We start from the raw sequence: 72,089 nt of genomic DNA, 5'->3' as shown, positions 1-72,089 counted from the left end.
CCTTGTATGTAAAACTGTTTCTAGTAGTCTAATTTGCATGTTTTAATGGCAAATTCTAACAAAATCTGGTAAGTTATGTTCTGATAAGGTTTGACAATTTCCAGCATAGCTGCGGGTGTTGCCAGCTCCACGTGTCCCCAGGTCTTACCTAGCTGGAAAGCAGGTAAGTTAAACAATTTTCAAAAGCCAAAGAAGCAGCGTATGTCCTTAAAGCATTTAGCAAACCTAATATTTGAACATAATTTAGACCACATGTTTACATTTCGAAGACATTTGTACTTTACCAGTAATCTTTAAAACTGTCTTAATTTCCCAAAGATTACTCACGTCACATGAACTAAATAAAAGTCATTATGTTTTTCACTTTTCTGATAAAATATTTGATTTTTTTTATTATTAAACAAATTAACTTAAAACTTTACAGAGGTAATAAACAGTAACTTTTACTTTATATTTAACCAGTTTGCACAGAAAGAGGCCAGAGACTGACTGGTAAGAAATTCTACCCTTTTGCCAGCATGCCAGGTTTCTGGGTTCTCTCTCTCCAAGTGGCCCTAGTGACCCTGCTTGACTGTATGCAAACAAACACATTGCCATGAATTAAGAATATTTACAAAGGGTTTACACATTTTGGAGAAATTAGGCAGAGAGAGAAATATGACTCAAATTCTATTTATAAGAGTATACTCAACAGGCTTAAAGTATCAAGAAACCTAAAACCCAAAAAGTTAGTTTAAGGTTAAAAGGCTGGTATGGGCCAGGTGCAGTGCCTCACGCCTGTAATCCCAGCACTTTGGGAGGCCAAGGTGGGTGGATCACTTGAGGTCAGGAGTTTGAGGCCAGCCTGACCAACATGGTGAAACCCCATCTCTACTAAAAATACAAAAAAATTATCTGGGTTTGATGGTGGGCACCTGTAATCCCAGCTTCTCAGGAGGCTGAGGCAGGAGAATTGCTTGAACCTGGAGATGGAGTTTGCAGTGAGCCAAGATCACATCACTGCGCTCCAGCCTGGGTGACAGAGTGAGATTCTGTCTCAAAAAAAAAAAAAAAAAAAAAAAAGGCTGGTGTGCTCTATCAATTTCTGCAGGCCTGACAAAGGTAGCCTAGGAATTCCAGATAAATGGAATGAATGATGACTTGCTAGAAAGGCATAGGAAACAAAATAAGTATTCACAGAACCAAATAAAAGTCTTCCACTAGGATCTAAAAAACATCATGGTTATATGTAAATGCATATACAAGCAAAGCCAGAGGAGAATAAAGAACAAATGAGTGAAAACTAGAAGTAAAAACAAACAGGAAACCAACCCTAAATTTTCCTACTTAATTTTACCTGGAGGCTACAGTGTTACCTAGGGCCCCGGAAAACCAACATAATGAATATTTTATTCCTGATATACAATTTAATATCTTTAAGTTCAACAATATTATTATATGTTCTGTGCAATCAAGAAGTCCACTTTAGGTACATGATCAGTAAGTACTCCAGTGCCAGCACTATCCATGCAAAACAGTAAACATAGCGTGAAGCAATGCAAGCATGTATGTGAAATTTGGCTCCACACTAAATCCTGCTTCATGCTTACCTTTATTCAAAAAAAAAAAAAAAAAAAGAATTGCCAAACTGTCAATGCATTTATTTACAAAGCTTCTTACTTTACTTTAATCAAGACTAAGAGCTTTATGAAAATGTTAATTAGCCAAGTGTCTCCAATTCTCTATCAGGTTTTAAAGAATATTTTATTATTTAAACTTTTCCACATTTTCCTCCCTTACTTAATGATTCCTTACTACATTGTTTCATAAATAACTTTTTGAAATACGTAATTTGAACTAACTTTTAGATAACTTCTGAATTAGACAAAAATTTTTTTTCCACTAATAACAATCCTTTCTGGCACATTTTGTATACAGAATTATGTGTTAAGTAGAATTTTATCCTCAGCAACCTAAAACTTTAGTGTAACCCTAAAAAGCAAGAAATCCTGAACTATCAGATATGGGCATTTATGGATAAGAACAACTCCACAATTTTAGAAACATATTTCCCCATATCATAACCCTTTTTAATTGGAAATGATCTAGATATTAAATGAGCATCAAAAATAACTTAAAGATTTTAATTTACACAAAAAGTTTACATAAAACATTTATCCCATTCACTGTACCCGATTTTTTACTTTTAACAAGGGAGACATGAGACGTCAATCAACATATGTAAAATGGACATTGGTTTGATCCCGAAAGGTGGGAAAACTCGAAGCGAGGAGGGGATTTGGGAGCTTTCAGATCACAGGTAGGTGGGAGACAAATGGTGGCATTCTTCTGAGTTTCTGATTAGCCTTTCCAAAGGAAGCAATCAGATATGCATTTATCTCAGTGAGACTTTCAATAGAATGGGAGGCAGGCTCACCCCAAGCAGCTCCCAGCTTGAATTAACACTGACATTTTAAAATATCTAGCAAAGACAAACATAAAATTTAGACAAAATGTATGCTGGCAATTCTGAAGATATTTCTATTTTTATTCCACCAATAATTGTAAAGCTAGCTTGTTTAGTAAAGTTATACTTTAAGTCACGTGAACTTGAAAATTGCTTAGAATTTTTTACTTATGAGCACTCTTTTACTTATAAGCCAATTTTGGTAGACACAACATATAACAATAAGGTACATACAAATAAACACATCTAGACATGCATACACACACATAAACAAAGATCCAATAGCTTGGAACCTTAACCATGAGATAGCAATACAGGCTTGCTGGTTTTACTTTGCCCCAGTAGATAATCCAATGAAGGTTGTGAACCAAAATTTCGGGTAAAGCAGTCGCCATGGCAGTTTGATTTTTAAAGGTCAAGCCTCCCCAGCCTCCAAAGAGCACTGGGACCAAACAATACCAAAGGAGAGCATCACACATTAACCAGGCTCCCTGCTAGAACAATGGTAAAAACCTGGATACATGCAACACTATTCCACTTTGCCATTAGACAGTAAACTATGGGGCAGAAAGGAAAAAATTGGACAAAACGCACACACAAAGCAAGCAAGGAAGGAAGGGATTTATTGAAAATGAAAGTACACTCCACAGCGTGGGAGCAGGCCCAAGTATAGGGGCTTAAGGGATCCATTACTGATTTTGCGGGAGTTTAAATACCCTCCAGAGGATTCTGTTGGTTACTTGGGGGTACACCCTATGTAAATGAGGAGGATAAAGTAAAGTTACAAAGTCATTTACTTAGCCTACACCCTGTAGAGAAGATATTTCCTGTCGTCGCTGAAGTGTGAATCAGCCTTATGTTCCCTGCCTCTAGACCCTATATTCCTGCCTCACCATGATTGTAAGTTTCCCGAGGCCTCCCAGCCATGCTTCCTGTATAGCCTGAAGAACTGTGAGTCATATAAAGAACTTGGGTAGTTCTTTTAAGGAAGGAGACCATCCCTCATATTGTCTTATGCCCAATTTCTGCCTCAAAGAAAAAGTAGGAGTTAAAGAAAAGACAGAAATGAAATCAGCAGTCAAACAGCCCAGTGCTGCATTCCAGGCCTTGTAGTTAAAGATCGACCCCTGACCTAACTGGTTATGTTATCTGTAGATTCCAGACATTGTATGGAAAAGCACTGTGAAAATTCCTGTCCTGTTCTGTTCCATTCTGATTACCGGTGCATGCAGCCTCCAGTCATGTACCCGCTGCTTGCTCAATCGATCACAACCCTCTCACGCAGACCCCGTTAGAATTGTAAGCCCTTAAAAGGGATAGAAATTGCTCACTCAGGGAGCTTGGTTTTTGGAGACGTGACTTTGCCAGTGCCCCCAGCTGAACAAAGCCCTTTCCTCCCACAACTCGGTGTCTGAGGGGTTCTTGTCTGCGGCTCGTACTGCTACACTTTATAGCAGTGTGAGAATGGACTAATATACTGTGTCTAGACAGAGTTCTTCTAAGTTTGATTCAAATTTGACTGAAACTTCTTTCCTGCTTTTTAACAAAATCAGAAACTGGAGGGAAAAAAATGTGATTCTTTGCATTCTCATGAAAGGCTGAGCCTCAACTTTTTTTTTTCTACTTTTACCAAACCCATCTCCTGACACACTACATTATCCATTTAAAAATACTCAGCATAGGCCTGGCGCGGTGGCTCACTCCTGTAATCCCAGCACTTTGGGAGGCCGAGGCGGGTGGATCACCTGAGGTTGGGAGTTCAAGACCAGCCTGACCAACATGGAGAAACCCCGTCTGTACTAAAAATACAAAATTAGCCAGGCATGGTGGCGCATGCCTGTAATCCCAGCTACTCAGGAGGCTGAAGCAGGAGAATTGCTTGAACCCAGGAGGCGGAGGTTGTGGTGAGCCGAGATCATGCCATTGCACTCCAGACTGGGCAAAAAGAGCGAAACTCTGTCTCAATAACAACAAAAAAAATACTCAGCATAAACATGTTTCCATTTGAAAGATACTTAACTGGTAGATAATTAAGTTAATGAGATGAGTCAAGCAAAAGAAGCACTTTTGCATAAAATAAATAAAATAAGCAATAATTGCCCAACTCCTCAACTGTGTTAATAACAACAAACTCCGATAAAGGAAATAAGCTGTTCTTGGAGCCAGCTCTGCCTAGGTTTAAGTAAGTACGCTTTAGCTGATACCTTCTCCAAAGTGCTGTGCTTATTTAAACATATTATTTATAAAAGACAAATGCTGGAATACACTTTAATTGAGGGTCCATTTGAGGTTGGCCAAGACATTTTTCATTCTTGCCTTTCCTTCAATATAAAGCTACTTTCCTTCCCCTGCACTTTGCCTTCTCTCTATTGGGCCACCTTGCCACATGGAGCCCCTACTGCCATCTCACAGTGGTTATTCAGATAAAGAAAACCTGGCCCATCACTCAAACTGTACAGGTGAGGAAGACATTTAGAATCAATCTCATGTAGATGATTCAAAGCTTAAGAATAAAACCCAGGAGGTAACTGCCTGTTCTTCTCTCTTCCCTTTGTTTTTCATGGAGGAGATTCCATATCCTTCCATGCTTTATATCTATCCTAACTTTCTCCTCTTGTTATGCATGAATATACCTTCTTGTTGTACCCTTCGTGGATACACCTAACTATTCATTTTTTGATAATTTATTGTAGTATACTGCAGCAGGCTATGTACTAGCCATCCAACAAAATTACATGTCAATTACTCTTACCATATAACCTAGCAATATGTTCTAGTAAGGTAATGAATAAATAAACTGTGGTACATCCAGACAATGGAATATTATTCAGCACTAAAAAGAAATGAGTTATCAACTCATGAAAAGACATGGAGGAAACTGAAATGCATGTCACTAAGTGAAATAAGCCAATCTGGAAAGGCTATGGTATGATTCCAACAAAACTATGAAGACAGAAAAAAGATCAGTGGTTGCCAGATGCTAGGGGAAGGGATAGAGGAACAAGCAGAGCACAGAGGCTTTTTAGGGCAGTGAAAATCATATTATAGTGATAGATACATGATATTATATATTTGTGCAAACCCAAGAATGAACCCTAACCTGGACTGTGAAGTTTGGGTTATGATGATGTGTCAATGTATGTTCATTGATGGTAACAAATGTACCAGTCTGGTGTGGGATATTGATAATGAACAGGCTATGCATATTTAAGGATGGGGGTATATGGGAAATCTCTGCACCTTTGTAAAGCAAAAATAAAATTCTAAGCCCTGCAACAAATTGAATGGATCTCTCCTCTCAGTCAAGGATAATCAAAAGTAAACCTGAAACTCTATTTCAGGCCACAATGGGTATAGATGGTTGGACATGCCTCATTATATCTTCCTTTCGTTGGAATTCAGGCACAGCTGACCAGGATTAACATTGCAACAGCAACATTAAGACTGACAAAACAGGCTATTTGTAACAATAAAATACCAGTATGACAGACAGCAGGCCCTGAAAGAAATCAAAGTATTTTACCACAAAATATATTTCTTTGAGATATTTTGAAATGGTCTTGCAAAGCTGTCTGTTGTGGAAAAAATCTACATTCTCTAGAGAATCCCGTTCTCTCTCCAGGTCTTTTTCCTGTCCAGGAGAGAATTAACTAAAAGTCTAGTACCTTATTGGCCGGGCGCGGTGGCTCAAGCCTGTAATCCCAGCACTTTGGGAGGCCGAGACGGGCGGATCACGAGGTCAGGAAATCGAGACCATCCTGGCTAACCCGGTGAAACCCCGTCTCTACTAAAAAATACAGAAAATTAGCCGGGGGAGGTGGCGGGCGCCTGTAGTCCCAGCTACTCGGGGAGGCTGAGGCAGGGGAATGGCGTGAACCCGGGAGGCGGAGCTTGCAGTGAGCAGAGATCGCGCCACCGCACTCCAGCCTGGGCGACAGAGCGAGACTCCCTCTCAAAAAAAAAAAAGAAAAAAAAAAAAAAGAAATATTTACAATTTATTCTCTCTGAAGCCTGCTACCTGGAGGGTTCATCTGCATAACAAAAACCTCGGCCTCCATAACCCCTTATTTAACCCAGACACTCTTCTAATGATTCCAAGTCTTAGATAAACTCAATCAATTGTTAATCAGAAAATGTTTGAATCCACCTATTACCTGAAAGTCCCAACTTTGATATGTCTCACCTTTCCAGACAGGCTACATTTTCAAGGAAAACACAAGCATCTACTGTCCATTCTAAGTATACTCTTTGGATCATGATCTGCTTCAATTTCCTGGTACCTCATTTCTACACCTATCACTTGCCAATTTTGTTATTTTCTTTTTTCAGCACATTGGATGAAATAATATCAGAAGCTTTCCCATCTGTGATCTGTCTATAGCCTTACCATTAGAAGCCTCACCAGAGCCAGGCAGCTGCAGAAGCCTCTTTTAAAAATGGTTTAGAATGATGACTGGACTTGGCAGCAACTTGCTTTGGAAGCACCAAACAAAAAGTGCTAGCTGGTGTTTGATTTGATTAACTGCAATCTAGACATCCATTTTGTGGACCATATTCCCATAAGCAAGCAGCTGCACTCCAGGCCTCTGTTTGGGGTTGCTGAGCTGAGCCAAGACATTCACTCTTTGACAACAAAGGCATGTTGGAAGAAGCAGCCAGGAGCAGTACTGGAGCTTGGGAATGAAGGAATGTTCTGCCTAATGAGTGCCAGATGAAATAAAATCTTTGATATATTATTGTTTAGTGTTCCCAAAGGGCTGAACCATTACCCAAGTCACCGTCCTCTGTTGCCTAAGTTACTACACTAACCAGTTTTCCTGCCTTTTGTGTGTGTGTGTGTGTCCATTTTTGATAGGGTGCTTTTTAAAAAAAAAAAAAAAAAAAAAAAAAAAAAGAAGAAGAGGCCTGCTAATGCCATCTAGTTGCTTAAAGTTTTCCAATGGCTTCCCATCATGCCTAGAATAAAATCCAAATTTCTTATCCTGGTTTTCAAGGACTTGTCTGATCTGGTCCCTGCCAATCTGCCTAAATTCATTCCTTACAACTCTTCTTTATCCATCATGTACCAGGTACACTGCTCTTTTTGACTCTCACACATGCCAAGTTCATTCCTGGCTTAGAACCTTTATGCTTGCTGTCCTCTCTACCTGAAAGCCCTGAAGGATTTTATCAATTAAACTTTCTTGATGTAACTGAAAATTAACTGGTTCAAAAGAATTAGAGCAAGCCTATGTTTACTTAAGCTACCTTTCTTACAGATACAAGCATAACCAAGGAGCTTCTTGTCCCATTCTTGGGATGTATTAATAATGTACTAATGGTTGTTATATTATTTATATTAAAATTATGCCACTCATTTCTCTAAGAAGTAATAGTAGCTATACCCCATAGGGCTAATTTGTAGCTAACGATATTCATATGATAAATTCAATCTACCTCTCTACATCTTATAATAGTGATTATTTAAGGCCAAATCAACTTGATCCTGGGTTTTAGGGTAAACACTAAGCTTCTTTAAGAAAGAACCCCAACTACACAATGGAAATGAGACAAATGTTTATTTCACTTATATGTAACAGTGCAGGGAAGCATAGTGGGCCAAGTCTACTCTCCAAGGACATTCAGCAACTCAGATTCCCTCCACAATGCTGTTCTACTAACCCCTGGGACTCAGTCCTCCTCTGAATAGTCAAATTAACTTGAAGCCATTCCTAAGGTCTAGTTCACAGAAGACAAGAGAAAGTAACTTCCTTTGAAGCAAGTGAGGTAGAAGTTGCACTCATTGCTTCTGATCATTTTCCATGGTGATACTAAGCTCTATGGTCACATTTTGTGCCAGGGGAACTGGAAATACGGTCTCTAGCTGGATATCCTTGTATTATTAAGAATGGAAAGGCAGATTTGGGGGGCCTACTAGCAGTCTGCCACACTCATGTAATGAATGCTATACTTGATGAGTAAATAATTAATTGGCACGTGAGATAACAGTCCTTTCTCCCATCCAATACTGATCTGATTGAGAAACAAAAGAATAACAGGCAGAAACTAGCATAACATTTTTATTAATAATAGAGACCAGGTTGGAGAATATAGCTTTATGTCTGTTAGCCACAGGAATTTGATAATGCCAAATCTCAGAATACAGAAGATTTAACCAAGTTCAGGGCAGCATTGGACCCAAACAAGTCTTCTTATATGGAATAAAGAGCTTGTCCTTGGAGGAGCAATAGAACATTTGCTCTCTGCAGGAAATAATGTTCCTAAAAGGAACGATGGCTGAAACTCAGCCAAGGATACTCTTATTCTAATCAAATTTACTACATATATCATTGGTTCCACCTCTCTTGAGATGGTTTGGGTGAAGGAGCAGAGACAGTGCAACATGTTCTTAGGCATACTCCTAAGGGTAAGAATGAAGAAATCAAATATGTGACTGAAATCAAGCCAAACTGGTTATCAGTGCATTTCTAAAATCCGCAGTTCTTCACCTTTCAGTTTCTTTTGGTCTCAAGCTAATCCCTTCACCAACCCTTCCTGCTGTATCTCTGTTCCTTCTAATGTATCTCTACTCTCGGTAATTTCTGCTGCGTACATTTTGCCCTCTCTTTAAGATTTTTTTCTCCACTAATTTATTTTCACTGGGAATATTTTACACAACACTGTCTTCAGAGTTCTGGTAGAATTACCTTTCAGTTCAGTCTTAAACTTCTTCAGAGGAGGGAGAGGATGTCTGCCCAAACTGTGGTTAGTGTTTTTGAGTGGGTAATCCTAATGTATACTTAATGAAACAAATTAGGCAATAGGACCTCTCTTTATTGCATCCTCCTCATGACACTACTTGGAGTAGCCTTTGCATAGAATCCTTGCTCAGTGGAAATACTAATTTAAATGGTGGAGTGATTCCTTTGAAGTATCCAGAGCTTTTCCTGATTTTATATCAAAAGCTGTCACTATGATCACCCATATAAACAAAGGTGTCAAAATGGTATTTAGTGCTATAGTTCCCTCCAGCAACACTGTTGCAACTCTCACAGAACCAAATATATTCACAGAACCCCAAACTCAGAAAAAGTTGGGAGCCACTTCAAAGGTGTTACCATTTTACTATATTCTGAAGCAAGGAATTAAATGTCAAATTCATTCCTTCCCACTCTGCTGAATTTGCTCTAATATATCAATTATGAAATTAGATGGTCCCATATTAGCTGTGGGAAAAAGTTGCACACTGACTCGAAATAATATATGATTAAAAGAGTATTCACTTATTATATAGGGAACTATAAAATAATATTGAATATTATTGCTATGAAATGCTTATTTTAAGTGCAACTAATGCCAGTTTTAAAAATATAGCTGTACAATGCCACTTTAACATCCGACACATGAAATCCTGAGAAAGAGTTTTTGGACTCTTTTCTTAGCATGTTTTGCCACAAAAAATAGCATTTCCAGTATTATAATACATATGAAACTATATTAGCATCCTCTGATTATTTGTCTGTCTTCTCTAATTGGTTGTATATCCCTCAAAGGCAAATAGTCATCTCTGGACCTCCAGAGTAGTATAGTCTGAGCTCCATGAATAAATAATGAATGAAAGCTCCTGGAGCTTCCGGGGTCAAGGTTAAGAATACTATACTTAATCATATAATTAGTATTACCACTTCAAAAGTCTCAGGAAATTGTGTCACATGCTGAATGTTACAGTCTGAGTGGTTAACATGGTGTAACAAGAGTACTTTACTCACATCTCAGATTTCACTTTCTGTTCCTCTGCTTCTGTGTGAAATGTACTATTTATTTTTGTTTATATTTTCCCTTTTCCCCTCTTCTACTTGTCATTCCTCCTCCGCATAGCTGTTCCTATTATGGAAATAAATCATGTTTAAATGTTTATGAATTGAGCAAAGTTGAACTTTCTGGGATTAAATAGAAATATTGTATTTAAATTACCATTTTTTTTTCTCAGAATCAACATCTTTCTGGATTCCTTTTAATACTGAGTGCCTTAAAATTTGACAATGTTAATTAAAAGGCATCTACCATAAAAATGATACATAAATTTGTGGGTTTTTTTTTTTAAAAAAGCACACACATTGTAAGTAAGAATTTATCACTATCTTCTGCTGTCTCAAGTTTCCACTTTAAAGGAATATAAAAATTTCTGTAAGACTAGCAAGCAACAACTACTTTTATAATTGACTTTTCCAGTCCTATTTATCTCTTTTGATTAAACATAAGGTATCATCTGTTGAAAATTCAGTAATTCAAAAAATGAAGAATCAGTTTTGATATCTGTATTTAGATTAAATACTGAAAAGATCTTTTTTGTAAGGTACCTTACATAAGTGGAACTGTGGGGATTGTCTAGAATAGAAATACCATTGTGCACCAAGAGTTATTTGTGACCATGTGTAAATACAAAAATAAATTTGGCCTATAGTTTAAACTTTTACTTATATGTAACTTTATTGAAAAGTTTTGATGCAGTAAAAACTATATTATACTGTCCAGATTTATATAGATGTATCATATATTGTATATAGAGATGTATGCACCATTTTATAATGTCAAAAAATTAGATGTATTTCAGAGTTGAGTTTCAGATATCTTGTAAAATTAATTTCTGATATAGTAATGTAACAATTTCTTTTTCCTTGTCTTTCTAATGAAATATAAGAGTTATTGAAGCATAGACATAACTGATCATGAATAGCTGCCGTAACTACAATAGTTAGCATACACATTAGACCTCTAATGGTCTTTGAATGAAAACCTGGAGGTGATCAAATGAGCAACTGACAAAAAGAGATTACTGATTTGTCTGTAAAAAGGGATTGCTGAGTATTTCATTCATTTATTCGGTGAATACCTATTGAATATCTAATATATGCTAGGCCAGGTGTTAGGCCCAAGGAATCCAGCAGTAAACAAAAAAGACACAGTCTACTGTACTCCTGTGGTTTACAACCTAGCTGAAACAAAAATTTTCATAATGAAATTACAAGTGAGCATACAAAAAGAGGATGGTTCATGGGGCTATGGACACACAAAACCTAGTCTGAGTGGCTAACAAATTAAAATTGTGTCTGTGTGTGTGCGTATGAGTTTAGTTTTCCTAACTTAATCAGTTATTTAAATTATAATACTTCCAGAGTTAATCTTGGTTAAAGACTGTATGCTTTAGGAGACATGAAGAAGCCCTCCCCTAAATATCTTCCCCAATAGTGTTCTGAATAAAGGTTATAGTCAAGTGTAGATTAAATGCCATTCAACAGGAAAAACAAAATCTATTCAGTGCCTAGTAAGTGCTGGAGAACAAGACAGACATATCTTGGCTCTCGGGGAGCTTCCAGTCTAGGAAAACGATGGCTGTTGAAGAATAATACAACATGATGAATATCTCAGTGGGAGAAGGCCAGAGAGCCAAGGGAAGATACAATTTAGAAGCTGACCCAGTCACCTGTTGACTGAAGGTTTCCAAGAGATTTGCAGACAAGTAAACAGCTCTACCTTTGGCACCTTTAGCATTCTGTGGGATTTGCTGTTCTTTGCCTCTTATAGAGTGTGCCTTTTCACATAGTTTTCATATTCAAATGCTCCCTTTCCCCCCAACACACACACTCTCTCACACATGCACACCAATGACTCACAACTGGGTAACACAGGTAAGATCAGTTCAACGTTATGAAGGAGAACTGATCTTTTACCCTTGGCACTTTTTTTCTTAAAGTTGACTTTCCCCCTTCTTACTGCTGAAGTTACAAGACTCTGAAAGCAACAATTAGGGCGTAGGCCTAGGGCAGAGGAGTCAAAGGAGCCTCTTTGCTTTCTTTTCATCTAGGCTTTAGGCCAGTGGCACAAAAGGAGGCTTTGCGGAATGCCATGACTCAGCCTCACTCACTAGGGCTCTGGTTTCATGCCAGAGACTCATTGTAAAGAATGCGTGTGTGCTCAGACTTTTTCATGGGTCCCCAAGGAATCAAAAGATGGCTGAGTTATTTTTTAGAGACTTGAGAGTCTCAACAAAGCTTCTTTTTAACAGAGATTTATCTAACAGAAAACAAGATTACAATATGTTGCTTTCTTTAGGAAAGATACTCAAAATTTGCAATATTTTGGTTGTTTTTAAAGTATAGAACTCTAGTTGACATTCACACCCTTTCCACCAGTTTAGGGAGTAGGGTCACTTGCCTTGGTAAGATCACATGATATTGATCCAGCTGATTTTTCTAGGGTCAGGTTTTCCCCTGGTGTCAAGAGGTTACCACAGGCCTCCCTTCTCTCTTGTTTCCAATCAGCTGACTGGCAGAACAGGGCTGGGAAGGAATCTGGGGATAGAGGGGTTGTCCTCTTTTCCTTCTCTCTAAGTTCGGAGCACAGCCTACACCACTTCTGCAGTACACAGGGAGCTAACAGGGTCCTCTTGTTTGTCTTTCTCTCCGTTTCCATTAGTGCCCACTGGAATCTAAGAAAAGAAAAAAAAAGTGAAGAGAGCATCCTAAGAGCCTGCCTTTGCTTGAGGCTGTTCAGGCCTAATGAGCCAGGAAAAAGAAGCCTTTCATGTACTCAGCCAAGCTTACTAGAGCTTTGTAGAGTGGCTTGAAGCTAAATTCCTAACTAATAAAGTTTTTATTTTTATTTATTTATTTATTTATTATGTTGTTGCTTGGTTATTTTCTCCTTTGAATCATTTGCTTTGTGAGAATACACCTCTCAGAGGTATTGGGGAGGAGACTTAGTTAAGACAAGTTTCGAGATACTCTTAGTACTCTGATAAAACATATTAAATAGTAACCCAATCTCCCTGAAATTTCTAAACAATGTACACATGAACTATTGATTTAAAAGTAAAAAATACTGTTTTTGTTTGCAGAATATATTTTACTGATATTGGTGTCAGTAAAGGACTTGACATTCACTGTAAACAGCATAATATACAGAGCAATTATATATTTATAAACCAGTCCATGGATTTCAACAAAATCTTGACAGTGAACCCAACACTGCCCACAATGAACAAAGGATACCCATACTACTACCTACACTGTTCATGAGCTGTTCCATTTGACTTGCTAAATTTAGAATTAGAGAACTATTAAATATTAAGAGAGAAGAGAATGGTTTGAACGCTGGTAACAAAATATATCTACCCTGAGTTACTTCGCAGCTATGTGGTTGAAATTTTGCAATGAATAGAACTACTAATTGCTGTAATATACCATGCTAGACTTTCCAAAAGCAAGTGCTAACATAAAAATTTCCTTTTGCACACATTCTTAAAAATAGATATTATCTGTTTTTAGCAAGAGTATTGTGTAAATTCTGGCTTTTATATACTGAGTCCCAAAGACCTATATGGTAGCTATATGGTTTGCTGCTCTTAGCCACCCTGTGAGATGACTAGGTCAGTCACAGCTGTTCCCTTTGTAGAGTTCCCATGCTCAGCTGGCTGCTCTTCTTATTCATCAGGGGTATCATATATATAGTCTGAAAAGGCATATTAAATGTTATAGTAATTTGAAAATGCAGCCAAAAATGTTGGTTTTATAATGTAGAACACAAAAACAAAGCTGGAACTAGGTGGATGTTAAGGCTAAGATTCTCAATGACGATGGGGTGGGGAAAAGGTGTTCTGTTTATTCATAAAAGGCGTGGGCTTTAGAAAACTGATAGATAATCTTTTTCCTAGATAATCTCATACACTGCCTTGGTTTTACCAACTACTAAAATACTGGTACCTTCTATATTTGCATCTCCAGGCTGGACTTCTCTTCCATCTCCTGACTGGTGTATTCATTTACTTACTTAAAAACTCCTTGGGAAAAAAAAAAGTCAGCTTGAGTCATACTGTCTCAAGGCACGAATGAATGATTTTGCAAGAAGAGGTTCTTCTACAGCATCTGCAGATAAATAGGTTAAATAAGGCAGATTATGGAGGCAGCAAACGCAAATGGCCTTCATCAAATCTGTTGTGCTCAAACTGCTTTAGTTTATTCTTTATAACATGTTTTTTTCTATTTCCGAAAAGTAATACAAAATTTTTAACTTCTAAATTATTTTTGCTCTTTAACAGCCCCTCAAAGTGAGAGAAGCAAACCATTAGGCTAAAACCAGATTTAAATAAGCACAAGTTACTAGTGGGTTGATCCATGACAGGCATTAGCCCTATCACAGATAAAATGTCTACATAGTCATTAGCAAAACATAATACGAGGTTATGTGTTGTTATGCTAATATGTAAATGCTTAAACAACAATTGCAAATCAAGTTTACAAAAGCAAATGTGATACCTACTAATTTACAACTGAAATAGTGATTATCCCCTTATTTTTAGAAATTGGTGTTTCAAAACATTAAATCAGCAGAAAACTTGGACATTGAAACAGGAACTGCTACTTAAAATAATTAAGACAAGGAATCATATAGACCTTTATATAAGGCTTTAGTGATTATTAAACACTCTTATACTAGCCAGAAATGTATGAATGCATGACTCCCACTGGCTTTAATAGACATTTTGTGTAAACTCAGCTGTAATATTTACAACTAGGAGGTATGTTTTTCAAGGGTTTTCTGAGTATATTTGCACAACGAAGCTTTTGTTTAGTATTTGTCTATTTTTGCCCTTATTTCTCATTGATTTAACTATGTATCATATAATAGCAAACATTTCACCAGGAGGAACATTTTTCTATTTGTCTTAAAATATGAGTAGTTCCATAAGTGAATGTTGTAAGTCTTAAAAACCTAGTGCAACTTTATTCTAAGTCCTATTTGACATTTTTCTTTGTGTTTAGAAGTTGAAACTGAACACCTGGAAAGCAGAATTACTGGTTTAATATGTCTCCACTTATGTATTTTATTTGAAAATGCCCATAAGAAACCTTACTGTAAATACACAAAAGAAGATTCACTTCGAGAAGCAAAATGGCTTTAACGCAACAAAAATCTTTTTCAGAGTGAAAAAGCAGCAACACCAACACAAAACTGATTTTATTCTTTCTACCACCTGAATCATGCTTAAAATAAAGTGCTTTCTGGATGCTTGACTAGAACAACAATGGATTTCATGTTAACTTTTCCAAAGATTTATCAAATAATATATTACCAAAAAGCAATACTGCTGAGATAAGCTACACATAGAATTTCACGACAAAAAGATAATTCATTAAAATTATATGCATCTGCAAATGTATACAAATACATTTCAAGCCTCTGTCTAATAAATTGATAACCACCATGTGGCATTCTAAAATCATAGTAGATACCTAAGTACTTAAACAAAAATATAATTTTATCACCTTTTCTTTTTAACTTAAGGTAAAATTGAGTATGTCAGTGATCCCATTTGATTTTTCTCTTCCATTGGACAATAGTTTCTAAATATCATTTTAAATATTTCTCATTTACAATGAATTTGGATTAAGTAAAATATGCACAACGCTGGCTCCTTGGTGCTTATGTGCGTCATGCATTGGTAAGATGCAAGAAGACTCTTCAACACTACCTTTGCCTTACACAGGTATCCCCACCTAGATAAGGATTCCTTAAAAGGGATTAATGGGATTCTCCAGATTCTCTAACTGATCCTGGGGAAGACAACTGTAAACCCAGCTGTCTTCCCTGGAGGACAGGCATTAGAGACCCCACAGCTATCTCCTTCCACCTATTTACATTTGTAGGATAATGTTGACACTTTAAATTGCAAATAAATGAACATAAATATCTATTAGATTTTATTATAGAAAGTTAGAAAGCAGATTTTGCCCTCCAAGATCACAGGCTTTTAGCATGCCTCAGCAACTTAGAAATAACAAGATAGTGCCTAAAGATCAATTCTGTGAACTTCAATTCAGGAAGAAAAATGGGAATACACTGGAATTGTGAAACACACCCCAGATCCCAGGGAGGAGAATGTGGGCAAACAGCTCCTGTGATAGCATCTGGCTACTAAAAGTGAGTGAAGCCCCAGTATGTGAAAGAGGCAGAAAGCCTTCCTCTGTGACTCACCTTTCCACTGGGGATCCAAGAAACCCAGGCCAATGGAGAGCACTTTGTTTATCCCAAGCTCTGAATTAACTTGGGGAAAGGCTTGGAGACACTGTGAGGGAAAGACACCAGGAAAAGCTGCAGGCATTTTCCCAGACCCGGGACCTAAAGCAGGATGCCATTTTTAATCCAGATGCGTACAAAGTCAGCCATTCTTTGTCAACCTGGTAGCCTGGCTGTGGAAGCATTTTAGTCTCTGCCAAGAGATTGGAGCACCTGCCCTGGAGTGGGGTAGGGAATTACATAGCCACAATTTAGGAAGTGCCTCAGCAGTAGGCACTGGAATTGTGCTCTCTCCTATCACAAAGGTGGGGCAGGAGAGAGCTGCTACAGCTAGAGTTTCTCCTGGGTGGCAAGACTTGCAGCTAGGGCCAGCTTGGTGACCTGGAATCAGTCTGCGTGTGTCCTTGCTGGGTGCCCCAGCCTGCTCCCCAGTGATCATGGTGCAGCAAGGTCTTCTATATTCCACTCCTAGGCAGAAATCCAGGCACTCAGAGCACCCACCTGCCTGGACCAGCAGCCTAAGCTGCCTGACCCTTCATGGACATGGACATGGTGTAGCATGGGACATAAACATGGTGTAGCAGGTCCCTCTCTGCTCCATACACAGGCAGGTCTCTCCAGGTATTCAGAGCGCCCCTCACCTGGATCAGCAGCCTAAGCTGCTCCACTATGCCTATATATAGATTGTGGTGCAGTCAGGCCCTCTCCACTCCATGCACAGCATATCTCCAGGCATTCAAAGCATCTGCTCACCTGGACTGACAACCTGAGCCACCCCACCCTTCCTGGGCAAAGATCTGGGTGCAGAGGGACCCTCTCTGCTTCACGTCCAGGCAGATCTTCAAGTATTTGGAACAACAGCTCACCTAGTTCAGCTACCTGAGCTGATCTACCTTTCCTGTGCAGAGATCTGGGTGCAGAGGGGCCCTGTCCACCCCATACCTAGGCAGATCTCCAGGAACCTAGAGTACCCACTATCCTCATTCCCATGCAGAGAACTTGGGGCTAAAGAGGTTTCTCAGCTCCACGCCTAGGCACACCTTTGGGCACTTGGTGGCCACCCACTGGATGCTCCCTTAGTAGTGGTACTTATGCCTGCCATTGGAGGATCTGCAGGTGGATCTTCCCTGTGGTTCATTTTATATATGACCTGTGGTTCATTTTATATGCCCTGCACCTTTCAGCAGTTGAGGCATTTCAGATCACTTTAAAAAAAAGTCATGAATGAATGAGCCAGTATATAAAACTAATGTAAATAGTGCTCTGTGCTTCTCTCAGCATTTCACAACAATACAAGAAATTATTCTTTTTATTTCTCCATGTCCAGTTTCTCCATCTTCACGATCAAATTTTATTAGGTAGCTGTTCTAGTTTCCTGGAGCTGCCATAAGACATCACCACAAACTATGTATGTGGCTTAAAAACAACAGAAACTTATTTTCTCACACTTTGGAGGCCAGAAGTCTAAAACCGAATTGTCAGCTGGGCTATGCTCTCTATAAAAGCTCTAGGGGAGAATCCTTCCTTGCCTTTTCCAGCTCCTGCAGACACCAGGTGTCCCTAGGCTTCAGATGCCTCACTTCCATCTCTGCCTCTGCCTTCATGTGGTTTTCTTCTCTTCTGTTTTTCTTTTCTGTCTCTTACGAAGACATGTGCCATTGGATTTAGGGCTCACCTGGTTAATCCCAGATGATATCATCTGGCGATCCTTACCTTCATCGTATCTGCAAAGACTATACTTCCAAATAAATTCACATTCACAGGTTCTGAGTAGGCATATCATTTGGGGTCCATTATCTAATCCACCACAGTTGCTAATTGTATAGATATCTTTCTATTGAATATTTTTTAAAATACCTTTTAAATGGGGCATACATATTTGTGTTAAATAATATGTTAAGCTGATACGAAAACAAACAGAAAAAAAGACACTAAACATATAGTGGCCTAAATAAGGTAGGAGTTTATTTCTCATCTCACAGTCTGGCCAGGCTAAGCGGTTAGAGTGGCTCTGCTCTGTTAGGTCACAAAGGGTCCCTGGTGCCTTGGGTCTCTGCCATGTTGGCATTTCAACTCAGAGGGGGAATGAAAGTGGGGAACAACAACTCATCTCATTTTAAACAAGTAAAGTTTGGCTGGGCACAGCAGCTCACGCCTATAACCCCAGCACTTTGGGAGGCCGAGTGGGAGGATCACTTGAGCCCGGGTGTTCAAGACCAGCCTAGGAAACATGGCAAAAACCCGCCTCTACAAAACATACAAAAAATAACTGGGTACAGTAGCATGCACCTGTAGTCCTAGCTATTTGGGAGGCTGAGGTGGGAGAATTGCTTGAGCCTGGAAGGATGAGGAGGCAATGAGCTGTGATTGTGCCACCGCACTCCAGTCTGGGCAACAGAGTGAAACTGTGTCTCAAAAAAAACCCCCAAAAAACAAATAAATGAAGTTAGAGTTGCACACATCACTCTTATGTTACCATTCCGCTGGAGAGAACTTATTCATGTGGCTACTTCTAGTTGCAAGTAAAAATAACAATTGTATTTCTAGCTGGGTGGCCATGCATCCAGCTTTAACTCTACCACTATGCAAACTGGAGGACAGATGGAAGAAGAACTAGTGTGTGACAATGTTAGAAAACCTTAACCCTCCTAACGGTACCTTTTAAAAAATTAAACAGGCTTTTAGTGGAGTCAACACAAGATACGCATGTAATTAATCATCATCTTCATTCACAGATGGAAAAATAAATATTAACTTTCTTGAATTTTTAAAATTCCTTATTGTGTTTGACATTTATTACCTTTGAGGGAAGAAACTATTTTTCTACAGTTTAGAAGTCATTGTTAGACACAGTTAGTGTTAGTCATTGTTATTTTCTTTTTTTAAAACGTATTTTGCAGAGATGGGGTCTCACTCTGCTGTCCAGGGTGGTCTCAAACTCCTGGTCTCAAGTGATCCTCCTGCCTTGGCTGCCCAAAGTTCTGGGATTACAGGTGTGAGTCACTGTACCTAGCCATTTTTTAAATTACTGTCTTTAAAACTCCCTTATAAAATATACATCTTACATAACTTATCCTTTGCTTTCCATGAGGAAGTATTTCTCGTGGCTTCTTGCTCTCTGTGGTGGTTGAATTAATTACCTGGTAACTGGGTCACAGTGATTGGCCTAGGTTAGTCTGTCTGCTCTACACTCAAATCTTCCAGCTACTGGGCTATTCCAAAGTTCCTACTGGCAGCAGAGAGTTATTATTTGGCTCTCATTCTACGGTCCATTCTCCATCAGCTCTATCAGGAATATTGTTAAAGTTTTGACCTTCATTTGACTGACCCATGTCTCTCTCAACAGTTCAAAACCTAAGTGGTGAGGAGGTATAATTTATTAATCCCCTCTTACCCCAATACTGTGGAAATGTATTATGCAAGTTTTTGTTTCCCATATGATTTGTGAGCACAAAATGGTGAATCAGAGAAATTCCTGAAAGGCTGCAGCCAAAGACTGTTAAATGTTGCCATAAAGAAAGGGTAAAATTTCTGTCCAAGGGAAGAATTTTTTTTTCAATTTATTATTATTATTTTTTTAGATGGAGTCTCACTCTGTCACCCAGGCTGGAGTACAGAGGCATGATCTTGGCACACTGCAAACTCCACCTCCTGGGTTCAATCTATTCTCCCTGCCTCAGCTTCCCGAGTAGCTGGATTCAGGGGCCCCCCACTACGCCTGGCTATTTTTTGTATTTTTACTAGAGACTGGGTTTCACCATGTTGGCCAGGCTGGTCTCGAACTCCTGACCTCGAGTGATCCACCCACCTCGGCCTCCCAAAGTGCTGGGATTACAGGCGTGACCCACTGCACCAGTCTTTTTTCAGTTTAAACCCCATATGAAAGTTATTCTTCCAGTCAAAAGGAGTAAAATGTAACACCTATCTTACTCCCACCCACTCCATACTTTCCTTCCATCCCCTATGCAGTCTTAACCAAGGGCATACCACAAAGGCTGTAGTCCAATCCAAGAGATGCAGAGGGTTCATGGGCTCTAAAAACAGAAAGGCTAATGAGTTATAAATATTTAGCAACGAGGATTAAGGAAAGCAACCGCTTTGGATATACTATTGGCAGAAATTATATTGATGCGAAAATTCAAAATCTGCAAAAAGATAAATAAGCATTTGTACTTAATAAAGATTTGATTATTTCAACAGCCCTGCAAGAGTCAAGAACATCATATAACTCAAGAAGAGTGTCATCAGAACCAAGGCACCCGAAGAATAAAAACATTCAAAGGAGGAGAGATCAGAACAGAGACTATTCCTTAAGTATTCTTGGCTAAGGGCTCCATAGTTGCTAGACAGAGAAACTGGAAGTTAATTTCAAAGCTTTCATGTAAGTGTTTAATATAATTGGTATCAACTTACTCAAATATATTTATCTTTCCATTTTATGGCTTCCACCAGTCTCAATTTATCAATTCTTTATAGTTGTTATGAAGTCTCTTATGTACTGGGGGTCAGGGGACAGGGATCCTACACTTACTGAAGTACACTGAGGCTAGAAACACCACAATTTTATTTTAACTTTTATTTTAGGTTCAAGGGTACACGTGCAGATTTGTCATATGGGTAAACTGTGTGTCATGGAACTTTGGTGTACAGATTATTTAGTCACCCAGATAATAAGCATAGTACCCAATAGGTATTTTTTCTGATCCTCTCCCTTCTGCAACCCTCTACCCTAAGTAGGTACTGGTGTCTGCTTTCCCTTCTTTGCGTCCATGTGTTCTTATTGTTTAGCTCTCGCTTATAAGTGAGAACATGAGGTATTTTGGTTTTCTCTTCCTGCGTTAGTTCCCTCAGGATAATGGCCTCCAGCTCCATCCATGTGGTTGCAAAGAACATTATCTCATTCTTTTTCATGGCTATATAGTATTTCATGGTGCACATATACCACATTTTATTTATCAAGTCTACCACTGATGGGTATTCACATTGAGTTCCTGTCTTTGCTATTTGTGAATAGTGCTGCAATGAATATATGCATGCATGTGTCTTTGTGGCAGAACAATTTATATTCCTTTGGATATATACCCAATAATGAGATTGCTAGGTTGAATGGTAATTCTGTTTTGAGTTATTTGAGGAATCACAACACTTATTTCTACAATGGCTGAACTAATTTACACTCCTCCCTCTATTTTCTCCACAACCTTGCCAGTATCTGTTACTTTTTGACTTTTTAGTAATGGCCATTCTAATTGATGTGAGATGGTATCCCATTGTGGTTTTGATTACCATTTCTCTAGTGATTAATAATAGTGAACATTTCTTCATATGCTTTTTGGCCACATGTATGTCTTTTTTTGAGAAGTGTTCACGGCCATTGCTTATTATTTAATGGTGTTGTTTACTTTTTGCTCGAAAATTTGTTTAAGTTCCATATAGATCCTGGATATTAGACATTTGTTAGATGCATAGTTTGCAAATATTTTCTCCTATTTTGTAGGTTGTCTGTCTACTCTGTTAAGTTTCTTTTGCTGAAACACCACAAGTGACTTACAGCCAAGGTTCTGATACTAAGAGTGGGTGCAATGAGTACTGCAACCACTGGAAGTGGGTTCAGCACCCCTAGAAGATTCCTTAGGAAGGTTTGCTCCTATCTGAGTGGACTTCATGTTACACATTTTTGAGGTATGACTGCTGAATGACCATGACTGGGCCATCTCTTTATCTAGCTGTAAAGACCTAACTCATGACACTGGCAAGAAAATGATCTAAAACTTTGTATGGTATCGGGAGAACCCGCTCCCAATGTTTAACATGGGTTCTTTTCTATTTCCCAAGTGTCTCGACTGGGTTGAGAAATAAAGGGAAAGAGCACGAGAGAGAAATTTAAAGCTGGGTGTCCGGGGGAGACATCACATGTCGGCAGGATCCATGATGTTCCCCGAGCCATAAAACTAGCAAGGTTTTATTAGTGATTTTCAAAAGGGGAGGGAGTGCACGAATAGGGTGTGGGTCACAGAGATCACATACTTCACAAGGTAATAAAATATCACAAAGCAAATGGAGGCAGGGCGAGAACACAGGACCACCGGATGAGGTGAAATTAAAATTGCTAATGAAGTTTCGGGCACGCATTGTCATTGATAACATCTTATCAGGAAACAGGGTTTGAGAGCAGATAACTTGTCTGACCAAAATTTATTAGGTGGGAATTTCTGTCCACCTGATAAGCCTGGGAGCACTATAGGAGACCGGAGCTTATTTCATCCCTTCGGCTTTGACTAGAAAAGACGGGATGCCTTAAAAAGGGGCCGTCTATAAGCCTACCTTCAGGGTGCATTCTCTTTCTCAGGGATGTTCCTTGCTGAGAAAAAGAATTCAGCGATATTTCTCCAATTTGCTTATGAAAGAGGAGGAATATAGCTCTGTTCTGTCTGGCTCACTGGCAGCCAGTTCAAAGTTACCTCTCTTGTTCCCTGAACATCGCTGTTATCCTGTTCTTTTTTAAGATGCCCAGATTTCACATTGTTCAAACACACATGCTCTACAAACAATTTCTGCAGTTGATACAATCACAGGGTCCTGAGGCGACATTCATCCTCCTCAGTTTACAAAGAAGATGATGGGATTAAGAGATTAAAGACAGGCATAGGAAATCACAAGGATATTCACTGGGGAAGTGATACGTGTCCATGAAATCTTCACAATTTATGTTCAGAGATTACAGTAAAGACAGGTGTAAGAAATTATAAAAGTATTAATTTGGGGAACTGATAAACGTCCATGAAATCTTCACAATTTATGTTCTTCTGCCACGGCTTTAGCCAGTCCCTCCGTTCGGGGTCCCTGACTTCCTGCAACAGTACGGTTTGTTGGTGGAATAAGATTCTTTGAATTCGTAAACACTATAGTATTTCATTTATATTATGGAACATAATTTTAACATCCTGGACTCCTTCCCTTTCTCTTATTCCCCATATGCCATCATTCCAAGTAATCTTGTTACGCTTTAGACATTCTCAAGTTTATTTCATCTTTCCATAAATGGGTTGCAGTCTATTTACTCTGTCTCTTGGACATGTGACATAATCTACCAAGTGTTTCCTTCCCTGAATGGTTCTTAAAGTATGGTCCCAAGACCAGCTGCACCAGTATCACTTGGGAATTTGTGAAAAATGCAAATTCTTGCTTTCCAAGGCCACACACCAGCAGAATTAAAAACTCTGGGAATGAGGCCCAGTAAACAGTTCTTTGAAAAGCTCTCCTGGGAATTTTGATGCATGCTCAAGTCTGCAAACCACTGTTAGAGGATGGCATATTTGTTGATATTATTTGCCTGGCTTCCCCCAGAGTACATAGAGGTGCATTCTATGCATGTGTCCTCAGAACAGCTTGCCACTTCCCAAGCACATTGCACCTTTTCACACTTCTGTGCTTTGGCACTTTCTGTGCCTGAAAGGCTATTCTACTCTCCCACTGTCTGCTCAAAACCCGGAGACAGCTTAAATCCTTTTGAAATGAGTAAGATATAAATAACTGTATACTTACCCTTCAACACGCAGCTCAAATATCATCATGGCTGCAAAACCTTCTCTGACTCCCAGGCAGATTTAGTTATTCCTTCTGACAGTGCTGTCACTGTAATTAATACTTTGTGGTGCAGTTGTTTAGGCCTTCTCACACTGAAAGATGGATTCTTGAGGGCACACCTCCAATGTATCCTTTAAAATGCTGGGATCACAGTAGATGCCCAACAAGACATTTTTGAGTAAAAGTTTATTTGCTGGCTTAGCAGGCAAGCCCCTCTCTTTCTGTGCTTTGTTTTTCACTCCTTTTTTTCAACTGAAGATGAAGTTTCCCCTCTTTTCCCCTTCAACTGAGAGCACAGGTTTGGGAGAGAAGGTTGTAAAAAGATTAGGTCAGTCACATTAAGCCTAGAGTTCCACAGAGTAGATCTTTCCTCCCTAACTCATATCTTATAAATGAAACAAATAATCTTGATGTAAATCCAGATTCAAGTTCAAATTCTTAAAATTTTCTCCAATCATAGATTTTATTTAAGTCTTGATTAATGAGAAGAGTTAAAAAACCATACATATTTAATAAATCTTGAAAGACATTATTCTGGGTATGTGTGGCTAAAAAGTAATGAATTTATTCTGTGAAAGTAATCAATATAAGTTTCTAATCATATTTTCTATACTAGTAAACAAAGGTTCATTGGTAGTAGAATATTCTGAATTTTGCTTTTTCTTACATTTTTAAACAAAAATTTAAAGTGGATAGTTTACACTAGTTTTTCTTCTTAATCTCCTATATGGTGTTAATTAGTGTAGTGGCTAGACTGAGAAGTACTTTGTGTGTATATCAACCTGTATGGTATGATAAGTATAATAACAGTAAGATTTGGCATTTTCATTCACTGTTATACATGAACAACAGTTTTCTTTTTGGAATTCTGAAATACTATTTCCCATGAAATTGAGACTAATGGAAACTGGAAATACCAAATATTCTGACTCGTCTGAACTGGAAGTCACATCTGCAAAGTTAACCTATAATTTTTCATTTTCTGGCTGGGAGTGGTAATTAGCTAAACAATTACTTAGCTAATATGAGTTGGGGCTTCCCCTTTCTCTACTAATCTTTATATGTTGCCTCCACCAAGACTCACTTCTTTGGGTCAAATATGTAGTGAGGAGCAGTGTGAGAGGGAGACTGGAGAGATTCCTCAGGGCAGTGCATACTTGGTGAAGCATGGGCAAGTGTGTGAACATGAGGCTAGCAGATCAAGACGGATGAGATTGCAGCATTTCCCACTACAACTGTAACCTTGCATGGGATAGTTGTCCAAGATTGCTTATTTTCACCATTAGCTCAGAGTATCAAGGACACCTTCAGTTTCAAGTGTCTAGTTAACACATCTGAGGAACAGAACTAGGAGCACTATTTAGAAATGGCCACCCCATCTGGGGTCATTGTGCTTTCCCTTGCCATCCTAAACCTTTCAGCATCACTCTGATGCATGCACCGCACAGGCTTTGTAATGGAGTTATTGGTCTTTTCTCCACAATTGGATTGTACTCCCTGAAGGCAGGAAATGCCTTTAATTCACCTTTATATTCTCAAAAGAGTCTAGCAAAGTATATACCCTCAATATACTCTTCCTGAAGAAATAAGCTGCGTACACCTCATTCAGGAAGAATTAGTTGCTAACAGTGAAGAGCAATTTCATACAGGGTTCAAATGTACTTATTTAAATTACAGATCTTAAACAAGTCAGAAAAAAAGGCACTTGTCTTCTGTAAAATGCACCAAAAAGGGTCTACAAACTATTTGCCTTGCCAGCTGAAGAGCCTGTTGAAGAACAGCATTGTTCTCCTGAAGCCACCATTTGATGCAATGCACTTACACTTTCACTTCCTTTTGCTGCAGGAGTTATTCACTGAGGGATGCCTGGCTTATGTGTTTATGTGCTTCAGAGTTTCATGAAGAATTCAAAGCTTCTGGTTAGCCACTGTGGCTCACACCTGGAAACTCAGCACTTTGGCAGGTCGAGGCAGGTGTATTGCTTGAGCCCAGGAGTTCTAAAGAAGCCTGGGCAACATGGCATAACACCATCTGTATAAAAAATACAAAAATTAGCCAGGCGGGGTGGCATACATCTATAGTCCCAGCCACTCAGGAGGCTGAGGTGGGAGGATCACTTAAGCCAGGAGGTGGAGGCTGCAGTGAGTCATGCACATGCCACTGCATTCCAGCCAGGGTGAGAGAGCAAGACCCTGTCTCAAAAATAAAAAACAAAATAAAATAAATGAGTCAAGCCTTCTGGAGCCCTATTACAAAATAAACCAAATTATAATTTTGAGCCCAGAACTCTAAAATCTCCCTTAATTAAAGATTTTAATGGGAGCCAGAGAAAAGCAAAAACACAGCAGGCTACCAAACCCAGAAGAAAAGGGGACTCCAATTGTATTTGATAAACCACTGGCATGAATAACAATAAATCACAGCAAACTAATTTTAACAGTTAGCTTCAACAACCACATATCAAAACACATTTAATGTTATGGGTGCACTTTAACTGAAGCTAATGTTGCACAGTACATGGAAATTCATAATTATAAAATAGCATATTTAGAGTTTGGAGAGTGATGTACCATTGAATTCATTTTTTATAGTATCTTCCCATTTTCCCTTTAAATGTGATTACTTAATGCTTGATTGGATTTTTCTCTTCTATCTCATTTTCAGTCCTCACAGATACTAACAAAGTACCACATCTAAGTCAGAAGTATAGTGGCAAGTCTATAACAGACAGCCTGGAAAAATTTGCTTATTGTATAATTGACACCTGAAGAGCTGAGGAGATAGATTGGTTCTTATTTTTGATCAGGAAAAATCACAGAAATGAAGCCCCAGGCTATTAAACGGGAGAGAAAAACTACCTGCCGCTCCCCAACTACATTAAAATAAATCCTGAAACGACAGAATCTGTTACAACTAGAAATAAGCAGTGGAAAATTTGCATTCATCTCTACATCTTTCCTTTGAATCTCAGAGGAAGCACTGTCTCTCCCCTGCATCTAATTCTTCCCCTAATATCTTAACCACATCCTCTTTCATCTCCTTTACAACCTGGCTTCATAACATTTCCTCCCTTCTCTTACTTAAATGCTCTCTTCTCTCCAGCCTTCTTTACTTCAATCTATAAACACACTGGAATCCTTCAGTTAGAATGTCCCCATCTTCCTCACCCTGTATTACCTTCTAGCTATCACCCTTTTCTTCCTTTGCATCCAAAATCATTAAAAGTGCTATCTAAACTCACTCTTTTGTAGTTACCTTCCATTCACTCTCAAACTGGTGCAATTTGCCTGTTCCTGAAAGTACTTTCCCTAAGGCCCTAGTGGCTACCTTTAAAAGAAATATCTAAGAGACACTCATTGGTCCTTCTCTCATCTTGGGTCTTTATCTTAGGTCAGCAGTGTCCAATCTTAGTAGTGCCCAATCTTTTTCTTTTAGAAATAAAATAAAATAGAGAATTAAAGGCTTCTGGAGCCCTATTACAAAATAAATCAAACTTTAATTTTGAGCCCAGGACTCTAAAATACCCTTTAATTAAAGATTTTAATGAGCATCAGAGAACAGCAGGCCACCAAACCCAGAAGAAAAAGGGACTCCAATCACACTTGACAAGCCATCTTAACATTCCATCTTTCCATCTTTATGTCTTAACATTCTCTCCTCCTCGGACTTCTAACAGTTTCTGCAGATCTCCTCATACTTCCTGAATTCACATTTGAAATCTGCTTCTACCACTTTCTCTGTGTGGCTATGGGTGAGTTGTATGAACTCAAGTGATGGTTGTACTGTGCTTGTCAGCCTCTGACCTGCCCCTGCTGTGTCAGTGAGAGTCTCTGCAGGCAACAAAAGCAACTGTAAATAGAGTCTAATCAAGGAAGTATTAAAAGGGATGACAAAGCATCAGAAAACCATAACTAGAGCTGGGAAAGAATTGGAAACTTGGTAAATAAGAACTTTGTTCACAAAATTGAACCACTGCCAAAACCATAGTGAAAATCAATTGGGAAGTGATAAATACCCTGACCACTTCTCACTTGTACTATCCTCCAATATTCTGCTGGTGCCTCTCACTGGTCAAGCCTAACTGGAAATCCAGAGCCCAGTGGAGTCTGAGTGACACCGTCTCTAGAGGCCAACCTCCTGAGACACACAGCAAGCCAGGGAAGGGTAGACACTGAACCTGGGTAGAGGCACCAGAGAACAACCAGCACTTGAGCACACTGCCCACTGCCCTTTCCTTCACTTAAAAAATATTTAGTGTGACAGGAACTATTCTAGGGAATCAGAGTACAGGGGTTCACAAGACAGGAACGATATGTACTTTCATGGTATTTCATTCTGCTTAAGGAAGACAGACAGAAAGGAATAAACAAGGCAATTTCAGGTGATGATAAGTGCTATGAAGAAAATAAGGGATACCAGTAACCCGATGTAGAGAGGGCAGTCCTTTAGATGAGGGTAATCAGGAAAGTCATCTCTGAGGAGATGACAGGAGAGCTTAAAATGAACAAGAAGGAGGAGACCAGGCTTTCTCAGAGTCAAGGGCAGCATGTTCAAACAAGAAAGATTGGCAAGGGCACAGCGCAAATGTCCAGAGGAGAAAACCAGCTTGACTCATCCAAGGGAGACACAGGAGGCCTGCGTGGCTGGAACATGTGAGAAGGAGGGTGGCAGGAGGTGAGGTAGGAATGTCAGGCAGAGGCTAGATCATAAAGGGCTTTGTAGGCCAGGCAGGCAGTTGGGTCTTTCCTGAATGCAATATAAGGGTTTTAGGCTGGTTGTGGTGGGCTGGTAGATGTGGATTAAGACACATCTGATGTCCAACTGTAAAATATAACCTTTCACAATTCTGTGAAAAATAAATTGTAGTGGGATGAGAGTAGAAATATCCCACTACAGCTTGCACTGCCCTCCCAGAGGTCCCATACCCAGGAAAGCTGAATGATGTTTCAGGTAGGAGTGACACTGTTTAGAGAAGGATGAGCACCTGACCCAAGAGCAGCTCATTTTCAGGTTGGCTAGCAGCCCATGAATCGACTTACAGCTAAGAACTCTGAACTGGCTTACATTCTTCTGAAATACAGACTAGAGGATAAGAAGTGGATTAATCAGCCAGTTGGTACTATGAGAATAGATTAAAGAGGTAGCAAAAAGCAGAGACATAATGAGAAAGAAATAAGAGAGTAGCTTATGCCTGGGCTCCTAATAGCTACTCATATACCCATATAAACACTTGCTCCTTTTTTTTTTTTTTTTTTTTTTTTTTCTTTTTTTGAGACAGAGTCTCGCTCTGTCACCCAGGCTGGAGTGCAGTGGCCGAATCTCAGCTCATTGCAAGCTCTGCCTCCCGGGTTTACCCCATTCTCCTGCCTCAGCCTCCCAAGTAGCTGGGACTACAGGCGCCCACCACCTCGCCCGGCTAGTTTTTTTTGTATTTTTTAGTAGAGACGGGGTTTCACCGTGTTAGCCAGGATGGTCTCGATCTCCTGACCACGTGATCCGCCTGTCTTGGCCTCCCAAAGTGCTGGGATTACAGGCTTGAGCCACCGTGCCCGGCTGCTCCTTCTTTTAATTAAAGTAGTCTCCTGAGTTTCTCTTTCTTACAAGCAAAAGAGTCTAACAAGCACATTGGTGTTCCCAAGTTTTCCTCCTTAAACCTCTTCTTCTTAGGCACATTAGCCAGGATGACAAAGATCGGTGCTGGTAACAAAACTCAAATCTCAGTGGCTTAAAACAACCAAGGTTTACATGTCCTTCATGATGTGACTGGGACTCTGTTCTGAATCATCTTCCCTCCAATACCAAGACTGATAGTGCATATGCTCTCTGGAACATTGATGATTGCCATGGCAAAGAGAAAAAGAGTTCTGGAACGTCTTGCATCAACAATTAAATGTTATGTTCACAATTAATTGGGAGAACATGTCATGTAGTTCAACCCCATCACAGGGAGGCCAGGGCATGCAATCCTGCTATATTCCTGAAAGAGAACAGGAAATATTTGCGTTTCTTCAAGATGGGCCCATTACTTATTTAATCTAAGGAGCAATGAGCCCTCTTTAAATGTTTGTTGAATACACAAATGATTGCCGTTTGTAGGGGGGAAATGAAGGCAGGAAAACCAGACAGGAAATATTTGACACACCTATCACCATGCACTGATTCATAACCATGGTCTTAATTGCTGCCTATACACCAAGGTCAAAATTTCTAGGAGAGATGCCCCATTTAATTCCATATCTATATTTTCAACCACCTACTGGAATAGCACATTTGGATGAGACTTGAGACACCTCAAGTCTCATGTATCAAGAGTGAACCCTATCTTTCCTACAGACTTGTAGTCGCTTTCTTGGTCAATGGCCCCATTATCTATTACTTCAAATAAGAAATCCAGGTGTGCCGGGCGCGGTGGCTCAAGCCTGTAATCCCAGCACTTTGGGAGGCCGAGACGGGCGGATCACGAGGTCAGGAGATCGAGACCATCCTGGCTAACACGGTGAAACCCCGTCTCTACCAAAAAATACAAAAAACTAGCCGGGCGAGGTGGCGGGCGTCTGTGTTCCCAGCTACTCGGGAGGCTGAGGCAGGAGAATGGCGTAAACCCGGAAGGCGGAGCTTGCAGTGAGCTGAGATCCGGCCACTGTACTCCAGTCTGGGCCACAGAGCCAGACTCCTTCTCAAAAAAAAAAAAAAAAAAAAAAAAAAAAGAAATCCAGGTGTTATCCTTGACCCCTCCCTCTCTTCTGAAAACAAATCAGTTGCCCAGCTCCTCTTTAAACTTATCCCCATTCAACCAACACCAGGACCATTATCCTACTTCATGGATCCTGACAGCTTCTTGCCTATGCAATTTTGCCTGGTTTTCCTGCCTTCACTTTCCCCCTACAAACGGCAATCATTTGTGTATTCAATAAACATTTAAAGAGGGCTCATTGCTCCTTAGATTTAATAAGTAAAGGGCCCAGCAGAAGAAACTCAAAGCCTAAAGAGAGAGACAGTGATGTAAACAAAAAATTACAATACAATGGGACAAACGTGATAATGGCCATATGGAAAGTAGCCTGGGAAAGGAAAGACCAAATTGAGGGTGATGGTGATGGTGATAGGAAGATAGTGTAGGACTGACATGGTTTGGATTTGTGTCCCTGCCCAAATCTCATGTCAAACTGTATGTAATCCCCATTGTTGGAGGAGAGGCCTGATGGGAGGTGATTGGATCATGGAGGTGGAGTTCCCATGAATGGTTTAGCACCACCCCTCCTTGATACTGTTTTACCAAAGTAAAACTTTAGGTAAATGCTGTGGGAGCAGTAAGAGCTGCTCCTCCGTGTGAGTCACAAGGCTTGGAGAAAGGAGTTGAAGGATGCAGCACTTGCCTGGCATCTAGTAGGGACTCTGACTCAGTCCAACCAGGGTGGATAGAAGGGAATGGCATGGAGGAGCAAGAAGGAGCCTGATCAGCAAGGACCTAAGGTGTCCTGAGCCATTATTTGGCAGGCAACTGGGTGGAAGGTCATCCACTGAGATATCAAACCCAGAAGGAAGAGTCGGTCTATGGGGGACCACATTTTAATGAGGGATACAATCACATGGTTAACATTTACTGAAGACTAATTTCAGGCATAGTGCTAATCACCTTACTTTACTATTTTGTTTAATCCTCACAACACTCTTACGAAGCAAATTGTACCATTATCTTCATTTTGCAATTTGAAAAGAAACAATGAGATTCAGGGACTGACGGTTTGACCAGTTACTAAACGTGATTTGCACCAGAGCCCAGGTTGATCATCTATCTACCAAGCTCTGCTGAGTTTAAGCTGCCTGCAGGAATTCCGTCTGGATGTGTCCACAGGCTGGACCACAAGCTGGGAAGTGTGGGCAGAGACATTGACTTAGGGGTCACTGCTTATGGGGGGCACGGCAGGATCAAAGCTGTGGGCCTGGATGAGATGGCTCAGGGAACTCTAAAAAGGAAGAAGGCAAGAGGACCTGGGGAACACTAACCTTAAACAGGCAAAAAGAGGAAAAGAAACCAGCGAATGAGTTTGAGAAGCTGCCCTCTGAGAAAGCGAACCCTTAAGAAATGTCCTTCAGTGAATCTTTCAAAAGCCCCTAGACCAATGCCTGGCACTCGATAAAGGACCTCTGGAGTCAAAAGGGGCGTTCTGTCAAGGGGGTGGGGGGACTTTATACCTAATTTTTCCAGCTCCTAAAGGACCAAGCGATATGAAACCCACAGGGTGACCTCGCTACCTGGGAGGTAAGTCTGAGACAGGGAGAATAGGGCCAAGGACAATAGCCAAACCCTCCTCAGAACAGGACAAGAACGATTTCCCCAATTCGACAGGGTAGCGGCGGATGTGAGCGCCACTCACAGCTGCCCGCTCCGATAAGAGGTTACTGCGGAAACGACCAGGAGGGAACAGGCGAGGATCCAAGCAGCTCACGGACTGGGGTCGCCTCTGTCCGAGAAGGGGAGCGCGCGCCCTGACACGCAGGCATGCGCGCGCCTGTGGGAAGTCGGGGAGCGCGCCCCTGCCAGTCGCCCCGCCCTCCCCAGAGATCCTGCCCTCCCAGCAGTTGCTCTTAGCAGCCCTGGGCCTCCGCTGGCCCACGCAGACGCCCCGCGACCCCTGCAGCCTGGCGGGCAGGCGTCACGGGGGCGGGGCCAGAACACAGCCCGCTCCGCCCCGAGCGCCCGCGGCCCCGCCCCTCTGGCCGACAAGGGGCGGGCACCGCCGGAGTGGGCTCCGTGGGCGCTGGGGCGGGAGTTTCCTCACTCCGCCCGGCCGTCGCTCCTCCGCTGACTCGGCGCCCTTGTCCGGGCTGTCTCCCACCCCCTGAGCGGACGCAGGGAGTCGAGGCCGGGCGAACCGGGCGCCATGAAGGGCAGCTGCCTAACAGGCGCCGCGGCGGAGGGGCTAGTCGGCTGAGGGCCCGCGCCGGGCTGTGGCATGCGGAGCCCGGGCGGGATCCTGCTCCAGGCGCTGCCCCGGCTGCTGCAGCACGCGGCCCTCCCGGGCCTTGCAGAGCTGCCTGCCCGCTGGGCCCTGCCGCGGGGTGCGGGCGGAGACGGCCTGGCGGACCGCCTTCCCCGAGGGGGCGGGGCGAGCGCGGCGGCGGCAGCGGCGGCGGCCTCGGGCGCCCTGCTCGGCGCCTATCTGGAGCGCCACGGTCCGCCAGCGGCTTCGGAGCTGCCGGAGCCGGGCGGGGCCTTGGCGGGCTGCCCCGGGAGCGGCGGCGGCGGCGTGGTGGTCGGCGTGGCCGAGGTGAGAAACTGGCGCTGCTGCTGCCTCAGCAGCACCTGTTGGTGCCGGAGCCTCGTGCTGGTCTGCGTGCTGGCCGCCCTGTGCTTCGCTTCCCTGGCCCTGGTCCGCCGCTACCTTCAGCACCTCCTGCTGTGGGTGGAGAGCCTTGACTCGCTGCTAGGGGTCCTGCTTTTCGTCGTGGGCTTCATCGTGGTCTCGTTCCCCTGCGGCTGGGGCTACATCGTGCTCAACGTGGCCGCTGGCTACCTGTACGGCTTCGTGCTGGGCATGGGTCTGATGGTGGTGGGCGTCCTCATCGGCACCTTCATCGCCCATGTGGTCTGCAAGCGGTTGCTCACTGCCTGGGTGGCCGCCAGGATCCAGAGCAGCGACAAGCTGAGCGCCGTTATTCGCGTCGTGGAGGGAGGAAGCGGCCTAAAAGTGGTGGCGCTGGCCAGACTGACCCCCATACCTTTTGGGCTTCAGAATGCAGTGTTTTCGGTAAGTAGGGTCCCGCTGGCCTATCCCTCTCCAAGTCTGTTTTTGAGCGGTCTTGTGGCGGCCCTAGGAGGGCGCTCTATCAGATAAACACCAGCAGAGAAGTGACATTGAGGGCAGGAGTTACAATTACTTTCCATCGCACCCTGGGAAATCTGTCATACACATAAAACATACCTAACGCGGAGTCTCGAAAGACAGTTTGTTAGATAAAAAACTAATGTTCCTTTTCGGGATGGGAACGTAATTAAAAATGAAAAGCCCTCTTAACAGTGGGCATGCAGGGACATGAATGGAAATGCCCATCTTTAATACTTGTCATCTTTTGTAGCAGCTTTGGCAACATTTAGGGAGGAAAGCTTCACGTTTTTAGCTTTCTCTCTTGCTTGCATAAATACATCCAGGGTTTTGATTCAAGTTTTTAGCAACATGGACCGAAGGAAGTGTTTCAGTAAACAGTGGAGGAGCTAGTTGCAGACTCCGATTTTTGGAGTTTCCTATATTTGTAATGGGCTTTTTCTTCTTCAAGTAATTGTGCTTTAATGCGATGTAAAGGAGAAAATGCTACTGTTTATCTTTCTTTGGAGGAACTTCATTTCGAAATCGCAGGGCGGTGAATAAAACAGAACAGATAACCTTTTGCTCAATTAGCATTTATTTTTCTTCAATATATCCACCATTATAGACTTTTCTGTGCTTGTATTCATATGTTTTGCTTGCCCAGGTTTTTATAGCTAGTGTGCATCTCCATGCAACTGATTTAGGATAGAAACACTGCTAGTGAAGAGATCATTTTACTGGAAGAAAGGAATCTGGTCTTTACAAACTTTGTGACTTTGGATCAAATTACTGACCCTGTCTGGCTTCACTTTTCTCTTTTATAAAGTGAAGGACTTAAAAAAGTAGATTACCGTGTTCCCCAAATTCAATTATTCTAAACTACCAAGCGTTTATGTAGATTCCCAGGAACTCAACCCTTCAGCTAGACTTAAAGAAAACTGTACTGAAGTAAAAAGATAACTGCACTCAAAACCATAGGAATTGATGTATTTTAAGTGATTCTGATGCATTGTTTCAAAAAGTAAATCATTGTTAGTCTCTGGAAACTTTCTCATTTTGTTTTGAATTAGGAATAATTCTAACCAATCTACCTCTTTGTGATGAAATTAAAATCTTTCCCTTTTTTCTTTTCTTTTAAATGCCTTTTGCAAACCTCTTGATTCCAAGCAACAGCAGCAATGACTATAATGGTATTTGGTAGAGGCAGTGGAAACAGATAAGCGGTTTTCTGTAGAGATGAAGTTTAGTGTTAGCAGTAGTTTGGTATAGTCTTAAATTTCTTTTTCATACCCTCCTATAGTATGAAATATAAACTTGAACTTTGATCCAGTCTTGGGTAATAATAAATAAACTATCCCAGAACTTTGAAAGAAGGTTAGGCTAAGGAACCTGAATAGATTGATTGTTAGTTTGTGTTTCAGTATAGCATGTATCCTTGGGCCTTTTCTTGTCCACCTACTGCATGCCAACTACTATCCTAGGCTCTTTCCACATATTTCTGATCCTTAAACCAGCCCTGCAGAAGTTGATTATGCACATATTATAGACTAGTGTCTACTAGTTAGGAGCACAGGGCTGGTGCTGTGGATTCCTGCTGTCTGCTTAGAGTCTAGTGACTTTGGGCAAGTTGTTTATTCTCTCTGTGCTTCAATTTCTTATTTGTAAAATAAGGAAAGTAATGATACCTACTTCCATAGGATTATTGAGAAGATTACATGAGATGAATACATGCAACAGAGCCTGGCTTAACAAACACGTGTTAGCTTTTGTCATTTCTGTTGTTAATGACCCAAGGTCCCCAAGGTACTAAACTAATGGTAGAGTCAGACTTTGAACCATGGTCTGATGGTAGGGTCTCAACCCACCACCTCTTCATTTCTTCAATATATATTTAATGCCGGGTATAGTCATGGGTAAATAGTAAAGGCTCATTATGTATTTACTGATTGACAATAAGGTAGGCTTTTCTTTTGATTATGTCTGTTACATATTAAGTATGTGACTAAGAAGTTGTATTTTGTACTTGGTAATAATTTAAGGTAATCATGTAGTTGAAACTGAGCTTGACAAGGGACAACTCTGAATTTAGCATTGTGTGATCCATAAAAAAGAAGGGGAAAAAAAAAGAAAAATGGCCTCTTGCAATAGGTATTATTGTCACCATTTCACTGAGAAAGAAACAGAAGCTCAACCATCCAGGAACTTCTTCAGTCACCCACCTACTAAGTGGCTGAGCTAGGGTTTGAACCCAGGATCAGCTGATATGGTGCATCTTACTGTAAAGTTTTTACTCATAGCCATAGCAGGGTGGTCTGTGAAGCCACTGGATATGGTCTGTTATGTCCTGTTTATACCTGTTGTCCTGAACTGCCTGCTTACAGAAGTAGTCCTTTCAACTAGAACAGTTTACTGAATTCACCCAGGATATGTGAAAGAAAAGAAAGCTTAGTTAAGGCTGATGTTAGTTTTAGTCTGACTTTCCTTTCTGCCTTCTAGAACTCCATTCTGCCTCCTCATATACCCTCTCTACCTCATACCCCTCCTGCTGACCATAGCTGCCCCCTTTCTAGGCATATTTCTTGTGTTTGCTACATCCCTCCTTATCTTTGAAATCATCCTTTTAAAAAAAAAAAAAATTCCAGTTAAAACTCATTTTTTTTTTTTTTTTTTTTGGTGCCCATAATTAGAGAAATTCATCTGGGCTTACCTCAAAGAAGTTAGGTGTAGTGGTCATGAGAGGCCCAGGCTTTGGAAATAGATGATCCTGAATTAGTCCGTGCCATCTGGCCTTCTCCATTTCCTCATCTGTAAAATGAAGTAGAGTTATGAGGCTTAAAAAAGCTGATACTGTGAAGGCATTAAGTATTTTGTCTGGCTCATAGTCACTTCCCAGTAATTGTTAAGTGTTGTTATTATTTGTAGTGGTGGAGGTAGTTGTATTCACATTTTAGAAGCAGGAGCTGATTGTAAAGGATAATACATGGAAGAAGGAAAGGCGCTTTCCCTTGCTTATCTCCTCTGAACCATTTTTTTCCCCTTCTCCCATGCATACTAGAAACTTGAAATCAGATTGGTTCCAACATTTACAGTGTCATCTTGAAGTAGTTATAGTTACTCTTTTGAGCCATATTTTCTGTTGTGAGATGTGTTTAATAATACATGCTGCAGAGCTGTGATAAAATATATAGTTTGCTCATTATTTGCTATTTCTTTCTCACCATCCTCTGCATTCCAAAATGAGGATACTGAAACTGAGCTACTTTTTAAAAAAATTTAACAAATACCTATATTGTACTTAACTAATTGCCAGGCACTGTTTAATCATGCACTCATAACTTATTTACTGTTCATTTCAGCCATGATCCTCATCATATAGCTGAGGCAGTTGAGGCACAGTGGTGAAATAACTTGCCCAAGATTACACAGTTAGTAAATGTTTACAGTCATTAACTTACCCAGGGTACTAGTGTTGGTCAAGAAGAGCTGGATTTCCCAGACACATCCTGATTCCAGTTGTAGAATACTTGTCCTAGCGCACCTTGAATATCGGACATTATGGAGGACTGGGGAAGGTTCTATACAGTTGACTTAGGTATCATCCCAGATGTTAGAGCAGGGGTCAGAAAACCACAGCCCAATTTTGTATGGCATACAAGCTAAGAATGATTCTTCCATTTTTAAATAGTTGGAAAAAATACCACAAGAATATTTCATGTACATGAGAATTATATGAAATTCAAATTTCAGCATCTGTAAATGGTGTTATTGGAATACAGCTGTGCTCACTTATGTGTGTGCTATGTGTGTCTCCTTTTAATCCAAAATGGCAAATTGACTAGTTACTACAGACCCTACTGCCTACAGAGCCTGAACTGTGTACTACCTGGTGCTTCATGGAAAAAGTTTGCCAACTTCTTCTGCCTTAGAGTCACAGCAACAAAACAGCTACCAAGCCTGAGCCCCTGCAACTGTAGGAAGAGGCCCTTAATTTCTCACATCTATCTTATATTTTTATTTAACAGAAAAAATTTTTAAACAAAAGCAATCAATGGGTATTGTGTGTAAAATGCAAATAAAATAGAAATTAGTAAATTTAAAAGTGCAAGACCTTACCCATCACTGTGGCTCACTTCTTAGTGAACTGCTTTATAGAATTGTTTGTTACCAAACCACCAATTACTTGGTTATTTATGTGAGCCCACCATAGGTTTGAAGCAACAAATAGATTCTTTGTTTTGGAGGGAGCCAGGGAGCTGTGAAACTGGTACTGACTGAAATAATAATAGTGAAGGATGTCATTATAACTTTAAGCAGATATAACTGTTTTTCAAGTTTTCCTAGAGTTTGCATTGAGTTATCAAGAAGATAAATTACTTTTAGTAATTTAGTTTATATTTGAACTGAAATTTATTACAACTAAAGAAAAGTTTTTGGCAAATGACTCTAAGACCACAAATACAGTATAGTATCTTGGCTTATGCTGTGGAGTCTTCTGGTTCTGTCTTAGCTCCTTTGTAGCCCTGGTGAAGTCATTTAATGATTCTGGCCTCCAGTTTTCCTTATTTGCAAAATGAGAGGGTATAGATTAGGTCAGAGTTTGCTTTTAAAAAGACAAGTGTTCTGAGCAACAATGTAACATTACGTTTTATTTTTTAACAGTTTAGTGATAGTGTGTGTTATAAAAATACACATTTTCTCATTTTCTTAAGTTCTTATTCTGTAATGTTTTCTTATTTTCTTAAATTCTTATTCTGTGCTGTAGATATAGCCATAGATTCAGATAAAGATATGATAGTCATAATACTTGTCACTGTATCAGTGTATGTAATGATGATTTCTTCTTACTAGTAAAGTGTAATGATTTGCTGCCAGTGGTACAGTTCAGGCAAAATAGAAAGGCAGATGCAGTCTGTGTTTTGAAAGAGTTGGAGTCTGGCCCTTAAGGGTCAGATAGGATGACCAAGTTGTGTAATGTCATCTCAGTACACATCCTGAGACCTCACAATACCACTGAATGCAGCTGACCTTTATTTCCTTGAAACTGTTTTCCCCTCTTTGTGTGTCTTTAGTTATCTCATCAGCTTCTGCTTTTTTTTGTGTCATATGTAGGCTTATAATTCACTAATCTATATCTCTAGCCTGTTATATTAATGTATATACAGTATGTTTTATTAACCCTTTCTAGATTTAAAAAAATTTGTTTAAAAGCAAAGAGGTTATTAAAACGTATTTTAACAATATTTGTTTTTTCTGTCTATATGTATTCATTGTAAAAACTTTGAAAAGTATAGCAAGTACAAAGAAAAAAGTCCTTAGCATTTTAGTGTTTATTTTTCTCTTTTGCATTTTATTGATATGTATTTTTAATATAATATTGAGTTAATGATTTTTGTGACCTTCTTTTACTTGATGTAATGAACGTCTTGTCATTACATGTATTGCAACATGACTTTTAATGATTGCATAGTCAGCTGTAGTTTTCTATCTTTGTATCTTTTTTATTCCTGCTTAGAACTGGGCCTTAGATATATATAGAAGGCATATGATACATTTTTTTAGTACAAACAATAAACCTATAGTATGTCAGATTGTATGAAGAAAATCTTTTCAACTTGTGTTCCAGAAATTATGTACAATAAGATACACATTTTTCCCCCCTTGGGGGAAGATTCAAGACCTCTGTGTGTATGCGGGTAGGAGGGTGGAAGGGTGGTTAAACCAAATTGTCAGATAAATTGGTGACCCCTCCCTAAGATATTTGGGAGCCATTAAAAGCAGTTCCTAATTTAGGGACAGTGAACTCTTGAAGAAGCTTGCATATATAAAGATGCTTCTGTGTCGTAGACAGACATTGACCTAACCATTTCTGTCGGTAGAAATCTCTTTACTCTGAAGCCCTCTCTAGCTGTTAGGGTAGGGTCTCAGCACTGCTATGGCCTCGTTTTTGTTTTGTTTTTTTTCCCTCCAGTAGCAAGTCTTTTTTCAGTACTCTCAGGGTTGCTTGAGAGACCCTAACAAGAGGGTCTTAGCCTTGACATTAGGTTCACCTTGGAGGTTTCTGGAAATATTTTTAGTATTCATTCAGTAAATAATTGGTAGGTGCCTAGCATGTGCCTGCTGCTGTTTTAAATGCTGGGGGTGTAGCCGTGAATAAAATAAAGTCTCTCCCTTGAGGTGGTAGCATTCCAGTGGAGAAATAGCATTCTAGGTAAATCATGGTGTAAGTTTTGCTGAAAATAAGTTAATTTTCATTTATAACATTTTTTCTGTGTGCTTGGCAGAGTGTTCTTAATTTTTGAAAATCCAATTAAAAATGGACTTTGCATTCCAACTTGTTTATAAACTGGCAACTACTCTAGGTTTCCATGTTTATAAATAAAACATTGTTGGTGTTGATACATCCAACCTCCAATAAACATGTATTTAGCACCTAATATATAGTAGGCATTTGTTAAGATCTAGGGACACAATGAGGACCAAGACAGGCAGATCCCTTTCCTCACAGAATTTATAGTTTGGGAAAGGACTGAGGGGCAAACAAATGGCAAAACCTTCAGTTGTTCTCCAGTGCAAAGGGGACAGGGAAGTATAGTTTTTGTCAGAGCACTTGAAAGCACTTAAAAGGCTTGTGGCATCTGGGAAGGTTTCCTAGAGTAATTGATGACTGAGTAGTGAAAGACATTGTAGGAGTTTTCGGAGTAAATGGAGTGGAAAGAAGGATGTGCTTGTTGTACTCCCCAGAAGGAACAATGTAGAAAGGCCCAGAGGGAAAGGGGAGCAAGTAGTGTTCTAGGAACTGAGACAATTTTGATGTGACTGGGACATAGTGTGACAGGATGTGTGAAATGCTCAGAGGCCAGATCATGAAGCACTTTGTGCTATGAAGAACCTCATGGCAGTAGGAGGGAGTTTAAGCAGGATTAGGCTCCCTTTTTAAAAAGATTTCTGCAGGAGTTAGCATAGGTAGTGAGTGGGGTGGTCTGTGTGTCAGGACCGGAGAGGAGACTGAATTAGGAATAGGCCCAGACGGTGGATAGATTTCCCCAGAGAAGGTGCGGTTGACAAGAGGTAGTAGATATTGGATGTGGGAAATGAGGAATTAGCTGTGTGCCTGACTGACGAGGTTTCCAGCTATGGCCGCTGAGTTTGGGAACACAGAAAAGATGAAGAGGTATTTTGAGGAGCAAAGGAAAGAGAATATGCAGTTAACGTTTTTCTTTAAACTGATTTTTAAACTTTTGATTTTCTGAGAGTGAAAAATAGTTGCCATTTATGAATTCTTTTTCTCTCTTCCCCATTTTCTTTCTTTTTTTTTTTTTTTTTTTTTTTGAGGCGGTGTTTGGTTTTTCCCCCCGGGGTGGAGTGCGGTGGTGCGATCTTGGCTCACTGCAAGCTCCGCCTCCTGCGTTCACGCCATTCTCCTGCCTCAGCCTCCCGAGTAGCTGGGACTACAGGCGCCGGCCACCGCGCCTGGCTAATTTTTTTTTATTTTTTAGTAGAGACGGGATTTCACTGTGTTAGCCAGGATGGTCTCGATCTCCTGACTTCGTGATCCGCCCGCCTCGGCCTCCCAAAGTGCTTGGATTACAGGCGGAGCCACTCACTGTTCCCGGCCATCTCTTCCCCAATTTTTCTGAAATATTAGTAGGAAGTGTTTTGGGGATATATACAGTAAAATACTTTATCAGTAAATATTAATTAGATGAAAAGACCAAACTGGTCATTTTAATTTCTCTTGACCAATCCTTTCTTAACAGTCTTAGGGATTCATGATTTTTTTCTATAGTGATTCATGATTTTTTCCTATATAATGTAATTTAATATATTTTAATTGGAATTTATAATATTTTAACAGTAATTTTGTTAATAAGCAGCATCCCAAATACCAAGCAACACGTCTGTACAGGAAGGTATAATTTGCCAAAATGAATGCTAGATTCACAGAGCTGCACATAAAATTTGAGGTCTTCTGAATACAGGTCACCTTTATATTCTTTATTACATCCATGCCAGGATAGTCTATGTAAAAACAAAGTTTCTTGGTGGGTTAAATTAAAGTGGTAAAACCATTGTGTAAACAGCTATAATGTTAGAAAGCAGAAGAGCTGGGTCAGGTTTCCTGAGAGCTGTGCTTGGTGCTTTGCCTAAGAGGACCGACCACAGCCCCAGCTTCAGTGAATGTCCTAGTGATAGATCTAAAGACGGAGGTTCTCTGTTGTCAGCTCCAAAAATGCCATGTTCAGAGGTGAATCAGCTCTTGCTCTTCAGAATTACAGTTTTTTTTTTTCCTCTCATTTATTTTTCCCCTCCCAGATGGAATACTTCTTTGTTTTCAGGATCTATTTGGTATAGTGGTGAAATGATGTTCTACACGTTAACCCCATGTTAAGTGAATCACATCTTCAAGTACATCATGTACCTCTGGGAATAAAGGATATATACTTTTATAGTGCTTCTAGAGTTTTTAAAACATGAGAGGATAGCAGTCAGGTGGTGTTTGCCATCCCTTAAACTCTCGCTGTGGTATCTCATCACAGAAACTAACTAGCAAGATAGCATTGATATCCTAGGTAGAGAAATCTAGGGGTTCTTTGATTTGGAATACAAATCCTGAGCTAAAATGCTGGGGTACTTGCAGGCAAGAATTCCAATGATATTGATCTAGGCTCATGTTTAATGTCTTTCTACAAAGTAAAACAAGGAGACAAAATTTTAGAACTTTGGTGCTTGAAGACTGCGGAGAGAAGGCTGGATGCATCTCCTTTTGAAAACAAGTAATCCAAATATGTTTGTCAAAGACTGAGCTAGATGGAAATTCTGAGTAAAATTTTTGCTTATAGGAAATGCTGTATTAAAATAGGCCGGGCGCAGTGGCTCACGCCTGTAATCCCAGCACTTTGGGAGGCTGAGGTGGGCGGATCACAAGGGCAGGAGTTCAAGACCAGCCTGACCAACATGGTGAAACCCTGTCTCTACTAAAAATACAAAAATTAGCCAGGTGTGGTGGTGCACGCTTGTAATCCAGCTACTCAGGAGGCTGAGGCAGGAGAATTGCTTGAACCTGGGAGGCGGAGGTTGCAGTGAGAACAAGATCGTGCCATTGCACTCCAGCCTGGGCGACAGAGCGAGACTCTGTCTCAAAATAAATTAATAAAATAAAATATTTTGGAAAAAGCTGTTCATCTTTAATAAAGTTATTAGTAGTTTAAAACCTGTGTACCTGTATGTTACTGTGTTGCTCCATTGGTTAAAGCATTGAACACTCCAGCAAAAATATTTACGATTATTAACTAAAATTATATGTATGTATAATAACACTTTTTCCCAAGGGTAAGGTTTGGTCATGAAAGATTTGATAAACTTCAATTTATGCAGTTTATGCATGGGTGATGGTCTTGTTGAGTTGAGTGATAGAGTTGTTTCAGATTTATGAAATCTGTTCTTAAATTACCCATTTGAATATTATTGATGTCATCTGTGAATGTCAATTATGTGTTCTATTTAGAGAAACTTCATTACATTTAAAGGTAAAGGTTGTGGCCAGAAGTGTTGCATTCTGAAATTTCTGAACTGAAATATTTATTTTAAAGATAACTTCCATAATATGGAATGTTTTGTTATTAACTGCAATGTAATTTTTATAACATTCATTTTTGTTGTATGTTCTTACTTTCTATATCTGACATGTTTATTCTAAAGAAAGTTCTCTGCTCCTATAAGTGCTCTAAATTGAAGAAGGAACCTTGCTCAGCTTAGCTCCATTCACATCATTCTTTGACTAGACTCCCTGGTACCTTTCCTCTGAGTATAGGCTCCTTCCTCTTTTATCTAAGGCCCCAACATGTATCACCCCATCTAGTTTTCCTGTCTTTATTTTACATGATTTCTTTGTGTGTGCCCTATAGACAATCCTAGCTGTGCTGCCAACTTTATGAGTACATTCTGTACTTTCCCTGCCATTGCACTCTAGCGTGGGTGACAGAGCGAGATTCTGTCTCAAAAAAATAAAAAAAAATAAAATAAAATAAATAAATAAATAAATAAATAAATAAAATAATTTGGAAGAAGCTGTTCATCTTTTGTTCGTTCTCTTCTTGGAACACCTGCCTTCCTCATCCTATCTATCTTTGCTTGCCGAACTCATACTAGGCTTTCAGTGTCTGCCTTGAATCCCTCTTTTCCCAAAAAGTTACCCTTTGGCCTCCACTTCTACAATTAATTTTCATCCTTTATTCTTTAATGCTCAGCATGTAGTCCTTCTCAGTGCTCCCCATTCTGCCTATTTCTCAGGTAGTTTATGTTTACTTGTCAGTGTGTAAATCCATCAGTGGTAGGCACTGTGTCTTTTTATCTCTTCCAAGCACCTCTTGGAGCATCTGGCATTAGCAGTTATTGAGTCAGTGATCGATAAGGTGGATTGTTAACAACCAGTCACTGTAATATTCTTTCCAAATCAGCAGTAATACATCTCCAGTTCATTATCTATTAATAGAGTTGAATGTAGTTTTATTGAAAATATGAAATGATTTTTAGATTAGGTTGTATTAATAGTTGTAGAGTCACCTATAGCTGTTTAAAATATCAGATTTTAAAATTAGTAAAAAGGTTTAATAAAGTGGCCAGTAGCTTTCTTATATACCAGTAATACTCAGATGGGGGTGTGGAAAAGTTACTTTGAAAATCAATAGTAGTGGTAACAATAATAACATGAAATGCTTAGAAATAAACTAGTAAGAAATGCATGGGATACGTGAATAAAGTGACCAAACTTTAGTAAGAGGTATAAAAGAAGATTTTGAGTAATTATAGAAAAATTTCTGGATAAGAATACCTAATATTGTAGAGATTTCAGGTCTATCCAGATTAATTTGCAGATTTGCCTTAATCCCAGTATAAAATTTACTCTTTTTTTTTGAGTGATAGAATGATCTGCAAGAATAAATATGGCTGAGAACAGTTATGGCCATTTTTAAAAGAAACATAATGAAGAAGTTTAAATAGAATGGGAAATTCCTTGCCAGGTATTAACTGGTAGTTTTTATTACAATTTAGTTTCAGTACAAGATTTGAGACACCAATGTTTTAGTTCTATACAAGATTTTAAATATAAATGGACAGTTTTAGAGCTCCAAATAAGCCCTTTTTATATGAAATAACTTTTATTTCTACTAAAGTAAACATAATAAGTCAATGGAGAAGTTATTGATTATTTAGTATCTAATGCTGGGAAAATTGGCTATTGGGAAAGGGGAGGGATCAGGCTATATCCTCACCTTGAATTTGAGTAAATTCCGGAAGGAATAAGTGGTGAATGCTAAAAAGAAAAACATAATCAGAAGAAATATATAGGTAGAAATCAACAATAGACTCTTAAAACACTTTCTAAAGCTAAATGCATTGGAAAAATGAGGACAAAATAGATAATATTTTATTATGTAAAAATTTAAAAACATTTGTATGTCAAAACATAAAATTAAGAGATAAAGGACACTTTAGCAAAAACTATATGCCACATATAATAGACAACAGGTTGCCCTCACTATATAAATAGTTCTTACAAATAAGAAAAACACTTAATATCCCAATAAAAAAGAGCAAATGTGAACAAATAAACCCATAAGGAAATGTGAATAAAAAATGTATATAGAAAATGTGCCAATATAAATTAAAATAGTACAGATTAAATAATGATGAAACATCGTTTTTACTCCTATCGAAATAAAGATTAAAATTTAATATTTACAGTTGGTAACAGTATGACAATGGATGCGTTCACGTATCACATACTGACAGGTGTGTTGAATCATTGTGAACATTTTGGAAAATTAAGTTTTTTACTATTTGAACCAATAATTCTAGTGATCTATCCTACCAGAGTTAAGATACATATGTCATGTATTGCTGTATATCAGATCAAAACTTAGTAGCTTAAAACAATCATTTATTGTCTCACAATTTCTCTGGGTCAGGGATTCCTCTGCAACTAGCTGGGTGCGTCTGACTCAGGATCCCTCACAATGCTGCAGTCAAGGTTTTGGCCAGGGCTGCAGTCATCTTAAGGCTTGACTGGGGCAGGATTCACTTCCGGGCTATTGACTGGCTATTTTTCCAGGCTATTTTTGCTAGCTATTGACTGAACACATCAGTTCCTTGCCATGTGCGTCTCTCCATGGGAACTACTTAGAGCATGGCAGCTTACTTGCTTGAGGAAAAAGTGGAAGTCCTATTCTTTTTGTAACCTAATTTTGGAAGTGACATCTCCTCACTTCTGCTCTTGCCTGTTTGCTAGAAGTAAGCACGAGGTCCAGCCCACACTCTAGGGGAAGGGATCACACAAGGACATGAATACCAGGAGATCAGGTCATTAGGAATATTTTAGATGTTGCCTAACACAGAGGTTAATATCCAAAAGACGTTATCATAATTTTAGAATTTTTTAATAATAGCCAAAAATAAATGTAATTCCATATATACAAAAAATGAAGCAATGTAAATATTCTACAGTAGGAGCGGTTAAATCGTGCTACATTCAGACAATGGTAGTATAATTGCATAATAATGATAATTTTCACCTTTTTTGAGTGTCAGTCATATGCCAGGTATTTCCTAGATACTTTAGAAATATTTCTGATCCTAACAACAGCCATCTAAGCTGGTGATGGTTTTCATTTTACAAATGAAAAAACTGATAGTTAGCACTTTGGGAAACTGAGGTGGGCGAATTGCCTGAGCTCAGGAATTCAAGACCAGCCTGGGCAACACGATGAAACCCTGTCTCTACTAAAATACAAAAAAGTAGGGCCGGGCGCGGTGACTTACGCCTGTAATCCCAGTACTTTAGGAGGCCGAGGCAGGGGGATCACGATGTCAGGAGATTGAGACCACGCTGGCTAACATGGTGAAACCGCATCTCTACTAAAAGTACAAAAAAATTAGCCGGGCATGGTGGCGGGCGCCTGTAGTCCCAGCTACTCAGGAGGAGCTTGCAGTGAGCTGAAATCGGGCCGCTGCACTCCAGCCTGGGCGACAGAGCGTGACTCCGTCTCACCAAAAAAAAAAAAAAAAAAAAAAAAAAAAAAAAGTAGCGGTGTGGCAGCGTGCGCCTGTAGGCCCAGCTACTTGGGAGGCTGAGGCAGAAAAATTGCTTGAACCCAGGTGGCGGAGGTTGCAGTGAACCCAGGTCGCACCACTACACTCAACCCCGGGCGACAGAGCGAGATTCTGTCTCCAAACAAAACAAAACAGAGATTTAGAGACAGAGTAGCTTATTGAATTCTCAGCACCAGAATGCCATTCTAGGGTTGCCTGGCTTCAAAGCCCAGCGACCACACTGCTATTTAAGAATGCTTTTGAAGAATATTTAATGATATGAGGAAGACTTACAAAACTGTTTTTACAAAGTTATCTACGTGTGGATTTTATTTACATGAAAGAAAAAGTCACAAATGTTATCTTTTGATGGTAGTATAATGGAATATTAAAATTTACTTTTATTTCATTCTAAATATTCTACATTCTGCATGTATTCTCTTTATAATCATTTTGTAAATTCAGGATACTGTTGTAAAGATGTCAGCTCCTTCCCAAGGAAATACCACTAGTTAGACGTATACACACATTTTTTTATGTTGAATTGAGATTTTACTTGGTAATGAATCATTCCCTTTAATTTACTCTTCTAGATTACTGATCTCTCATTACCCAACTATCTGATGGCATCTTCGGTTGGACTGCTTCCTACCCAGCTTCTGAATTCTTACTTGGGTACCACCCTGCGGACAATGGAAGATGTCATTGCAGAACAGAGTGTTAGTGGATATTTTGTTTTTTGTTTACAGGTGAGTTTAAGGCCAAGGGTTGTCTCTTTTTTTTCTTTCTTTTTTCTTTTGGTATGGCATTGCTGATTTGAGAGATTTCATTGAAAATAATAGGAGGGTTTTTCCATTTTAGATTTTTTTTCTTGGTTCTTTTGGTACTACCTCATATTTTGACAACATTAAAATTTTTTAATTGTGTGGATATGTGCAAGTGTGCAGAACTGAATTGATACAGAAAAATCCTCTTAAAGAGGCAAAAAGAATGACAAAAGTAAGATTATTTTTGTAGTGATTATTTTCAGAGTCATCACAAATCAAATACTGTATTTTGACTTTGTGTGAAATGTGCCTGAAAATAATTTTAGTAAGATTGGGCAGAGTTGAGTGTTTATCTTGTTACTTTATATTCAAATTATTGAAACTCACCTGTTTGCATTTTTTAAAGTATTATGTTGACAATGTAAATTTCTTTCTAGTACAATTTGATGTGAAACAAAAGATTTGTTTTAAAAAGTATTACCTCATAAAAATGTCTAAGGTTTTCTATTACAAGTCCAAATAAGACTTGTGTAATGGATTATTATTACTATGCAAATTGTAATATAGTTTGGGGCACATAAAATTTTACATAAGAGGTTGATGAAAGAGGAAAATACTGCCATGTAGGCAGATTTCTTTAGAGCCTTTAAATTTGCATGCAGAAATAGTTAAAAATTTATTTGTGATTGATTTTATTCCTGAGATTTAACAAAATAGAAAATCGTAATTTTTCATGAACTAGTGAGATGATGATGATAGTTAACCTTTATTCCATGCTTTATATGCCACATATTTAAGCCCATTTAGTCCCTACGAAAACCCTAGGAGGTACAGATGTTTATTATCTTGAGCTGGTTATTTATTATACATCTCTTCCCAAATCTGCATTCAGTGACATCACATTGATAGTTTGAAATTGCCCATGATGGGAATATTTACACCATTGAAAATGGCAAGTGGTGTAAATCAAGCCCCCTATCTCTGATCCACAAGAACTGGTTCACAAAGACACCATTAGATAGTAACTTGTTTAAAGTCCCCACTAATAAGTGGTAGAGCCAGGATTTGAACCAAGGTGGTTGGTTCTAGAGATCATGCTCAAAACCAGTAGAATATAGTCAGACCTCTGTATCCATTGGTTCCACATTCATGGATTCAGCCAACTACAGATTAAAAATATTTGGGAAAAAAATTAAAAATAACAATATAACAAAAAATAGCACAAAAAAGCAATGTATTGCAATAACTACATAGCATTTACATCATATTAGGTATTATAAGTAATGTAGAAATCATTTAAAGCATATGGACGGATATGCAAAAGTTATATGCAGCTACCATGCCATTTTATGTAAGGGATTTGAGTATATGCAGATTTTGAAATCTGGGGGTATCCAGGAACTGATACCCCACAGATACATGGTACAACACTATACTCCTCTAAGCAAATAATACTAATGAGATGGTCCTCCAGACTTACTGGTCTTTTAACTTATTAGTTTTAACTGTTACTGAGTATATGGTACCATATTACAGATTTAATTTTGGTGGCATTATTCTCAAGTTTTTGAGACTCTATTGTGTTTAAAATACTATGATAAAATAAAGCCAGAGTTAATTTTCTTTGTGCTTACGAGGTACAAGTTTAGTACATAAAGTAAAACCATGAATATTTACATTGAAATATTGCCCAAATAAAGCTTATCAATAAAAGTACTTGCTTTAAGAAAAATTTTGTAGTATGTTTGATATGTAGAGTCAGTTTTTTTCTTTACTTTTTTCCCCAGAGCTATATTTTCTTTAGATAATCTGAATCTAAGTTAAATGTTTATGTTACAGTTGGTTTATTTATATTAATACAGCACGCTAATCATACAAAGTTAAACTTTCTATGCATTATATCTATAGCACAGTATATCATTTATGATCATCCTACAGTACTGTAAAATTAATGTGTATCACGTTCTCAGACTTTTTTAGTATGAAGTTAAGCATATTTTTTTTTTAGTTTCCTGAAAATAAGTAATCTATTTGAAACATTTTTTCCCTTTGACTTTACATTTGAGTAATTAGAATCCCTCATTGTTAATAGCTTGGAGATAACTTTTACTATTTAAAACTTTTTATGTCTTAGTAAATTATTCAACCATAGTCAATGAAGTTCATGGTACTTTTTAAACTATAGAATCTTCTTTTATTTAGTGATTTCTCACCCTTTGGTTAAGCTGGCAGATTTAAGCTTAGAATACAAAACAGTGGGGAAATCACATATTTCTTAGCCTAGGGATTTATGAAAAGAAGTGAAGACATGTTTACGCTTGCTTGATTTAATTGATATTAGTTACAGCTTAATTTGTATCAGGAGGCATTTAATGCAGCTTACAAAATATATACAAAAGAATAAGAAGATAGCTTAGGTTAAAGCTAGCAGAATAAGTATATTCATGAGATTCCTCATATTTTCTAGAAATGAGCCACAAATTTGCCTCTGAGTTTTATGGCTGCCAGCCTAAAATAAAGCAGTACAAAATAAATGTTCATAGGAAGCCACAGCCATTTCTTGTATAGTTTGATTATCCCTTATCCGAAATGCTTGGGGCCAGAAATGTTTTAGATTTTGAATTTCCTCAGATTTTTAATATATTTACATTATGCTTACCTGTTGAGTATCCCTAATCCAAATGTCTGGAATCTAAAGTGTTCGAATGAGCATTTTCTTTGAGTGTCTTGTTAGTGCTCAAAAACTTTTGGTTGGAGCCTTTGAGATTTGGAATTTCTGGATTAGGGATTCTCAACCTGTACTGAAATCCAGCTTAGATTCTGTGGTCTATTTAGTTACTCTTCCATGCCTGTTATTTTTCTATGTACCTACCAACCGAAACCATCCAAGTTTTATCTGCTTTGCCCCTATTCTTTTGGGGAAGTCATGTAACCAAACGGATTGATATTTAACTCATGGTTGCAAATCTTCACCTAGTTTCTCAACACTACCCCACATCCCATCTCTCTCCTTTGTCTTCTCACTCCCCTGCTGTTGTCTTGAAATAGTTAATTATTTTAAACTATCTTCACTTCTCCTCACAATTTGACTCCTTCACCTGCTTCCCTCTTTATTGTCAACAGATTACCTCTCTTGCTTAACAGAAAAATCAGAAGCCTTCAACTGAGAAATCCCTGAATTTTCATATAAGAAATCTGTTAACTTCTTACGTTCCCACCCCTGCTTAGCCTGCTTTCCAGTTAGCATTAAGAGATGCCTGTCTTTCTGTGTGACGCATGACCTTCTGCCTGTGTTTGATTCTTTGATTTCATTTTAATAAGGAAACTTTTAAAAAAATTGACTATACCTTCTGTTTCCATTTTCTAAATGCTTTTAACACTTCACTTGGCTAAGGAAGATGGGGAGGGCTTGTTGGGGGACAGTCCACATCATCAGGCCCTGGGATCAGAAGTGCAGCTGGGAAAGTCCCACTTAAAGATACAACCATTTCACCCTTGCTATCTGTGGCCCTGCCACTTCCTTCCCTCAAACTGCTCTTTTTAAGGCTGTCAGTAACCTTTTCTAAATGAGATGCACTTTCCAGTTCTCATCTAGCTTGACCTGTTAGCAGTCTAAGACTCTTGACAGTGTCTTCATTATTAAAACACTCTTCCCTTAGTTTCTTTGATACCAGTGTCTTAACTTTTTTTCCCACTTGCCTGGCTTATGCTTAACTTCTTCCTTTCACCCCTTATATCTGTGTTTTTGAAGATTCTACCTTAAGTTTTCTAGTCCTACTCTGAAAACTTTTTTCTTTAACAGCAAATCCAATTACTCTGATGGTTGCTGAGATGTGCATTTGGGTAAAGATCCTCCCCCCACCCTCATCCTAGTCCCCAGCACTGTTTTAGCTCAGTTCTCTTTCTATAGCTTCAGACCCATTCCCTGACATCCGTGAACTTTTTTGGATATCTAACAGGCACCTCAAATTCAGCATGTCTAAAACAGAACGTAGCATTTAATTCACAACGCACCCCCCCCCAATATTTTCTTCATCTCTTTAAATGGTGTTTCCCTTTATTGATATGTAGCAAACGTAGGAGTTTTCAGTAAATATATCTTGTTTCTTTTAAGAGAATTAACAGAAAGCAATTACAGAATTTAAAGACCCAGCTTTAAGATGCCTAACTTATTTACAATTTTACTGAGTGATGGGTACTCATTTAATAGCACCCCCTAGCGCAAGTTCCAAGTTCCTCCCCTCTCACATTTACCATACCCCAAGTATGCTCTGCTTCTATTTTCTCCTCCCCAACCACCCTCAGCACTTGGATTTAAAATACTTTCCCCATAAAGCTTATGTTATAATTATGGGTAGATTTCATTGAAATTGTATTATATTTCAGCATCACTTTTGGTTACAGCAGCCTTTGTAAACTTGCTGGGACATTAAATAACACCTGCTATATTTGCTCCAAGTCCTAAAGAACTGATTTATAAATGAACTTTGGAATAAAACTCATTTAGAAAATGTACACTGCTTAGACATTCTGAGGAATTGTACATAGAATGTTAAAGTGGGCTAGGTGCTGTGCACTTTGGGAGGCCGAGGCCAGCAGATCACGAGGTCAGGCGTTCGAGACCAGCCTGGCCAACATGGTAAAACCCCGTCTCTACTGAGAATACAAAAATTAACTGGGCATGGGAAACATGCATGTAATCCCAGCTACTCAGGAGGCTGAGACAGGAGAATCGCTTGAACCGGTGAGGTGGAGGTTGCAGTGAGTTGAGATTGTGCCACTGCACTCCAGCCCGGGCGACAGAGCGAGACTCCATCTCAAAAAAAAAAAAAAAAAAGAGGAAAAAGGAAAAATGTACAGAGGGACCATAGCTTCCTATAAGACGATGAGAAACTGAAGCTTCCCTAAGTCACATCACTAGTGAGTAGCTAAGCTAAGACTAGAAACCTAACTTTCAATTTGATCGGTGTGATTATTTTTTCTAGTATCCCTTTGACTAACATTTTAAAATAATCATCGTATTTTCCTCTGATTTTGTTTTTTCCTAAGTATAGGCAGTTTCTTGTTCACAATCTCTTGTTAATTTCTTTGGAAGTTTATTGGCATTTCATTTTTTTAAGTGGTCCATAATACTTTTAATTTTGTCTGCACCAGATAGTTCATTGTAAATGGTAGTGCTTCTCACTAAGTTGGCTTAGAAATACCTATGGACATTTATAGTCATGCAAAGGTATAATACATTAATTATACCAACAAAGTTTAGCCAGCTGTTACCTCTGTTGTAGACATTTTTTATTCCTTGAAGAAAGCTTTTTGGTACAAAGAGACAGGTTTGGCTTGTATCAAGTGAACCAAAAGGAATGTGTGTTTTCCTAATACCGTGTCATGGTTACCTGTAGACTTCGGTCCTCCACTCCCAGGAGAAGCAGCAAAGGAAAGAATAAACAATAACTGTATGTAAACTATTTAAAAATGTATAGCCTTTTACCTACCATCTTTGAGAAGCACCCGGTTTGAAGCATTTCTAAACCAAATATTTATTGGATTTATCTTTTTTTCTGTATAAAATATTGATAACTGTAATATTTTATTTTTATTCACAGATTATTATAAGTATAGGCCTCATGTTTTATGTAGTTCATCGAGCTCAAGTGGAATTGAATGCAGCTATTGTAGCTTGTGAAATGGAACTGAAGTCCTCTCTGGTTAAAGGCAATCAACCAAATACCAGTGGCTCTTCATTCTACAACAAGAGGACCCTAACATTTTCTGGAGGTGGAATCAATGTTGTATGATTCTAATGAGATGTGTGATTGTCAAGAGCCTAGTGTGCTGTCTAAGGTCTAGCAGTCACTTCACTAGTGGGCAGAGACAAGTTCTAATTGTATTACGGCACAAACAAAACTGACTCGTTTTTAAATTGCACAATTTTTTTTTTTAAAGCAAGAATCATTTTCTGGATATGTAAGTGTAAATGTAGATGCAAATTTGGCTGCACCTCTTTATCATGCCTGTATTGGCCTATAGGTCTGCACTTTAGTGTTTTTTAATTGTTTTATTTCTGGGTATTTACGAACAGAGAAATAACCCAAATATTATTTCTGATTAGTGTCTTTATTTATAAAGCTCATGAGTTGTTTGTATGCATATTTCCTACTTGTAAAGATGAGTAAAAGTATGCAGTTTTAAATGTGTAATATTATTGGATGTTCTTTGCTTTGGTAGTCTTTCCAGAAAGGATGAACAGTGGTTTTTGTTTTGTTTTGTTTTATTGTTTAAGTGGGACTGCTTAGCTTCCCATTTCCTTACTAGTTAGAGAACAGACATTAATTTTCAGTGGAATGTATTTTTGCAGGCATCATGTTGTTACAGGGCCATTTACACCTATTCACAAAGCTTAAATCCTACCTTGTGGGACTGAAGTGCTCTTAAGATAACTGTTTATTTTCACTGTGTAATATGCAAAGCAAAAGGGAAATTATTTAGTGGGTAGTGACTCAAAATTAGAACTCTTGTTCTAATTCATTTACATTGGCTTTACCCTCCTTAGATTTTTCATCAAAGGGCTGTCCCATTGCAATCTTACTAAAACATTTTGTTAAAATAAACTTTTTTCCTTTTTATATTAATAATTAGGCTTTTAAATAAAAATATTATTCGTTTAAAATGGTGGGCTTACCATCATTGAAGATGTCACTCAGGTGGCCTTGTTTGATCAAAACGCCTTTTTTAAAAACCAAGCTTTAAAAACATGTTTATAATTTCATGAAGTACATATATATTGTTCCCATAGTCTTCAGCTTTAAAACTATAAATATGATATTAAGTTAATGCCCAAATTTGTGTTATTTGCCCTACTTTAAGTAAGTTTATTTTCTTTGTTTTTTCAGTGCTTGTTTTTCTCTGATAAGACTCAGGAATTCTGAAATGTGAAATTGTCTCAATTCTTTCTCTTGTAGCATGAATCAAATGTATTTATTAATAGCACTTATGATTATAGAATATAATTTGGCATATGATTCATATTACATATGTATTATTCATTTATTTTATTTTTAAAATAGTTTAATTATAAACTTAATGAGTTTTTTTAAACAAATGAGATTATAGCTATTAATGCAAATTTTCTGGTAGGTATCTCTTTTATTGCTATGACGATTCCAACTTATCAGAGACCTCCCATTTGCCTTTTCATCATGGTAAAAGCTTTGTCCTCATCTACTAAAGTACAAAGGAATTATTTGGAAGCAGATTATTTTAGTCTTATGCTAGAGATGAATTTGTTCATTTTAATGGGTGATCTTTTTTCCCTATCAGGGGTAATTGCTTTCCTTTCCTTTATAATGTGTAAGTTTTCTCACCTTTGACTAACAGTAAAGTTCATTTATATGTCCATACCAAGAAGACTTCAGTGCAAATACTTTGAGAGCACCTGGGTCTACAGGACATAACTGGCCTCCAAATCCTCCTTTCTTGTTAATAGTAGGAAAATAGATATAGTATTGGAATACCCTTATTCTTTTTTGAGTCCTAATTACTCATTTCTTTTTCTTTTTTCTTTCTTTCTTTTGAATCCTAGTTGCTGGTTTTTAATGATTTTAGTTTAACAATCCCAACCAACAATACATTTGATTTATTTTTTTCTGTCTAACCTGACAGTCTTTTTCGTGTGCTTCTTGTTTGTTGGTTAGTTTTTGTGAAAAGAATCATTATTTAAGATCACTATTTTCATACTTGTTTTACACTTCACGTATTTGGAAGTGCATTTATTTACTTAGCATTTGTGACTTGAATAATTTCACCAAATGAATACTTTTTGATAGTTTGTAATGAGTTCTAATTGTTACACTTTGCTTGGTACTTATAATAGATATGTAAAGGTAAAAGAAATAATTTTTCTGTATTCTGCCAATCTTAATTTTATATAATAAATCATCCATTTTTTTCTTAAAATAGTATGGATTGACTGTTTCTAAAATACCAACCTATGGCTGTGGTTTTTCTTTTCTTCAGCATTTCCAGCATCCAAGTAAACAGTAGTCCCTTACAGTCCTGCTACCTGCTGGGTGAATTTGGTTGCTGGGTTTTCAGGTTGCATTCACAATAAATCGTGCAAAGCATTGCCATGCCTTATTTACTCCATTTTTAATCCTGTATCCCGGATTTATGGCAGCAACACACATCTATAGGGTACTTTTATGTTGTCCAAATATTGCTGTCAGTCATATATACTTATAAAATGTCTCCAGTCATGTATATTTATAGAAATGTCAAATTTCTCAGACTGTTAAAGTACAGTATAAAGTTGCTTAATGCACACTTAAAAATGGTATATAATTTCTGAATCTTATGAAAGATGTGTTCTTTTTTAATTCTTTGGGCATTTTCTTGTTTTACATATTTTTTGGTTTATTGTTAATGATTTTGTTTACTCTTTGCCAAATTTTGTCATGTAGGTTATTTTACAATAGCACCTTTTAAAAGTGTATATACTAATTTACTAAGTATATTCATGTCCATTTTTATTTGATCATCTGATTTGTGAAATAACTTGAAATTTGTACTGTTTGGTTTGTGAAAATAATATTACCAACTCTCTGTCATTAGAATGTGTATTTTATGTTCAGAAGTGACTGGGTTTATTCAGAGCCAGCCATTCTCTCCCTTGATGCACTTTGTAACCAGTTACAAATCCTTTTAGGTGGCTTTTGCCTGATAGGGTCAAGTGTATTACTATAAAACATTTTTCTTCTTATGAAGCTATTAAGTTCATTAGTTACTCTTATTTCCCCTTGTTGTAATTAAGTGGTGCAAGTACAAGCATATCCCCAGCATTCCTGTGTGTGAATGTGCACTGCTGATTTGGACTGTTCTTGAGAAAGGTGCTGTGACTTACATATGTCAATATTTATTGTCTCTAGGGACATCTTTAGAATGCTTGAGAAAGTCGCTAGGTGTGTGCCAGGTTGGTGCAGGTAAACCCATGCTGTTCATAGCCAAGCAGCATTTGCAGAGAAAAGGAGAGTTTTACATAGACCCCAGGAAAAACAGTACTAACCTAGTTGATGGCCTTGGTGGTGGAATTTTGTTTCAGCCAGAGGCTACTCACTATATCAGAATGATGTTCAGTATAACACTATCTGATTTTTAGATTGGCCAATTTCTGTTGTAATCAAGTATTTAGTATATAATTTTTTAAAGTCATTGCTTTAATCTGAAAAGCCATTAGAAGGGAGAGGAATCACTGTTCTACAGGATATTTAAAACTCAGGAGTTCAAATAACCTCACATATTGAACATAAACTGTTAACTTACTCCACAACTTAATTCTAACCTGATACTTATGAATTGCAAAGTGATTGCTGCAAACTATTTTCTAAGGTGGCTGAAGATTTAAAATAGATCATTCTAAAGGGAAATCAGTAAAATGTCTTGATAATTGGTATCCAAATCACTTGTGTGCCTGAGAAAATAAAAGGTAATATTTTACTTCTCGCTTTTCTTTCTTTGTCTTTATATTTTAATGGATGTAGAGACCTGACCCATGAGAAGCAGTGTTTCAGGGGATAGGGAGGATGTGCTCCTAAAAATGAGAATGTTGATAATTGACGCTCCGTGGGGTGGTTATGATTCTGGAAGAAGCCCTAAGGAGAAATGGTTCTGACATCTTAAATTGGCACTCACTCCAGTTTTTTTCTACATCTTTAAGTCATGAAATGCCACCTGCCAAACAATTGTTATTCGTTCATCCCAGCTAGTGGCAATATTTACGATGCTTTTCATAATGTCAAAGGACTTTAACCAATCTAATTTTCTGTTGATCTCTACCCTATTTCCATGACTGTTTCCTAAAAGCCGCATTCCATTTGCCATAACATTTTCATCTTGGCACCAAGAACAATATTTGTCCTTGTCTATTTGTAGAAGCTCCAATACCGTTGTACACCTTTTGTTAGCCATTTTGGACCAAAATTATTTGCTAGTTTATAAAATGGGCCACAAGACGTAGCTACATGTTGCAGACTACTTTCACCCAGGTGGTGTAGAGGAGCATTCGTCAGATAAGCATTTTGACATTGTGGTGTGCTTGTTATCCAAGGTTGTACGATACTGTCTGCCATGCTTGCTCTTCTTGGTTGACAGTGCCTATTAGCATCAGGAGTGTGGGGAAAGTATATATTAGTGGTATACTGTATTATAAGTTAAATATTTAACATTTATGGGGTAGCATTATATGCATGGTGATATTAAACAAGACATATGTATATAGTAAATTTACATTTAAGCACTCTGCCAAGTTTCAACCAAGTTGATTATCCAAACTGCTAACTGATATCACTGTCTTAAACATGACTTAGTGTTCTATAAGGTCACCTGCTAGATGAAAGACTCGAAAATCCTAAAATATTGAGTGAAGTTCAGTAAGAAAGAGTGAATAGAGTATGTATTGAACAAAAAAATAATAATTCCAAAATTACAAAAATTTTAGAGTGCAATTTGAGTGGTATGCTTCAATGTAAGTACATTTATCCTCGGAGACATAAAATTCATGACCACCACAAAGTAGGAGAAGCTAAGAGGGAACTCTTTGGTTCTGTCTTTGTTGATTGTCAAGCCATTTTCAGTAAAGTGATTTTGGCCTGTTTCATGCTCTAGCTCTTATAGTCCTGTCCTAAGTTGACCTTGGCAGGCAAGGCAGGAACTGAGTTATTTTCCACTAGTTGTTTTTTTTTTCCCCAGTTAATTACTCTGATTTTAAGTAAATTAGCTGGTTTTGTATCATCACATTTCTACTTTATACAATAGAACAGCTTTGTTTGGAATGAGCATTTCAAGTAGTTTTCGTAGCAGAGCATTAAATTATTAGATGGATTTGGAATAGGTTCTGGGAACATAGAACCTGGGTTTTTCCTTCCCTCCACTTGGTGCTGAGTGCATATAAGGCCTTGCTCTCTGGTGGGGGTCTTGGCAGAGAAAACCAGGACAGGATTTTCTCATACATGGGCTGGCAAGTGCCAGGGGAAAAGACTGGAGAGCAGATCTTGAAGATCTCTTTGGCTTTCAAATTTGAACTTCTGAAGAGAAGTTTGATATTGTCCCCACCAAAATATGTCACTTCTCCCTTCCTGACCCCCAACAAATGGCTGAGAAGGAGGGAGTGTTCCCTGCTGCCTGAGAAGAGAATTCAGGAAGACCAGAGACAGAGAAGCTTCCTCCAAGAAACTCAGCCTGCTTGCTTCATGTTCCACCACTGACATTTCTGATGTCTTATATTAATTGCAGCTTTGTTCTTAGTGTCAAACAACTGGAAACAAAGTGAACTTTGTTTTCAGCCCTTCTCTTATGAATACATTGTGATAGATCCACACAAGGAAGATTGAGTAGTTATCAGAAAGGATGAACTAGATGTATTCCAGTGAGTTAGAGACGTTTCCAGGTAGTATTGTTTTGTGAAAGAAGATGCAGAAAGCTGTAAAAATATTGCATTTTGAAGAAAATGCCCTTTCTTCCTTGGTATGTGTGGTTTGTATGCATGTGAATATCTGTATCTCCTCATATAGTATTAGTATGGATAAAAATATGGAAGGAAAACTAGTTTAAGATGGATTTCTCTGGTGGGGGTGGAAAGCTGGGTTCAGGGATTTGATGGGGATAGAATGAAGAGGAGAGAGGGGTAAGATAATAAAGCCAAAAAGGAAGGGAAAAAATCAATTATTTTTAAGAGCAAAATGGGCCTGTATTTCTTTCACTGGCATGTTAGAAGTCATTCTCTTCTTAAAACATCCCAGCTGATAGTTGTTCTGCTCAAGTACTTGAGGTGATGTAGTAGAGAATTGAAGAGTGTCCTTTCTTAAGGCCAGCTACTAGTATTCAAACACCAGGGCCACTGTTTCTTGGATACATGATCTTGAGAAGTTAAGAAGTTACTTCTGTGTTTCAGTTGCCTCACCTGGATGATGGTAGCCTAGCTTAGCTCATGGAGGTGATTGTCAAAATTAAAGAGTTTAATACAGTTATGTGTTGAGAGTAACACTTGGTAGGTAGCAAGTACACAGTAAGCATTAGCTATTATTACCTGGCACCAGCTTGTTCTTAGGCATTGAGAAGCTCTTTCAGTATCTGAGTATTTAGCAGATGACATATGGGCTAAAGTAGGACAGAGTATTAAAAGTTACCTGGCTCCTGTCTTTACAGAGCACACAATGAAGGTAGAGAGACAACAAATATAACAAAATAACAACAATACAATACTTACAGGGTAAAATATCAATGTAAAAATTACTATAGCACAAACTGAGTGGTGAAAGGAGTACTTAAATCATTGCATGTGGGGCTGGTTGGGGAAATTTTCTTAAAAAGATACGTTTTTTACCTTGTTTTTGGTTTTTGCAGGTAGGAACTATAAAGTTCATGGTACTCAAGGGGGTCTCTGACCAAAAAAGGATTAAGAAGAATTGAGGCAAAAGGTAAAAGTCATGCAAGTAGGAACTTTTTTCAGGATGGTATAAACAAATGAGTTTTCAGTCTAGTGAGTTTTTCCTCAGTTGACTACTACCTCCACCAGCAGCTTTAAAAAGTTGTTCAGCTAACACATAACTTAGACTCATTTGATTCATATCTTTTGAGTTATCCAAGTTATTTCCTTCATAAACAATTAAGGTTTAGTTTATCGAATTCTTGTGATTTTTTTATGTCAATTTTTTGGTTATCCGTATATTCCCATATATTATTAGTGAGAAAGTAAGATTTAAATTTTCTGAATTTCCACGTAGTCATTTTTTGAGCAAATGGAGAAAATAGGCTAGATATCAAGCATTTGTTAGGCTTTGGGGTTACAGAAATAGAAATAACACTAGAGGGATTCTCAGTTAGTGGGGAAGGTAGAAAAGTGAAGACACAATTACATTAAAATGTGGCCAACCAGGTCTATGATGACGGTTTCTACTGTAAAAGCAGAAGAATAAGGTAGAAATAGGAGCTGTGGTATAACTGCTCAGTGTATTTTTCTTGCCCACTGCCCAGATAGAGCTGATTAAGACAGGAGAATTGTAATAAAGAGTTCAATACACATAGAGCTGGCTAAATGGGAGACTCGAGTTTTTTTATTACGCAAATTAGCCTCCCTGAAAATTTGGACACTAGGGTTTTTAAAAGATAGTTTGGCAAGCAGGGGCTAGGAAGTAAGTGTTGCTGACGGGTTGGCGATGCTATCATAGGGGTACGGAAAATGGCCCTGTGCACGGAGTCTGCTTTTGGGTGGGGGTCAGAGAACTAGATAAGTCAAAAGTTACAGGCTCAGGTGGGGCCATCCTGTTGTCAGAAGAGCAGAAGCCTAAAAAGACATCTCAAAAGGCTGGTCTTCTGTTTATAATAGTGATGTTATTTACAGAAGTAACTGAGGAAGTTGTAAATCTTGTGACCTCCAGAATAATGGTGGATATTTGTTTATGCCTATGTTTTAGGAGAATTTAGGCCCCTTTCATTTTTTTTTTTTTTTAACTTGGTGGACATTTATTAGTTTTATAAAGATGGTTTAGTTTTGGGAAGGGCTATTATTATTTGAACTATAAGCTAAATGTTTTTTTCCAAAGTTAGCTTGGCCATACCCAGGAATGACCAAGGACAATTTGGAGGTTAGAGGCAAGTTGGAGTTGGTTAGATTGGATCTCTTTTACTGTTATGAAAGTTGACATAAGTTGTTATAATTTTTGCAAAGATAGTTTCAGTCCTCCCTTTTGGGTTTTGCCATACCTTATTCTTAAGATGTGAGCTTTGGATATTCTATTAGTCTGTTCTCATGCTAATAAAGATATACCCAAGACTGGATAATTTATAAAGGAAAGAGGTTTAACTGACTCTCAGTTCCACATGACTGGGGAGGCCTCACAATCGTGGCGGAAGGCAAATGAGGAGCAAAGTCATGTCTCACATAGTGGCAGGCAAGAGATCGTGTGCAGGGGAACTCCCTTTTATAAAACCATCAGATCGTGTGAGACTTATTTACCATCACGAGTATAGCACAGGAAAGACCCGCCTCCATGATTCAATTACCCCCATCCCACAGTACGTGGAAATTATGGGAGCTACAATTCAAGATGAGATTTGGGTGGAGACATAGGCAAACCATATAATTCCACCTCTGACCCCTCCCAAATCTCACGTCCTCACATTTCAAAACCAATCATGCCATCCCAATGGTCCCTCAAAGTCTTAACTCATTACTTAAAAGCTCACAGTCCAAAATCTCATCTGAGACAAGTCCCTTCTGACTATAAGCCTGTAAAATCAAAAGGAAGTTAGTTACATCCTAAATACAATGAGGTATACAGATATAGGATAAATACATCTGTTCCAATTGGGAGAAATTGGCCAGAACAAAGGACAGGCCCCATACAAGTTCAAAATTCAGTGGGCCAGTCAAATCTTAAAGCTCCAAAATGATTTCCTTTGACTCCATGTCTCACATCTTGGTCATACTGATGCAAGAGGTGGGTTCCCATGGTCTTGGGAAGCTCCATCCCTGTGGTTTTGCAGGGTACAGCCCCACCTCCTGGCTGTTTTCACAGGCTGGCATTGAGTATCTATGGATTTTCAGACGCCTGGTACAAGCTTTCAGTGGATCTACCCTTCTGGGGTCTGGAAGACAATGGCCCTCTCCTCACAGCTCCACTAGGCAGTGCCCCAGTGGTGACTCAGTGTGGGGGTTTCCACCCTACATTTCCTTTCTGCACTGCCCTAGCAGAGGTTCTTCATTAGGGCTTCTGCCTGGACATCCAGGCATTTCCATACATCCTCTGAAATCTTAAGTGGAGATTCCCAAATCTCAATTCTTGACTTCTGTGCATCTGCATGCTCAACACCATGTGGAAGCTGTCAGGGCTTGGGGCGTGCACCATCTGAAGCCACAGCCAGAGCTGTATATTGGCCTCTTTTAGCCACAGCTGGGATGCAGGGCAGTAAGTGCTGAAACTGCACAAAGCAACAAGGCCCTGGGTCCAGCCCACAAAACCATTTTTTCCTCCTAGGCCTCCAGGCCTATGATGGGAGGGGCTGCCGTGAAGACCTCTGACATGCCCTGGAGACATTTTCCCCATTGTCTTGGTGATTAATATTTAGCTTCTTGGTACTTATGCACACTTCTTCCGCTGGCTTGAATTTTTTAAAAGAAAATGGTTTTTTCTGTTGCATCATTAGGATGCACATTTTTCAAACTTTTATGCTCTGCTTCTCTTTTAAACATAAGTTCCAATTCCAAACCATATTCTTTTTGAATACAAAAAACTGGATGTCTTTAATAGCATCCAAGTCACCTCTTGAATGCTTTGCTGCTTAGAAATTTCTTCTGCCAGAGGCCCTAAATCATCTCTCTGAAATTCAAAGCTCCACAAATCTCTAGCACAGGGGCAAAATGCCACCAGTCTCTTTGCTAAAACATAGCAAGAGTCACCTTTGTTCCAGTTCCCAACAAGTTACTTATCTCCATCTGACACTGCCCCACCCTGGACTTTATTGTCCATATTACTATCAGCATTTTGGTCAAAGCCATTCAACAAGTCTCTAGGAAGTTCCAAACTTTCCCACATCTTTCTGTCTTCTTCTGAGCCTTCTTAACTGTTTGAAGCTCTGCCTGTTAGTTCCAAAGTTGCATCCACATTTTTGGGTATCTTGACATCAGTGTGCCACTCTCGGTACCAATTTACTCTATTAGTCTGTTTTCACACTGCTAATAGAAACATACCTGAAACTGGGTAATTTATAAAAGATATTTAATAGACTCTCAGTTCCGCATGACTGAAGAGACCTCAAAATCGTGGTGGAAGGCAAATGAGGAGCAAAGTCATGTCTTACATGGTGGCAGGCAAGAGAGCATGTGCAGGGGGACTCCCCTTTATAAAACCATCAGATTTTGTGAGACTTATTCACTATCATGAGCATGGGGAAGACCTAACCCCATGATTAAGTTACCTCCCACCAGCTCCCTCCCACGACATGTGGGAATTATGAGATCTACAATTCAAGATGAGATTTGGGTGAGGACACAGCCAGACCAGTCAGAGATGGAAAAAAGCCAATGACTGCTCCAACTTCCTGCTGATGGGGGCTTCGTTGAGATAGGGGTTAGTCCCAGGGTAAGAGAAATGAAACTGCTTTGCAGCTGTCTGCATGCCTAATATAACAAGCAAAAGTTCTGACTGCAGGAGTTCTTGTAGAATTCATCTGAAGCCCTGAGAGATCCTGATGAATAGCCCTGAGAGCCAATCAGATATGGGTTTGCTAATAGAGAGAGATTAGGGTCAGAGGTTGTTAGAAAGACAAATTGGGATAAACAGGAAAGAGTAAATTTAAATACACCATATCTTTTATAGTCAATTTTTAGTTCTGTGACTAGATCAGTTAAACAACTGTGTCTCATTTCAGGAGGTTGTAGATGGACTAGGCCTGTAGGTTGTAGATGGGTTGTTGAAGGCAAATGTTTTTAATAAAAGGCATTTTTATAGAAATAAAAGGAGGCCGGGCGCGGTGGCTCAAGCCTGTAATCCCAGCACTTTGGGAGGCCGAGACGGGCGGATCATGAGGTCAGGAGATCGAGACCATCCTGGCTAACACGGTGAAACCCCGTCTCTACTAAAAAATACAAAAAACTAGCCGGGTGAGGTGGCGGGCGCCTGTAGTCCCAGCTACTTGGGAGGCTGAGGCAGGAGAATGGCGTAAACCTGGGAGGCGGAGCTTGCAGTGAGCTGAGATTCGGCCACTGCACTCCAGCCCCAGCGACAGAGCAAGACTCCGTCTCAAAAAAAAAAAAAAAAAAGAAATAAAAGGAAAACAAAGGTAATGTTGGGCACAATGTATCCAGATATTAGACTCAAAGCATTTTTAGTTACAGAGGAAGAAGGTGTGGCAATCTGATCTGACATGATTTTCTTGCCTGTATTACAAGGAATAAGTTCTAGCTTTCAAGGTCTTAGGGAAAAGTAGCAACCTAGCACTTTGGGAGGCCGAGGCAGGCAGATCATGAGGTCAGGAGATCGAGACCATCCTGGCTAACATGGTGAAACCCCGTCTCTACTAAAAAAAAAATACAAAAATTTAGTTGGGCGTGGTGGCAGGTGCCTGTAGTCCCAGCTACTAGGGAGGCGGAGGCAGGAGAATGGTGTGAACCCAGGAGGCGGAACTTGCAGTGAGCCGAGATCGCGCCACTGCACTCCAGCCTGGGCAACAGCCCGAAACTCCTTCTCAAAAAGAAAAAAAGAGAAATGGAAGAAAAATTTGAAAACATTAAGTTTAGGGACTTGTAGCTTGTAGCCTGGAAAGAATTCAAGATTTGGTCCAAATTGCAGAAAATAATAAAAACCCCAAAACAGTGGCCAAGACTAGAACCTAAAAACAGATGTATTATAGGTTTTTTTATTTGAAACATAATTTTTTCTCTTGTTTCTATTTTATTAATGACAAATCATAGTAGGACAAATTTATTTGCAAAATAAGTCTAAGTTTTTTAATACTTGGCCTGATTATTTACATAAAGTACAGCAAGAACAATTATTTGCCATATAGGCTTTCTAAACATTGGCTTTGCTGGAATTTTTTAAAATAAGGAATTGCAGATTTGAAAGTTTAAAGCCTTGAGCCAGCCATGGATTTATCTGTGCCTGTAAATACCTGTATGAATTGAATTGGATAATTTTTCTTTTCTCCAGGTCCCAAGATAACTTGAGGCTCCCAGGCCTATCAGAAAGTGGTTTTTTTTTTTTTTTAAATCATAGGTCAGAAACCCTGTATAGGGATTAGGTAGACAAGGTATTAAGTTAATTTTTTCAAGTGGCTTTTATCAGCTCTGTAAGTCAGTTTGATTCCTTAAAGCAGTCTGTTTATATTTGAAAGCATGCCATTCTAGTTAAAGCCTTGGTAAAATAACCAATGGTGTCTTATCATAAAAGAAAACAGATTTTTATTGAAATTATGCATGTAACTATACTGTTATAAGTTAAGTATACGCTTACAAATAGTTTTTAAATTCTGGAGAAATAAGATAGAGAGAAAGAAATATGTTTTAACTTTTACTCCCATGAGTATACCCTGTAAATAGCTTAAAAGAAAAAAGTTTTCTAGACTCTGCAAACAAAAGAATTAGCAATATGTTAAACAAAATGTCATAAATATTATTTGTCTTTTTTGTTTTGTTTTGTTTTCTTAAGAGACAGAGCCTCCCTAAGTTCCAGGCTGGTCTCAAACTCTTGGGCTCAAGCATTCCTCCTGCCTCAGTCTCTCAAAGTGCTGTGATTACAGATGTGAGCCACTGCACCTGATGTTGGTCTTTTATTAATTCAGTCCATGCAATTGCTGTTTTGCCCAATATTGGACCAGGAGTCCTCATGAACACACTAGCTCTCTATGACAGTCCTGGAAGGTTTTTGTTTGTTTGTTTGTTTGTTTTTTGTTTTAATGGCACAGTCTCTACAATTATCAGAAACCTGCATCCAACAGCACCCATTAGCATCTTATAGCTGGTTTTAAACCGCCTTTTGAAAAGGATCAAAACAAGACAGTTATCTGTGGAAAACAAAAGTCAGGACAGCCACAGTTAAAGATGCAACTGAAAAGGAAGCATGGTCATTTTTATGGTACATAACCATATAGTAATTATTATTTATAACACATACTCAGACATATCAGAATTATAGGAAATGTATATAATTTTGGAACACATATTAATAACACATTTATTGACTGTAGCCAAAAAAGTTGAATACCATTTTATATTTGACAATGCTTTCTGTATGATTTTAGTATACCAAATCAGTCAAATATGTCTCTTTTGGACTTCAGGGGACCTAATATTTAAAAGTTAATGAGGTCAAAAAAATACTTAAATCAGGATTTGATTTTGGAATGTTTGTCAAATATCAAAGGTTTAACACTTGATAGCACAAAACAGAATTCTAGGTCATTGTAAGTCATTTACTTAGCCAAAATGATAATTTAAAATTTCAAAAAGGCAAAAATCTTTACTTGTTAATAGAGAGGAGTCTTAACTTGTTAAGACCAATACAGATAGCATGAAGCCAACTGAATCTGTCTTTTCTCTCTCCCCTGTATTTAAATGACAAATAAAATTTATTTCTTAATATTATGAAAATCTTATTTAAAAGAGAAAGCCAAATTTTAATTTTGCATTAGTATATTCTTAATGTTAAACTCAATTTTAATAACATTTTATAAATAAATCTGTCCAGTTTTAATTAGTTTGACTATGGAGTATAATTTTTATAAGTCTTTTTATAATCCTTTCTAATTTTTTATTAAAGGGCAGATCAGTGCTCTAAGGAAACTGTTATTTAACAGATGGACCTAGATTCTGGCCCTGCATCAGTATACTCTTATTTTAATATTTTAATTTATGGAAAAACTAAGTAATATCCTTTTAATTTTGGCCAACTTGCTTATATACAGAATTTTGTTAAAGTCAATTAATTATAGTTCTTTTATGTATTTTGGTCACAAAATGTATACTCAGCATATATAAATAGACAGAAGCAGATCTGGTGGGGGGATAAGATGATGATGATGATGTTGATTATTATTATAATTATTATTGAGACAATGTCTCTGTTGTCCAGGCTGGAGTGCACTAGCATAATCATGGCTCATTGCAGCCTTGACCTTCTGAGCTCAAGCAATCCTCCCACCTCAGCCTCCCAAGTAGCTGGGAGTACAGGTGCACACCACTGTACTGTGTCTGGCTAATTGTGATAAGATTCTTTATTTGTCAGTTTTTAAGTTTTCCTTTTTGACCTCAGACCATTAGTCTCTTGATTATCTATTTTCTGACCTAAATAATTGTCAGCCAGGCAATTCTAAATTTCTGTTTTTAAATGGATAATTTTTAGGTGAAACTAAATAGAGAATTTATATTTTATTTAAACCAAGGGAAAATGGTGTGGATAAAAGTTTAGTCAAGATGACCAGGAAAAACAGACACTCCAACACAGGGAGGTTTTTTTTTTTTTTTTTTTAGATGGAGGCTTGCTCTGTCACCCAGGCTGGAGTGCAGTGGCGTGATCTCAGCTCACTGCAACCTCCACCTTACACAGGGAGAATTTTTAAAGATCTGTTTCTTGATTGGATTATTGGCTTTTAGGGTGGAGTCTTTTAGGCAACTGGGCCAGGAAAGCATGCAGTTTTTAGGGTCCAATAAGTAGGCACAGCAGGAAGGCAAAACAGATCCCCAAGATCAAGGATCTCATTTTTACACCAAATCCTGGGTCCCCAAAAGAGGGAAATACTACAAGACAAGACAGTGCAATGATTCCACAGTGTATCTCATTGAAAGGACATTTCTCCTGGCTGCTTGGCAAACCAACGCCAATCGGCCTATGCTATAATCACCCCATCTTCCATTCTGTACCTTCTAGGTGTTTATAAGCATGCTTTCCTTATTTAAACATACAAAGAAAGACGTACAACCCTGTGGTGATCATCGTTCACTGGAAGCAAGTGACATCAGTCATTTAAAAAAGTATATCTCCTATCTAGCTATTATACATTAAGGTTAAATTTTCTCATAATGCAGAGTAATCCTGGTGCCCCCAAAAGTCAAAGAGAATAGATACAGTGGAAGGAGGGACAAAGAGGAGTAAATGAGAAACAGAATTCAGTTGACGGAGAAGTTTTCACAGAGGGAGAGCAAGCGCCTTAAAACAATATCTGTACCCATATAGTCCAAATTAAATCAATTTTAACTACATAGGTTTCAAAAAAACAATCCTTTAAAAAATTTCTTGTTACCAGATTTCAGCAGGAAAAAACAGTGGATATTGTTGGCTTTTGAATTTTTTACCAAAGGTAACCTCCCAAATAAAATTAATAATCCTTAACTAAGGCTATGACTTAACCATGGACACATGAGGTGTCTCCAAAGAGATGGCAGGTAAGCTTTACACGATCTAAAATCACCCTTAAGGTAGCTCAGGGAAAGAAAAATTTAAGACAGCATATCAAAAGCTGTACATGGAAGAAAAACTAATAAATGGCAAAGTCCCACAATTTTTAAACTGGAAAGGACTCATTCCCTAATCTGGGAATTGAGCTCAGGCCACCATTGTGAAAGGGCAATGCCTTAGCTACTGAGCTACAGCATGGGACAATTGTCATTGCTCTCCCAGAAGGAGTCTAGAGTGGTGTCATTTTTAAGCTTGTAAAGGATTTTAACTGCTCAAGAGAATTCTTAAGGCTAGCCATGACATGAACCCGAAAATTCTTTCCCTTCAAATGGCAGAGACCAAGAGAGAGTGCCTGCATCTGGTCACAAAGTCAAGTTTTTAAGGACATAAGACAAGAGGGAAACCTCATGATTTTGTTTCAGGGATGTGCAGCAAAGTTTGTATCTGATCAGTCTTCAGGGTGGGTTCGAACAATGGGTTTATAGGGGTCTAAGGCCCACATTCTATCCTATGGTACCCCTCTCCACAATAGAACAACACAGACAAATTTATGGCACAATATATACCAGATTTGCTACAGCCTGTGTCCAGTCTCACAAATCTTGTTTCCTATTAAAACCTTGCAGAGGAGACATGTTTCTTACCAATTCATTCAGCTAACTGGTTTGCTCAGATAGAGGCCAGAAGCCTGCCTGTTAAGCCATTCTTATCCTTTTGCCAGTTTGACAGGTTTCCAGTTTCGCTTTCTCTGAGTGACTTTGGTGACCATGTTTGCTGTGCCATAGATAAGAGAGACCAAGCTGCATTACAAAAGAAAGTCATCCTTCTCCACTTCATGGAACCATAGGCAAAAGCCTCTCAATTTTCATGGGGGAGCTGAATGAACATCTCTTATTCTGACTGGAACAAAATACACATAAAACACACCAGTCACCTCACTCAGCACCTGAGTATTGACCTGGGAAGCCTCAAAGTTGCTCCTATTGGACCTTGTCATCCTTGATCTACTCAAAGTGGGGTCAGATGATTTCTGACCAGGAATTTCAACAAGTGGTCTCTGGGCAAGATGGAAGGGCAGAGGATCACCCTGAGTTAGACCTGTTGAGCTCCTGCTAACAGTTCCTTCAGGGCTCACCGAATGTGACATACCAGATAAACTATGAGAGGCTGCTAGACTTCAATCAGCAATTCCTTCAGCGATCTCCTCTACATAAACGCAGACAACAAATTAAAGACACAAGACCTTCCAAACCAGATTCCAAACAAGAAAAATATTCCTCCAAACAGGTCCCCTATTCTCCATACATTTGGGGAGAAATATCCCCAAAGCAAAACTCTTCCTACAATCTAGGGAGACCCAAGCAGTCCCCATGATAGGCTATAGAGCCAGACAGTCCCTGTGATGGGAAAAATGGAGGAAAAAAATAATAAATGCCTCAGAGAGGCCAACAGATCAAGAGAAGTAAGGAGGTATTGACAGTGTCTGGAATACTCACCAATATTTCTCTATTGCGATTAGATCCATCCACTATGGGTCAATAGCACTTCGCTGGTAGCTGCAGTGCCAGAGATAGCCCTTAGTCCAATAGATTGAGGTGGCCATTTGGGCTGACCTCCAGACCCATCACCAGTGAGGGGCTGCCAAACTGCAGGCAGATGCCTGCAACAACTATCCCAGATGAGCTCCCAAATCTGTAACTACCCAAAGGGTTTCTCTTGTCCTCTGCTGAGATGAAGCCAATTTATCAAGACAGGAGAACTGCAATAGAGAAAGAGCTCAATACACATAGACCCAGCTAAACAGGAAACTGGAGTTATATTATTACTCAAACCAGCCTCCCTGAAAATGTGGAGGCTAGGGTTTTTCAAAGATAGTTTGCTGGGCAGAAGCTAGAGAATGGAGAATGCTGATTGGTTAGGGATGTAATCATAGAGGTATGGAAAATGGGCTTTCTGCACTGAGTTCACTTCTGGGTGGGATTCACAGGACCAATTGAGTCAGAATCACAGATTCAGGTAGGGACATCTGGTTGTCAAAAATGCAAAAGCCTGTAAAGACATCTCAGAGGGCCAGTCTTCAGTTTTATAATAGTGATGATATTTACAGAAGTAATTGAGGAAGTTGTAAATTTTGTGACTTTTAGAATAATGATGGGTAATTGTTTAACTGTGCCTATATTTTAGCAGAATTTAGGTCCTTTTTTTAAATCTAGTAAATGTTTATTAGTTTTATAAAGGTGGTTTAGTTTTGGGAGGTGCTATTATTATTTAAACTATAATCTAAATTTTTCTCCTAGCTAGCTTGGCCCACACCCAGGAACGACCCAGTTTGGAGGTCAAAGACAGGATGGAGTTGGTTAGATTGTCATAATTTTACTGTCATAATTGTTTTACTGTTATAATTTTTGCAAAGGCAGTTTCGGTGGTAGGGACAGAGGGCACTGGGAGTGGGAGGAGTTGAAACAGAGTTGGAAGGTATGCTCCAGCTAGTGATTGCGGATTTGAATTTGGAAGAAAAAAACACAAATTGTCCCAGGGGAAAAGAGGAGGAAGGGTGTTTTAAAAACAAAAGCACAGGAGAGATTGGCAAGTAGTTCAGAACAGCTAGAATATAGAGGGCTAGAGGGGGTTATAGAAATGAGGCTGGAGATTTGCATATGGGGGTGTGTGTGTGTATGTCTGCATGTTACAACATGTATATAAATAGAGTAATGTAAAATATTAAGAATTAACAAGTGTGGGTTTTTATTTTAATTTAATTTAATTAAATTAATTAATTAATTTATTTATTTATTTGAGATGGAGTCTCGCTCTGTTGCCCAGGCTGGAGTGCAGTGGCACAATCTGGGTTCACTGCAAGCTCTGCCTCCCGAGGTCACGCCATTCTCCTGCCTCAGCCTCCTGAGTAGCTGGGACTACAAGCGCCCGCCACCACACCTGGCTAATTTTTTCTTTTGTATTTTTAGTAGAGACGGGGTTTCACCATGTTAGCCAGGATGGTCTCGATTTCTTGACCTCGTGATCCACCCACCTCGGCCTCCCAAAGTGCTGGGATTACAGGCTGAGCCACCAGGCCCAGACAAGTGTGGGTTTTATATGTATGGATGAGGTGATATTAAAGTGACAATTGGGTCTACATTTTAAATCACACTCATAGAAGTTTGGAGAAATTGAAGAGGGTCAAAAGTACCAGTCTGAAGACTGACTGCAGAAGAAATAATGAAGGCCAGAAATAGGACATGACAACAAATATAGGGAGCAGTTATATTTGAGAGCCATTAGTATAAAGAAAATAAATTAGGCAAGGATAGGATGAAGGGTATCAAAAGAGGGAAGAAGATGTGATGGCTCCTCAGTTTTTGGAATGGGTGGTGTCTTAGTCTGTTTTGTGCTG

General features: G+C 38.9%; 1 protein-coding gene across 2 annotated transcripts; it reads left to right on the top strand.

The window, feature by feature from the left end:
* The first annotated feature begins 32,854 nt into the window (after positions 1–32,854).
* TMEM64 (transmembrane protein 64) lies at positions 32,855–57,245 on the top strand. Of its 2 annotated transcripts, XM_025393726.1 has the most exons (3): positions 32,855–33,840; positions 47,580–47,735; positions 53,357–57,245. In XM_025393726.1, exons 1-3 carry the CDS (start codon positions 33,046–33,048, stop codon positions 53,546–53,548), a joined length of 1,143 nt encoding a protein of 380 aa, XP_025249511.1. In that variant the 5' UTR covers positions 32,855–33,045; the 3' UTR covers positions 53,549–57,245. The 2 variants fall into 2 exon arrangements, with proteins under 2 accessions (XP_025249511.1, XP_025249512.1); XM_025393727.1 differs by lacking the exon at positions 47,580–47,735.
* Positions 57,246–72,089: the final 14,844 nt, after the last annotated feature.

The sequence above is a fragment of the Theropithecus gelada genome, chromosome 8 (genome assembly GCF_003255815.1).
Source record: "Theropithecus gelada isolate Dixy chromosome 8, Tgel_1.0, whole genome shotgun sequence".
Taxonomy (NCBI): Eukaryota; Metazoa; Chordata; class Mammalia; order Primates; family Cercopithecidae; genus Theropithecus; species Theropithecus gelada.
This window is presented reverse-complemented; position numbering and strand designations above follow the sequence as displayed.

What these genes read in the sequence shown, in the direction of transcription:
- TMEM64 (XM_025393726.1), top strand. Translation starts at nt 33,046, where the DNA reads ATGCGGAGCCCGGGCGGGATCCTGCTCCAGGCGCTGCCCCGGCTGCTG. An exon ending in TTCAGAATGCAGTGTTTTCG is followed by an intron (nt 33,841 to 47,579) that starts GTAAGTAGGGTC and finishes TTACTCTTCTAG; the next exon opens with ATTACTGATCTCTCATTACC. An exon ending in ATTTTGTTTTTTGTTTACAG is followed by an intron (nt 47,736 to 53,356) that starts GTGAGTTTAAGG and finishes TTTTATTCACAG; the next exon opens with ATTATTATAAGTATAGGCCT.